General features: G+C 42.7%; 1 long non-coding RNA gene across 1 annotated transcript; it reads right to left on the bottom strand.

Annotated features, from left to right (window-relative positions):
* Positions 1–31,111: 31,111 nt before the first annotated feature.
* LOC141105301 (uncharacterized) lies at positions 31,112–51,380 on the bottom strand. Its single transcript, XR_012235558.1, has 3 exons — positions 51,290–51,380; positions 48,781–48,919; positions 31,112–31,482 (listed from the first exon to the last, which is right to left on the bottom strand). It is a non-coding gene; the product is annotated as an uncharacterized lncRNA (long non-coding RNA).
* Between the last annotated feature and the right edge of the window lie 20,709 nt (positions 51,381–72,089).

Here is a 72,089-nt window from a genome sequence, read left to right as displayed (position 1 = left end):
AGCACAGTAGTACCTTCTAAGAGATGCCTCCATTCTTTAAGGGCTAAAATTATCCCTAACAACTCTCTGTCCCCAATCTCATAATTGCATTCCGCAGGAGATAATTTCTTGGTAAAGTAGCCACAAGGATGCATAGCGCTCTCAGAGGTATGACATTGAGACAGCAGGGCACCAACTCCAGTCTCAGATGCATCAACCTCAATGATGAAAGGTACCATAGGATCAGGATGTACCAACACAGGAGCACAAGCAAAGGCAGCCTAAGACTCTCAAAGGCATTAATGGAGTCTAGAGACCAATTCTGTGGGTTACCGTCCTTTCTGGTCATATCAGTCAGGGGTTTGACCAGAGACGAGAAGTTACGAATAAACTTCCGATAATAATTGGCAAAGCCAAGAAAACGCTGCAATGGTTGTAAACCCACGGGTCGGGGCCACTGTAGTAATGCCGAAAGTTTCTCTGGGTCCATCGAAAAACCAGCAGTGGAGATGACAAAACCTACTAATTTAACCTGTTCACAATGAAACTCGCACTTCTCCAATTTGCAATACAGGATATTATCTCTCAACCTCCACAGCACATGGTGGACATCTGTGTGATAGCTCTCTAGGGACTTAAAATATGAGAATATCGTCAAGATAAACCACCACACATAGCTGAAACAAATCTCGGAGGACATTGTTGATAAATTCCTGGAAAACTGCCGGAGCGTTGCAAAGACCAAACGGCATAACTAGGTATTCATAATGGCCTGTTCTGGTATTAAACGCGGTTTTCCATTCGTTGCCCTCCTTGATCCTCACAAGATTGTATACCCCACACAAATCAAGCTTCGTAAAAAATGTTGCTCCCTTGAGGCAGTCAAATAACTCCATATTTAAAGGAATCGGATACGCGTTCTTAATCGTGAAGTGATTGAGACCCCTATAATCAATACAAGGTCTCAGTTCACCATTCTTCTTTTTCACAAAGAAGAAACCAGCACCAGCAGGAGGCGAGGATCTGCGGATGAATCCTCCGTGGAAGTGCCACATACTCTTCCATGGCTTTGTCCTCTGAGACAGACAAAGGGTAGACTTGACCACGAGGGGGTATGGCACCAGGTTGAAGGTCAATTGCGCAATCATACTACCGGTGCAAATGCAAACCCCCGGCTTGACCTTTGTCAAAGACATCGCAAAATTTGCGGTACTCTTCCAGCAGGGCGGAGAGTGAAGGGGTGCACAAGACCTTAGCCACTTTCAGAAAACATATCTCCCTGAATTGTGGTGAACAGGAAAGCACCTTAGCATGAAACCAATCAAAAGAGGGGTTGTGCCTCTGTAACCAAGGATAACCAATAACCACCGGAAAATGAGGCGAGGAAAAGACCTGGAATTGGATTATCTTCTGGTAAAGAGCTCCTACAGCCATGGTTAACAGAACAGTCTCACGAGTCACATGGGCAGGCTGTAGAGATCTCCCATCAATAGCCTCAAAGGAAAGTGGAGTGGCAAGAAATTGCAGCAGAATCGAGTGCTTGGACACAAAGGCACCATCTATGAACAGGCCTGCAGCCCCAGAGTCTATTAGAGCCAGTATCTCGATGGACGACTCAGACCAAGAAAGGGTAACTGACACCAGGGGCTTATCCTTCTGGATAACTGGGGACAAAACAACGTCACCTAAGGTCTGTCCCCTACAGGACCTCAAGGTATGGGCGTTTCCTGGACAGGTAGGACAAGACTTCAAAAAGTGACCTGCCTGGCCACAATAAAGGCACAATCTCTCCCTCCTCCTAAAGGCACTCTCATCCACAGAGAGACATGTGAAGCCCAACTGCATGGGTTGTACCTCACTGGCAGACTCAGTACCAGGAGGTATGGGAGGTGAGGGAGGCAAGGGTGGGACTGCAAAGCTCAAAGCCAAACGTACAGAAGGCTTCCGCAAGTGCTCCCTAAAAGAGGGTCTCTCTCGGAGTCTGGAGTCAATGAGGATGGCAAACGTGATCAACTTCTCAAGCTCAGTGGGTATGTCTCGGGCTGCTATCTCATCTTTGATGTGATCAGAGAGACCATGAGAAAAAGCAGCCATGAGGGCCTCATTATTCAAAGCAACCTCTGCTGCCAGAGTACGGAACTTAATGGTGTAATCGGCAACAGTTCTCGTACCCTGTTTGGCGGAAATTAGGCCTTTGGCAGCAGACGTGGCGCATGCGGGAACATCAAATACCCTTTTAAAGAAAGCCACAAACTCTGGGTGACGCTGGACAACGGGTCTTTGCGTCTCCCATAGAGGGTTTGCCCAGGCCAAGGATCTCTGAGAAAGCAAAGATATCATGAAACTTACTTTTCTTCTGTCCATGGGAAATGCCCGGGGCAGCATCTCAAAGTAAATCTCAACCTGGTAGAGAAACCCTCTGCATTGAACTGGATCACACCCGAATCGCTGGGGAAGCGGAACCAGACATACCTCTTATAGAGGTAATATTCGAGGTGGGTGCCAGCACTGAGACCAGAGCAGCAGCAGGGACGGCCTGCAACACAGGTTGTACCGGAGCAGCCACAGTGGGAGGTTATAGGTGAGCAGTGCGATTCAGGAGCGTGCGTAACGCTATGGCAAACTGATCCATGCGGAGATCCTGCTCATCCAATCTGGAAAAAATATTACCAACAAGTAGATTGCCTGAACTTCTGAATTCATGGCCTTTGCCTAAGGCAGGAACCATGAATCAGACTGAGACAGAAGTGCAGTAAAAATCACACTATTTAATAAAATGGTAAAATGATATAAACAGATCAAACGTAGTCAAAACATAGCCAGAGTTCGGTAACCAGGACTGGTTGTCAGAACAAGCCAGAGAAACAGGAGTCCAGAGAGCAACAAAGTCAGGTGCAGCAAACAGGATCAGGAACCAGAAGGGAAGTCAGCCAAGCAAATGTTTTTCACAGGAAAACACAGCAGAGAGAGTCTGGATATGTTGACCAAGGCAAATCACAGAAGATCTGATCCAAGGTGTTTATATAACAAGCAGCTCTAGCTGACGAGCAGGAAATGAAGACCAGGTGAGTCACTATGGAAGGAAGAGTCTTTGGCAATTAATCGTCAGCTGAGCACAGAGCTCTGAGAAGGAAGGGCTGAGCCCAGCCCTGACAATACAGTAACATGACAATTGTACACAATGAAAGGCTTTGATTCATACATTTCATTGTGTACTATTGTGATGAGCTCTGTGATTAGTCACAGTGATCACATGGTACAGACATGGCCAATCACTGCTGATTATCTTTTATCAGGTCCAGGCATTTATGGCATATGGACATGGTAAAATAAGTAATGCTTATTACAAATACATTTTCATTAAGTATGTCAGTCTTGTGATTTGGTGAGTAAATAAAGTGTATGTCAGGCTATAAACTATTATGTTTTAGATGGCATAAAAAAGGAATAGAACCCTGTTGGGTTTTTTCTGCTGTAAGAATGTTTTTTTGTTGTTTTTTTCCTATGCTGGTGATAACAGTTTTACCAAACAGGAAGTTGGAGAAAATCTTCAGTGAGCTCAGACAGAAATAAAATATCGGACAGGAATTATGGCCTTCTCTTACTCTAATAAAGAAGCATTTTTATTTCCTTCTGTGGAAAAAAAAAAAAAAGTTTTGGCTTGACATACACTTTAAAGGAAGATGTACTGTTAATGTATCAGAGAGATATCACTCTATATAATGATCTGTGAGTTATTGTATTGCTACTGAGTATACATAAATTCACTGTGCTGTAAAAGTCACTGCAGGAGAATGACAGCAAATGTACTGTAAAGTCTCTGTTGTGCCTATTAAAAAAAAACTACTACATATACTCTTGATGTAAGCTGGATGTGTGAAATGAGTAAAACAAAAAGTTTTCTACACCGGCAGCGGCATGTATTTAAAGTTGTATTTAAAGAGGAGAACTGAACTCTGAAAGCTATATGCAAAAAGGTAGACAAAGTAGACAAAGAGCAAAGAACAAGTCACCACTATCTGTTCAGATCAAGAGCAAGGCTCTGGGGCCAGTGGTTATAGCAGTGGAAAGGCTTGTACAGAAACCAGCAGGATAAATACACAAGCAGATTCCTCTGGCAGATGAAACAGACTCACCCAAGGAGCGGGGCACTAACCAGTCTTCACCAGAGCTCCTGATGGTGGAGATGGGTTTCGATGCATGCTAGTCCCAGTTTGTGGTCCTCAGAACCACCCCCTCAGGAGGTTAGCAGACCCAGGTTCAGTAGCACATGTAGCATGTAGGGATCAAGCAGAAGCATAGTCAGTAAGCAAGACAGAGGTCGGTAACAAGTGGTTGCAGGTTGACATCAAGTGGAAGTGTAGTTGACGAACAAACCAATGGTCAGCACGGCAACAAATGGTACTGAAGGTGAAGATAGCAAGGAGGAGCAAGGTATTGTCTGGGGAAGAGCACAATAATCTGGCAAACAGAAAGTGCAAAGGAATAGCTTAAGTAGAAAGGTAATGGGAGGAACAGAGAGTTCAAGGTCCACCCAGGGGCGGATCCAGGGGGGGCAACGTGGCAATTGCCCCCTCCGAGAAATTTGTAACAGCTGAGACCAGTCAGCGGATGAGTGAGCGGGCGGGAGGCCAAGTGTGCCGGTTAAAGAGCAGGCGGGCCAGGTGAGAGAGAGCCTGAGGCTCTGAGTGGGCAGGTCGGCGGACGAGTGAGGGGGGGGGTCGCCAGCCGAGTGTGCGTGTTAATGAGCGGGCAGGTCGGCGCCGGCGGACGAGTGGGGGGGGTCGCCAGCTGAGTGTGCGGGCGTGCAGGGCAGACAGTGAGTGAGGGGGCGGGCCGGTCCACAGGTGAGCAGAGAGACTGGCCAGTCAGTGAGCCGGTGGGCGGGGAGCAGAGAGATGACATCATCTCTCACCGCCCGCCCTGCATCACTGCAGTTCCGCCCTCGCTGTACAGCCGTGGGCAGCAGAGAGATTGCATCATCTCTCTGCTGCCTGCCTTCACTCTGACAATCTGCACCTTAGCAGGCCAACCACAATGAGCAACATGTGGCAGGTGACGTGGCAAGTGTAATCCGCAATGTGTGGCAGGTGACGTGGCACGTAACAATCAGCAACATGTGGCAAGTGTAATCCACAATGTGTGGCAGGTGACGTGGCAAGTAACAATCAGCAACATGTGGCAGGTGACGTCTCAAGTAACAATCAGCAACATGTGGCAGGTGACGTGGCAAGTGTAATCCGCAATGTGTGGCAGGTGACGTGGCAAGTAACAATCAGCAACATGTGGCAGGTGACGTGGCAAGTAACAATCAGCAACATGTGGCAGGTGACGTGGCAAGTGTAATCCGCAGTGTGTGGCAGGTGACGTGGCAAGTAACAATCAGCAACATGTGGCAGGTGACGTGGCAAGTAACAATCAGCAACATGTGGCAGGTGACGTGGCAAGTGTAATCCGCAGTGTGTGGCAGGTGACGTGGCAAGTGACAATCAGCAGCATGTGGCGGGGACCTGGCAAGTGACAATCCGCAGCATGTGGCAGGTGACGGGGCAAGTGACAATCAGTATCTGGTGGCAGGTCGACGTGGAAAGTGACACACTCGGGGCTCCCACAGATTCTGCATTATGGTGAATTGAACCATTTCATTTTATATTACAATGTAATAATATAAATAATGCTCTTCAATCATCCTGACACCATAACAACCATGGTGCAGTGATGATGAAAGCGCTAACAACAGCCACTGCCTTGATAAATTGCCTGCAAAAAAACATATTTTCTGGCAGTGCCCCTCCCGAGACTAGACTCTGGATGCGCCCCTGGGTCCACCAGAAACAAGATAGAAAGTATGTTTGTCCAAGTGATTACGCAGGGAACTGTTTAGCATTTCAGGTGGCTCAGCAAGAAGAGCTACTGCCAGATGTAGTAGAGGTCCAGGGTTCAGATCCTGGTTCTGCCACTGCTTTCCCTGCAGCTGATCTTTCCCCCATTGCTGACTTACCATGCCTTGTTTTGCACTGCGCCTCTATATGGAGACTTTATTTCTGCACATCCAAGCTTCCAGCAAGGAGAACAGTAAGACAATAGTGTCATCACCAAATCTGCTAATATTATCAGTCAGAGGCAGTAGCGCCTTGGATCCCATAATGCAAATATACAGCTATGAGGCTATGGGCATAGGACTGCCTAAGCACCCTCTCATATCAGGAATAGCAGTTATTTCTCAGGAGCATTTCAAGATAACAGGTATATTTTACAGAAAACTTCTTATGCCGCGTTCACACGATCGGACTTTACGGCATACTTGGTCTGGCGTACCGGATTTCGTCGGACAATTCGATCGTGTGTGGGCTCCAGCGGACTTTGTTTTCTCAAAAGTTTGACGGACTTAGATTTGAAACATGTTTCAAATCCGTCCGACGGACTCTGCATTCTAGCGTACAAACCGGTCGTCTGTGTGCTAGTCCGACGGACCCAAACTGATGCATGCTCTGAAGCAAGTACAAGACAGAAGCGCTCGGTCTGGTAAAACTAGCCTTCGTATTGAAGCTAGCACATTCCTCTTCTGTGATCTTTTAATACAGCATATTCTTTTTTTCTTTATAATGGGAGAAGAATGAAGTTGTTTTTCTGCTTATATTCACACAGAGTTCTCACAAACAACTTTCTTCATGATTTATCCTCATGCCATGACTAATATGATATTTTTTAAAAGCCAGATCTCCAGAACTAAATTAGAAAATTATTTTTTGGACTCATCTTTATTTTTTGGAGATTTAAACAATATCTATTTTACATTGTGTGCTAAATTATACAAAATGTTTTTTTTTTTTTTTTTTTTTTTTGAGTTTCAAGTTACCACAATAACCTTAATAATTTTTATTGTTTTAATGAACCTTAATGAGGTTGGTGTCCCTTGTTAATTAGAAATAGGGGTGTTATTTTCAAAAGGCAAATTCATTTTTCACTACAAGTGCAAATTGTACTTGGAATTGCACTGAACGAGCATTTGGAAGTGCATTCGCTGTGCATCCGAAGGGCACATGCAAGGAACCCCAAAAAAAACAACATTTCTCTTGCACATGATTGTATGATAAAATCAGCAGAGCTTCGCCTCATTTCAGATCTTCCCCTCAGATTTACAGTGACTGCACTTCCAACAAGTGCACTTGCAATGCAGTTTATAAAGTACACTTTGCACTAGTACTTTGCACTTGAATAGCCAAATGATTTAGCCTTTTGTAAATAACCCACATAGTCTTTTTGACCTGTACCTGCCTACTCACAAACCAAATGTCCTTTTTGAATCAAAACACATAGTCAATATTGTAAGGTAACGAAAATATACATTTATTTTGGTCAAAACAGAAATGAGGAAGGCAACGTTGGAGACACTTTTGGAATGTGTGAAGCCTTTTGTCCCCCAGGACACACATCAAGTTTTAGGACAATAAAATTGGTATCTTGCGACTAGGGAGCACAGTCAGAAGTCAGACCAGACAGAAGCCAGGCAATCACCTTCGACTCTTCCGTGGAGCCTTACCTGCACGCTGCCCTGTAGCCTTCCCTCCACGCTTCTCTGCAGCCTTCCTTGGAGGCTGTGCCTCTGGTGGTGTACTTGGGGCAGGAGGAGGAGGAGGAGTAGCAGGAGGAGTGGCTTCATCTGCTATATATGTTTTTTCAGTAAGCTCCCCTCTCAAGCCCTTCTGATACGCTTGAAAAATAAGACCCTCACAGAGGAGGCATTGCCCCTTTTCTAGTTCCAGCAATCTGGTGGCCATATATGTTCCTAGGCCTCTTCAGCATTGGGTGGTGTGCTCAGGATTTGGCTGGCTTCCCAAATGAGGGCTAGTGATTCCTCCTCAGTTCGGGTCATCTTCCTGGGCCTTTTTGTGCTAATGTGGAGGTGAGGCATCTGACATTCCATAAGGCTTCTACCGGGCCCAGCCACGGCCTCCTCCTCTCTCCCACTGGGCAAGGCCTCCTCCTGTATACCTCTGGGCACGGCCTCCTACTGGCTGAGCTCATCCTGGGTAAAAAAAAGGGAGATACCGGTAGTTGTAATTTTGGGTTACGCAATCACACACAATTTTCAGCTGGAGGGAAAGGTGGAGGGAAGGCTGGAGGGAAGGGTCAAAAGTCATTGCCTTGCTTCTGTCTGGTCATCCAGAAATTGCAGTTTTTGGTATTACCACAGCTTGGGGACATAAACCTGGCCTGCTGCTGCTCCGGATCTGCGCGACTCCTGGATCTTATTGTGTTCCTGCCTGTACATATTGCGCAAGATACCAATTTTACTGTCCAGAAACTTAAGGTCTGCCTGGGGGACTCGAGTCTTCACAAATTCCAAAAGTGTGCCCAGTGTTGCCTTCCTTGCATCTCTATTCGAATATAATGGGTGCTTGACCTCCCACAGGTTTTTTTTTTCTTGATACAAATCAATGAAACGTGTCAAAAATTCTTCCTCCTTAAAGGGATTCATTTTTGCTGAAAGACAAGACACAAGATAAAAACTGTAATGTCAGTCCAAACTCCCAGTATTATTTTTGGCTGAATCTAGGGTACACATATACACACACACACACACCAAACACATTCACCAAACACACACCCACATTTATAATCTTACCTTTGTTTCTGATGCTCGCTACTTCCGCTCGGACATACGTAGGCCAGTGTAATAGCTTTATATACACTGCGCATGTGTCATGCTACACCTGCGTTGCCTGCCCCGGAAGTTCTTTAGTACGATTTGTCCCCGCCCCTTCACTCTTCCTTGTGCAGTGGGAGTATATAGAGAAAGATGGAGGAGAGATTATCTGCAAGTAGCGCGGAAGAAAGCCCGGAGCCACAACCATCCAGATCCAGGAGGAGATATAAGGCCACCAACATGGCCTTTGAAGAGATGGTGGAGATGGTGTCCATATTGAGAAGGGAGGACTATGACGGCAAAAAAGGACCATACACCCGACCCAATATGCGGAAGGACAAAATAATGGCCTCAGTTGTCACCGCACTGGAGAAAAAATTAAACGGGCTAAAGAACAATTGAGGAAGCGGTGGTCTGACCTCAAAATTAGGGAGCCTGAACAATATTTGCAATTAAAGAAGCTGCTTAAAAAAAGTAAGTACTTGTTGTGTGTTCCTATTGAGATACTTAACTTGGATACGGATCCATATGCTTTTCGTTTATACAGCAACGTTCGTAAAGACCGTTCTTTTGAAAATACATATGCTACTAAGAAAATTACGTTTGTTTTTCGCCAAATACGATGGTGCAGGTTTGGACATACATTTAGGTCTTAATAATTTGTCGTATTCCAAAAATGTGGTGATGTTGTGTAGATGTGTTTGAAACTATAATACTTCTTCAAAAATGATTCAGTGTAATGTAAGGACAGGACACAGCAGCTGTTTCCACATCTGGACTGACGAGCACTAGTGTACTATGTGACACCAGAGAAAATTTTTGGGGGTAATACACATAGGGGCTCCAGGGGATACTTGAGGTGTCTGCATCTGTGAAACTTGCATGAAAATGTGTATTGTTTTGCATTTTTGCTCAGAGTGAATTTTAATCCTGTCTTCCAAATTTTTGGGGCAACAAAATGACAATTGTCCCCAACTTCTAACCAACGTTTCATATTCATTTTTCAAGACTGAAATATCACTGTGTTTTAACTATACCTTTTGTTTAATTATCATAGGGGAGAAAAGACTCAGACAATAGTCCAAGGATCCCAGGACCCCCCCCAAGTCACCAGCCTGAAGCTGAAATTACCCCAAGCCCCAGCCCAAGACCACGCCCACCCGACGAGCTGGATGAAGGAGAGGTGGAGGAAGTGTGTGATATTTCCACCCCACCAAGTGAGTGATTGACACCCCAGTTTAAGTTAATCTATTTAGGCGTGCATATTTTACAACATTTTTTTATCCACACATTTTAGGTGATGTTCTGGTTGTGGAAGGCCAAGCGGCGGAGCCATTTAGCACAGACAGTGCACAAAGACTCATTGGCCAGATAATGGTGTGGAATGGCCAAATTGATAGAATGCATGACCAAATTGACAGCATGAGAAATCGGCTGGACACCATGCAACAGGAAATGAAGAACATGATTGATGTTTTGGGCAGAATCTAATAACTTTTTGCCTAAAAACATCAATCATGTTCTTCATTTCATTGTCAAGTTTTATTTTTAAAAAATGTTTGAACTTGATAAATACTAAGGTAAAAATTTTGAAGATGCACACGGTTTGTCATCATGTGCTATCTTCCATCAGGGGATATCAATGTACTTGTTTTGCAACCCCTTCATCAGAATAATGTTAGTTTGTGAGAGAAACAAAGGGGTTGCACACACAAAACACGTCCATTGCTCCCCCATGATGGGAGATAGCACATGTTGACTTGAACCTTTTTTCATCACAAATTGTGAGCATCTGCAAATTTTTTGTTTTACATGGGTGACATCACCAGCACCGTTATTAACATGTTGAACTTTGTAAGTTTCTGTTATTTTTGGTTCTTATGTTTTTAAAAACCCTGTTGTCAAGCCAAATTTTGTAAACAATGTATATTTTTTTACAAATATGCCTAAACTAAAAATTAAAAAAACAATATTGTTACAAAAAAAAAAAAAAAAAACATAAACACGTTCAAACAAAATGCACCTTTCAATGTGCACACAGTAAAATGTTTTTACTACTACAATGTGTGTGGCTTATTATTTATCAATAACAGTTTGTTATTTTTTGTGTGGTTACAGTGACAAAGGGCCTTATTAACTAAAGGGAAATGCATTTGCCACTACAAGTGCACTAGGAGACAGACAAAACTAAATGCAAACAAGAATCAAAACAAGAGATTGTTGCCCAAATTTATTTTATTTTTTTAAATAAAATCTTAAAGCTCTTGTTGCATTGCAATGGCCCCCCGACCATTAAAATAACTGACATATCTGTCACACACTTGATGGGCGGTTTGGGGGGCCAAGCCAATATGGCCACTTTCCAGGCCTGTGAGTGGTTCTTCAACACCAAGTCCGGCCTCAGGCCCAACAGAAGTTATATATGTCAAAGAATGACGTTTCAAGAAATTATGCAGAATGCAGAAAGCCATGATGACATAATTGATCTTGTATTCTGCAAGATTTATTGCGGAGAGGAACAAACGGAACCGGCTGGCCAGAATCCCAAAGGCATTCTCCACAACTCTTCTTGCTCTGGCCAGCTGGTAATTAAATACCCTCCTCTCAGGGGTGAGTGTCCTTTGGGGGAATGGCCTCATCAAGTGCTCACCGAGAGCAAACGCTTCATCACCAATGAAAACTGAGGGGAGTCCATCCACTTTCTGGTCATCAGGTGGCAATCCCAGGCCACCAGTCTGGAGACGCTGGCACAGCTCGGTCTGTGCAAAGACTCCTCCGTCAGACATCTGGCCGTTCTTTCCTACGTCCATGAACATAAAGTCCAATTGTGCCAAGACCACCGCCATCAAAACTGCACTATGGAACCCCTTATAGTTGTAGAAATAAGACCCCGAATGGGGTGGTGGCACAATGCGGACATGCTTCCCATCGATCGCCCTGACACAGTTGGGAAAGTCCCAACGGTCAGCGAACTGGGAGGCCACGGTCTGCCATTCCTGTGTGTTCGAAGGAAACTGTGGAGTCAAACAAGAAAAAAAAAATATAAGTACTTTTAAACATAACTTTGATATCAGATTACACAAAAACATTCTTGAACAACAGCAGTCTAACATTATTAATATGTGTTATTTTTAGAAAAAAAAAACATAAGGGCCACTTATAAGATTACTCACCCCCTCTGATGGACCATTGATCATTTTGTATGTGGGGGGAGGGGTTCTAATTTGGGCAAAAAAAACACCTGACAGTTGCAAACATTTGAGGGGGTGGGGAGGGGTTCTAATTTGGGCAAAAAAAACACCTGACAGTTGCAAACATTTGAGGGGGTGGGGGAGGGGTTCTAATTGGGGCCAAGAACACACCTGCCAGTTGCTAACATTTGAGGGGGTGGAAGGTTCTAATTTGGGCAAAAAAAAAAACTGACAGTTGCAAACATTTGAGGGGGTGGGGGAGGGGTTCTAATTTGGGCAAAAAAACACCTGACAGTTGCAAACATTTGAGGGGGTGGGGGAGGGGTTCTAATTTGGGCAAAAAAAAACCCTGACAGTTGCAAACATTTGAGGGGGTGGGGGAGGGGTTCTAATTGGGGCCAAGAACACATCTGACAGTTGCTAACATTTGAGGGGGTGGGGGAGGGTAAAACAGTACAATGGAGCTGACAATATACATTGTTCAAGGGACTATAGGCTAGAGGTATAAATGGACCCAGGATTACATGGTGGGGAGGTTATTTAAGGTAAATATGCATATAGGGCAAAAAATGATTAATGTAAAAAAACAGGCATGCATGAAGATAAAGGGGACATTCACAGCATATTCCAAACATGGTAATTAGGTAACGAGGACATTTAGACAATACATTAGCAAATATTAAATACATATCATGTAATGTTAAAGGATAAAACTTACCTTCATATAGTCCTTCTGCAGGACCTGAATAATAGCAGAACAGGTCTCTGGGATTATGATCCCCAGAGCCTGGGGGGAGATGCCTGTCGAGAACTTCAAGTCCTGAAGACTTCTCCCAGTCGCCAAGTAACGTAAAGTGTCAACTAGCCTCTGCTCCGCAGTGATGGCTTGCCTCATGCAGGTATCCTGCCTGTTGATATAGGGGGTCAGCATAGCCAGCAGACGTTCAAAAACAGGGTCCGTCATCCTGAGATCATTCCTGAAATCCTCAGGATTATTCTCACGGATCTCACAGAGCAAAGGCATGTGCGAGAATTGGTCAGGCTGGCGCAACCAATTCTTCATCCATGAACTCCTCCTCGCCCTGTTAATGGACTGGACTCGGGTCAAAGTATTAACCCCAACACCAAGTCCCCACACAGCACGAACTCGAGAACGAGTACGTCCACGCAACATGGCTTCAAAGCGGTCGGCTGGTCAAACAAACAAACTTAGAACAAACGCACTGAAGAACAGCAAGGCCTATGAAGAGCGACCTGAAAATCAGGAACGAGCGGACCAGAATGGCCTGCTAGGCAGGTTACGAACTGACCAACACGCACTGAAAAGCAGATACAAACCTCACAAGCACAAACTGAACCGCAGAAAACGATCAAAATAAGTGTGAAAAGCGCGAATCGTCTCAAACCAAACTTCTACTAACACGAGATAAACACAAGATTAGCAGAAGGAGCCCAAAGGGTGGTGTAGTGGGGCTTGAACTTCCTTTTTCTAGTCCCGTTGTACGTGCTGTACGTCACCGCGTTCAAAACCATCGGACTTTTGGAGTTATCGTGTGTGTCCAAGTCCGTCCGTTTTTAAGTCTGGCGCACCTACGCTACAAAGTCCGTCGAAAAGATCGCCGGACCAAGTATGCCGTAAAGTCCGATCGTGTGTACGCGGCATTAGGCACAACCCTTCTCTTCTATTCCCCATAATGTAGCAAATCTTCAATGTTTGAGTTCAGTTTCATTTTAAAGAGTTAGTTCACTGCCTATGTAGGTAAGAATCACCTGTAGATAAAAACAAACTGTGCAACTTTGACTAAAGTTGGACAATGAACTTGCTATGTGTGTAGGTATTATCCATCTATTTGGTGCCTGGTGATTCTGATGAGAAATTCCAACAAGAAATCCTTTGATCTGATGTGCACAACACCACTCCTGAGCTCCTCTGGATGCTATCACATAAGCCTGAAGTGACCCCCAGACTGCAAAGCTGGGGGTCATCGCCATTTGGTGAGTGGGGACACATGTAGGGGTGGCGTTTCTGCACCTGAAAAGTCCTGGAGCGTCTGTGGTCCATTGCACTTTAAAAGTTTTTCTTCCCATTGCGGATTAGAACATTCAGCACATTTATTTTTACTTTATTTATATTTTTTTTGCTTTGTATTCATCTACATTTGGTCACACATATTTAATAACATTTGCGAGCGCCACATTTCCATAATTTTAACTAACCTGTCTGCCTAATCTAGCTCTGTCCACACACTATACACGGCCGCTATGTAAGCAGCCTTATATAGTGTGGGGCGTGGACTTAGTCCCCCTGAGCCATGATTGGCCAAAGGCACCCTGCCTTTGACCAATTATGGCTCCTGCAGCAGCACGTGCTGTGATTGGCCAAAGCATGCAGGTAAGGTACTTGCTTTTGGCCAATCATCAGACGTCAATGCACTGCGATCTCTCAGTGCATTCCGGGGCATTCCGCGACGCTAAAATTTCCCACAAGCGTCCCATATGTTCGGCTCGTTTGCAAGCAAACGAACACCCAATGTTCGAGTCGAACTTACGTTCGACTCGAACCGCTGGCTCATCCCTAGTAGGGAGACACAGCTCTAGTCCCTGCACGCAAGGTCGGCTTGATAGGAAGCTGCAAGAAAAAGGAGTCACCCTCAAGCAGGAAACTTGGGGCAGTGGTCATTGGACTAGTTTAAACAGGAACATAGTCAAGGATTAAAAAAAATAAAGAAACTGCCTACTCAGTAAGTGATTAAATAGGATACTAGCAAAGTGCATAATTGTGAGGGTTTAGTATCACTTTAAGTTACAGTATAAAAGATGAAAGCTGTCCAAACCTGCCTGGCCCTATGTGAAAAAGTAATTGCCCCCTAAACCTAATAACTGGTTGTGCCACCCTTGGCGGCAACAACTGCAATCTAGCCTTTGTGATTACTGGCAATGAGTCTTTCACATCTTTGTGGAGGAAGTTTGCCCCCTCTGTTTAGGGTCATGCCACAGCATTTCAATCGGATTTAAGTCTGGACTTTGACTAGGCTACTCCAAAACCCTAATTTTGTTTGCCATTCAAAGGTGGACTTGCTGGAGTGTTTAGGATCATTGTCCTGCTGAATAACCCAAGTGCGCTTGACCTTGAGGTCACAAACTGATTGGATATTCTCCTTCAGACTTTTCTGGTAGAGTGCAGAATTCATGGTTCCATCAATTATGGCAAGTCGCCCAGGTCCTAAAGCTGCAAAGCAGCCCCAGACCATCACACTACCACCACCATGTTTGATGTTTGATATGATATTCTTTTTATGAAACACTGTGCTATTTTTACGTCAGATGTAATGGGACGCACACTTTCCAGAACGTTGAACTTTTGGTCCACAGAATATTTTCTCAAAAGTCTTGGAGCTAATCAAGATGTTTTTTGGCAAATGTGAGACGAGTCTTTGTGTTCTTTTTGGTCAGCAGTGGCTTTCACTTTGGAACTCTCTCATGGATGCCATTTTTGCACAGTCTCTTTCTTATTGTTGGATTATGAACACTGACCTTAACTGAAGCAAGTGAGGCCTGAAGTTATTTAGATGTTGTTTTGGGTTCTTTTATGACCCCCTGGATGAGTTGTCGTGCTCTTGGTAGGTTGACCACTCCTGTGAAGTTTTACCACTGTTCCAAGTTTTCTCCATATGTGAATAATGGCTCTACGTGGTTCGCTGGAGTCTCAAAGCCTTAGAAATGGCTTTGTAACCCTTTTCCAGACTGATACGTCAATGACTTTGTTCCTCATTTGTTCTTGAATTTCTTTAGATCGCGGAATGATGTGTTGCTTTTTGAGATCCTTTAGAGTGTTTCACTTTGTCAGACAGCTTCTATTTAACCACCACCACTCTGGAAGGTTTTACCCACTTCCTGACTGAGGGCTTTCACACTGGAGCGGTGCGCTGGCAGGACGTCAAAAAAAGTCCCGCAAGCAGCTTCTTTGAGGCGCTTTAGGAGCGGTGTATACACCACTCCTAAAGTGCCCCTGTCTATTGATATCAATGGGCAGCGCCGGCAAAGCTCTGCTGCAGCGGCGCTTTTAACCCTTTTTTGGCCGATAGCGGGGGTTAAAAGTACACCGATAAAACGACGGTAAAGCACCGCTAAAAATAGCGTCGCTTTACCGCCGATGCCCGGGCACTGTGAGTGTGAAAGGGCTCTAACTGTGTGGGACAGTGTCACACTGAAGATAAAGAGAGCTCTGCGATTCAGCTTAGCTCAATCACAACATCTTTCTTTCCCTTCCTGACAGATCCGCCGTTTGCCTTGTTTACACAGGCAGATGGCTGATCCATCTCTCCTGTGAATGATCGACGTCGAATCATAGCGGGAGCGGCGTGGCCCCTAAACCGCATGCACAAAATCACATACAGGTACATGATTTTCTGCAGCCGGGCCACCCTGCCACAGTAAATGTACGTGAGGTGGTCTGCAAGCGGTTAAGTGATTTCTTGATTCAACAGGTCTGGCAATTATCAGGCCTGGGTGTGGCAAGTGAAATTCAACTCGGCTTTCCAAAAATTACTTTTTCACATAGGGCCAGGCAGGTTTGGACAGCTTTTTTCCCTTAATAAATGATCATCAATAAAAAAACTGCACTGTGTATGTACTCGGTAATCTTTGTACAATATTACAATTTGTTTGATGAGCTGAATCATTTAAGTATGACATATATGCAAAAAAATTAAAGATCAGGAAGGGGACAAATACTTCTTCACAGCACTGTATGTAGCATGTCCTAAGCACTATCTTTTATTTCCTAGACAGCTTGGTCTCTATGTAGATGTGGCAAAAATATAAATACATTCATATAAAATAAGTACTGAAAATTATACCGAATACTATTTTCACAAATATATTCAATATAGTGATCACTATAACAAGTGTGTTAGAAGTGCAATTAAAGGGGTTGTAAAGGTAATTTAAAAAAAATAAATAAATAACAAACATGTTATACTTACCTTCACTGTGCAGCACGTTCTGCACAGAGTGGCCCCGAACCTGCTCTTCTGGGGTCCCTCGGCGGCTGTTTCAGCTCCTCCCCGCAAGAACTAACCACCTTAATGCGAGCTCCCTCGCATGGTGGTTAGTTCTTGCGGGCGCGCTCCCGTGATACAGCCGGCGGCTATAGCCGCTCAGTGTATCACTCGGCCCCGGCCCCCCCGGCGCGCCGCGTCATTAGATGTGATTGACAGCAGTGCGAGCCAATGGCTGCGCTGCTTTCAATCCATCCACTGTAGCCAATCAGCGGCCAGGCTGAGCGGCTTAATGAATGTCGGGAACGAGCAGCTGACTTTCGAGGTGTCAGGTAAGTAAAACGGGGGGGCTGGGGGCGGCGGTATTGTCGGAAGTTTTTTCACCTTAATGCATAGAATGCATTAAGGTGAAACATTTTTTACCTTTACAACCCCTTTAATGTAAGTGCCTGATTCTGTCTTGATATCAGCCACCTGTACTCATCTGTATAGCAGCCCTTAGACTGGAAATAGAGCCAGCATTACGAGGCAGTTGGGCTCTGTTGCAGGTAAATTTGCTAACAGTGAACTTGGTGAAAGGAAAGGAAGAAGTGAGCAGAAAACGAGAACCTCAGCAAACTCAGGGAGTTTGGGACTTTAAATGAGACATATGGGTTACATGTCTCCATCCCTAAATCTGCGAAAAGAAAGGGGGGTTTGCAGGCTGGGGTGTGTTTTTGACCAATCTGTGCTCATGCTGCAGTGGAAGTCAGGAACTTGACAGCACTGTTGGGCAGGTGTACCTCTTGGAGCACCTGTTCAGCATGGCTGAACTAAATATGAATTAGTATTAGTAGAGTTTCTGCTATAGTTACACACAGGGCCATGACAGGGGCAAAGATGGGGACAAGGACAGGGACGGGATGGGGGGCTACAGGGGGGCTGCCCCTGGTCCCTGGTGCAGTGAACTTATGTGAAGGAGGAGGGTGCCTTATGGTAGTGACAGTGAACGCCCTATGGAAGTATTGAAAGCAGAAAAGAGAAGGAGAGAGCTGGGAGGTGGTGCGGGCTGTGCTCTCCCCCCAGCCCTAGCTCCTCCTTCCTGGCAAAACAGCACTCCTTGACTGTGCAGGGTTTGATTACCCATCCCCTACCTCCTTCTAATATTGCTCCTCTCAGCAAAAAAATGTGGGTAGGGGGTGAGTAATCAAACCCTGCAGAGTGCCAATCTGACAGGGAGGAGCTGGAGGGGGGAGAGCACAGCCTCCTCTTTGCTGTCACCATTCCTATAGGGAGTTTCACCACTGTAGCATCTGAGGAGGAATAAGGGGATTGTACTGGGGCACAATTGGGGGGAGGGGGGTATAACAAACATTTGTGTTGGAGATGAGAGGATTTGTGCTAGGAGGGGAGATTTGGAGAGGGGAAGGGAACAGCATTTGTACTAGGAGGAGTGAGGATTTTGTTGTGGAAAAGGGGATTTGGGGAGTAAAGAGAATTTGTGCTGGGGGAGGATGAAGGGGTGGGGTTTTTGTGCTGGGAGAGGGGATTTGAAGAAGGGCAAGAATTTGTGCTAGTAGGGGGATTTGGGGTGGGGGGGATTTGTGCTGGGAAGGGGGATTTGGAGGGAGCGGGTAGGGGAGATTTGTGCTGGGGGAGATTGGGGGGAAAATTTGTGCTAGGAGGGGTGATTTTTTTTGGGGGGGGGGTTGTGCTAGGAGGGGGCAATGGGTGGACAGAGATTTGTGCTGAGAGAAATAATAAGCTTTGCATTTTTCTTTAGTGATAATCTTGGTTTATGCTTAGTGGGGGGTGAGTGCGCACCTTAATGCTGGATTTGTTTTGGGAGAAGGGGATTTTTGCTGAGACATGATGCTCATACTTCAAGGGGGAGAAGTTTGTCATCTTTGCCCTGGGCACTAAATAACCTTGTGATGGCACTGGTTACACACTATGCATAATAGTGTGTGAAAAACAAAAAGCGGGTATTGTCTAAGACCCCTTTCACACTGAGGCGGTTTCCAGGCATTTTAGCTCTAGAAATAGCACCTGTAAAGCGCCTGAAAACCACCTCCCATTCATTACAGTGTGACATTTCACACTGAGGCGGTGCGCTTGTGGGACGTTAGGAAAAGTCCTGCAAGCAGCATCTTTGGGGCGGTTTGGGAACGCTGTATTTAGCCCTCCCATAATGCCCTGCCCATTGAAATGAATGGGCAGCGCTTCCAAAGTGACTGAAAAGTGCTTCGGAAGCGCCACAACACGGGCGCTTTAAACCCCTTTTTTGGGGTTAAAAGCGACCCGTCAGAATTTGTAAGGGAAGTGACGTTCCGTCGCGGCCATCTTGCTACACCCCGCACTCCTCCACAATAAAGATACACTGAGAAGGGGGCAAGCAGACATCTTGTTACACCCACCTGAGTTTTGCATTTTTACACTTATTTTTAACAGTAAACGGAGCTTATAAGGTGAAATACAGGATTTAGAAATCCAACGGACTGTTTAGAGTTCAATTTTAAAAGCAGCGCGAAACCTGCTGATCTCAAAGGTTTGCTAATCTCACAGAACACCTCTGATTTTATAATTCAACATGTAAACAGCCAGACAGATTTCTAAGTACTGTATTTCCCCATATAAGCTCCGTTTGCTGTTACAAATAAGTGTGACATGCAAAACTCCGGTGGGTGTAATAAGATTTCCGCTTGCCCCCTTCTCAGTGTATCCTTACTGTGGACGAGTGCGGGGTGTAGCAAGATGGCGGCGACGTAACATCACTTTCGTTACAAATCTGACGGGTCGCCAAATCTGATGAAACAAATCTGATGAAACAGAATTTCTTTCCTGCAACTCATGGAAATTCGCACGATTCCCCTCTCAACACAGACAGAGCCAACAGGGGAATCCCTCCTGCTGAGCAATTGTCTGCTTCTGGCGGGGAGAGGAAGTCATCCCCACTGGGAGAAGACAATGATTATTGCTAGCGGCTATAGCAGTCGCTAGCCATACAGGCAAGAGAATCCAGCAGGCTGGTTGTACCCTAGTTGATCGATCGATCAACTTGGTACATTCAGCCTGCCCATTAACAGTTTGAATCTCAGTTCCAGCTGAACCGGCTGAGATTCGAACCGTGTTTGACTGGTCTAATGCCACGTACACACGAGCAGACTTTTTGACTGGACTGGTCGAATTTGACGGTGTGTGGGCTTCATCGGACCTGCAGCGGACTTTTTCGGTCGAAAATCTGACGGACTCTAGATTTGGAACATGTTTCAAATCTTTCCGACGGACTCGAGTCCGGTCGAAAAGTCCGCTCGTCTGTATGCTAGTCTGACGGACAAAAACCGACGCTAGGGCAACTGTTGGCTACTGGCGATCAACTTCCTTATTTTAGTCCAGTCATACATCATCACGTACGAATCCGTTGAACTTTGGTGTGGTCATGTGTAGGCAAGTCCGTTCATTGGGAAAGTCCGTCGGAAGTCTGCCGAAAGTCCGTTGGATAGACCATCGGACCAGTCCGGTCGAAAAGTCCGCCCATGTGTATGCTGCATTAGTGTTACACTTACAAAATACTTAACATGCATACATGTAACATGAAACCTATATCCTGAATCATCTTTAATAATTTAAATGTAGCACCTTCCTAGTTTAGAGTGGGCTGCTAGGTAAATTTAGTTTCCTGTACTCAGTGGAGCAGGGATTGATTATTTAGGGATGCTCAGTGTTTCACAGGCTGCTGTTCTGCTGCTTCCCCCTGTCTTCTGAATGATTCTGGAACTATAGTGGGAGGAAAGGCAAGGCAAGCAGCCTGACTATTCATTGACTTTAGCAAACTGGGGAGGTGTTCATCGACTGGGGAGGTGTACCCAGAAGGTGGATGGAGAGCCCATAAATAGTATGAGGCCTGGGCAGAAGTGTGCAGTGTTCCTCCGTCCAGTCCTGCAGGTAAAAGCAGTGTGTAGTTTATTACCTCCTGAGGGAGTACATTGGGAGTCCTATGGGACATTTAGTGTGCAGCAGTGCAGCCAGCAGTGTGAGAAGTACAGCCAGAAGTTCAGGAGTCCTCAGGTTGTTCGGCTGCAGTTCATTGGGGTATTCTATGCGACCTATCCCCTACCTATCCCTATCCAATATCGTGTTCCAATAACAGCCTTTAAAAGAGTCCCTAACTGTTTTCTGAGCCAGTGGAAGAATGAAGAAAATGCTGGCTGTGTGCATGCTAACAGGGGGGAGGGGGATAGGACCAAATTCACAAGCCGCTCCTAGGGGGGGGTGCACTACATAAATTTACTATTTTGTTCCTAATTTGTGCCTTTAGTTGATACAGTGCAAATAGTTTCCAGTATATTCCAGCATTTTACTGAACACCTTGGTTATGGAAGGCAGAGAACATGTAAAATGAAATAATATCATGTCATGTCATTTTGTCATTAAAATTCAAGCATTCTCAATCTGGGTTCTTATTTTTCACTGTGATCCACTTCCAGTTAGCCTTTAATTGTTTTCTGGGAAATGTTATTTGATTTTATTTGAAACCCCTGCCATGATGTGCTTTCAGCATTACATTGTAATTATGCATGCTGGTTATTAAAACAGAGTTACTTTTATTGTAATTGGGTAAACAACAGATGCAAAAATAGTCATACATGTTGTTATATTTTAGATTTTCAATGTGCTATTTAAGCTGATTCCTTTTGTAGAAATACCCCATAGATGTAGAAATTTAAAGTACATTTTTTTTTCTGGAAATTTTGGTACACAACTGCATTCTGGTATCTAATGTGATATGCTGATCTTTAGCTGTACTCACTTAAAAAAAAAAAGTTTAAGGCAGAACTTCAGCCAAAAAGATAAAAATAAAAATTAACAACCTGGTATCTCGGCGTTCTGAACTACGGATTTGGGTGTGGTCTCCTAGATCGGTCAATGTGGATGAAATTGTGTATTATTGAGCATAGAATAAAAAGGGAGAAAGAACACTGAGGAAGAAGGAAGTGCCAGACAGGGGAAGCAAAAGGGGAGAGGGAAAGAGAAAAAAAGAGATGCGAGGGAAGAGGGACTACACAATTTAAAGGGAAGAGATGGACTAAATATAAGTGTTTCCCCTTGTCCTCCCTCTCCCTAGGGCCAGTCGGCAACTGTGAAGGTTAAAAAAATTCCATGGTGTGCTGATTAAAGCGGAGCTCCACTCAAAAGGGGAAGCTCCACTTGGCTGCCTCCTCCCTCCCTCTGCTGCCACATTTGGCACCTTTTTGGGGGGAGCGGGTACCTGGTTTTGACAGACACAGCAAACTCAGCCGAAGGTTCGGCCCCCTCCTCCTTCCCCTGCAGCCGGCCCAATCAGAGAGCGCAGCGAGCATTCGCAGTAAGGAACCAGCTGTGGAGCCGCAAGGCTTCACTACCGGTTTCCCTTACTGGAGATGCCGGCGGCAGCACTTGGTAGCCAGTTAAAAAATCGGCCTGGGTGAGGACACCACTGGATTGCTGGATAGGTAAATGTCCTAATATAAAAAGTCAGCAGCTACAGTATTTGTAGCTGCTGATTTTTATATTTTTTCTACAGGTGCCTGGAGCTCCTCTTTAGGATTGACTTGCACTTGTTTCAGTAAAACCAGATGGAGGGAGATTTACCTTCTCTACACTTCAGTGTGGTAGTTAGCTAATGAGATTAACAGCATAGAAGACCTATCAAGAGCAACATGCCAATGGAGGGGGGTGCAGAACTTTTCCATTTCGTGTGGTATGCATGACCTCGCTGCGTTGATAATGGTGGATAAGTAGGGATTTTTTATACCAGGTTTTGATTAGTGGCGTCATGTGGAGGAGATGGGCTGCGGAAGCCCTGTTCCCATGAGTTGTACAAGCAGTCTTTGAATGTCTCTCTAAAATGAAAAAAAAAAGTGGCAGGCCAAGAAAATATGCTATAGGGAATCCCTGGAGCGATTACATCTCCAGCAACAGGGGAGACCAATGGATACCTTATATTTAGAAGAGTGGTGACTCTGTACTACCTTATCTGAATTTTATATCCGGTTTCCTGGACTCTGCTTAAAGTGGTTGTTAAGCCACTTAGTAAATTACATGCAGTCCTCGCTGTTAGAACACGTCCTATGCCCCAGTGTCTGTGCTTTGTAAAAAATATGCCCTTTTCTACCTTATTTCACAGCCCCGCTCGGCGCTCACATGACTCCTCACTGCTCCCGATCCCCATCTGACAGCTACAGTGGAAGGGGCCAAGAATCCCCCGCTGATGTCAGTCTGGAGGAGGGGAGGAGAGGAGAAGAGAGCCAAGATGTCAGCCGGAGAGGAGGGGAGCAGTGAGGAGTCATGTGAGTGCAGAGTAATGATTAAGCACAAGATGTATGTATGAAACGTGTCTACGTGACTGCTGGTGTCCCTGGTGTCATTACAGTGATTCAATAAAGGCAATTGGAACCTCCTGGATGTGCAGCCTTTTCTTCTAGGACGCTTTCTAACAGAGGGGATTGCGTGTAATTTACACAGTCATTTCAGCAGCAGGAGGGGAGGGGCGGGCACTGTCACTAGCTGACAGGCAGTGAGAAAGGGGGAAGAGGATGGGGGAGAGTTGCAGATGATGGAGGCATTAAAATCTGACCACTGTGTTGGGTCTCAGCAGCCATGATAAACCCATGGTCATTTTACAGGGGGGGGGGCAGCACCAGGTAGGATTAGCCAGGTACTTCAGGTGATACAGGGGCCAAATTACACAGCACAAGCACTGCTGGAGCGGACTGGGAGTCTGCAGTCTGAGATGGATATAGAGCCAGCGGGAGAGACTGTAGTGTTACTGGCAGTGAAGTCGGGCCGCTGCAGCCAAGAGGGCTGTCAGGGTCCGCAAAGGGCTGACTGGGATCAGTAGTCCACCAAAGAGGGTAGCTAGCACCAGAACTTTCTTTTGCTACACTATAGGGGCCTGCAGTCCCTGCCTGTAATAAAGAACTTTGCTAAGGCCAAACAACAAAGCTAATGGACTTGTTCATTGTCTTGGAGTGTCTGGAAGTTAATGCCGGGCTGGGCAGGGTTACAGGTGGGCCACAATCACTCAGCAGCTCCTACGTGAGTACCGCTACACAAAGTTAAAGGCAATGACTTCCAGGTTTTAAAGCATTGACCCAGTGGGAAGCCATTTATTTTATTCATATATTTACGCTTTGTATTTTCACTTTTCTTGCCAGACCATACACTACTATAGATCCCGGTTGCCATATCTTTTATTCCATCCCTACATTTTTACTACTATGCTATTCCCTCCCTGATAACGACTCCTATATATTCCTTCCCCAACCTCTTACTAAAGGCAAAAAGACTGCGCACTTTGCAAAGTACAGTTGCACTCTGCAAGTGCAGTTGCTCCAGAGCTTAGTTAATGAGCAGAAGCACTGCTGACTTCCATCATCCAATCATGTGCAAGCAAAAATGCTGTTTTTTTTCTTTTCATTGCACGTGATTGGGTATTATTGGCAAATTGAAGCCTTACCTCATTTACTAAGCTCTGAAGCAACTGCACTTGCAGAGTGCAACTGCACTTTGCCGTACTCCAATTTAACACCTTTATTGATATAAAATGATCCATACACCAACAGAGGCACAGGTACAGCTGAAGATAGCTGGCCCGTTTCACACTGTTAGTGATGCCTAGTCATAGCTGTAGGACCACCGACCCCAATCTGTCTTTTATACGTATAATATACTGGTCACCTGACCAAATGTATCCTTTCCAGATTGCGATCAGGTGCAGTCCTCCAAGGCTTACACACACATGAAAAGAGGAGTGGGTGTGGAGGTTATCAGTGCAAATAGCATGTTAAAATAACCCAAAAATGAAGAGTAGAAATTGTTAATAAATCTTGGATCCAAACAAATGAACTACAAATGATTGCTTACCAGCCAACTCCAAGTTTCAATCGATGCACTTGTACACCAATGAATGACACATAATGCCTATGTACCTAATACACCCAATAAAAACAATTTGTGAAAATTATACATAGATATGTGCACATGAACATAAATGCATCGTTTAAAAATATGTGAAAATTTAAAAAACATGTACACATGGGGGCGTGGCCTGACTCTGCATGGCGTAGTACGCATCTTCCCGGAGCTCCGGCAAATACTCCTGATATCTCTTATATCCTGCGACCCTAAAGTAAGATTTACTTACTAACTGGTGTGGAAAGGTGCCCCTAGTCCCCAGCAACATGTCTCCACCAAAAGCTAGTAAAACAGCAGCCGCTAAACTAGCACAGTACCGCCGACAAGAAGGAGAGGAGGGGGAGGAAGATGGCGGCACCGAGAGAGAGGTAGGAGAACGAGGCATGAGGGACACTGACAGACTGCTTGAGGCCATAACACTGTGCCGTACCTCTTTCACAGCACAAATCGAGGAGGTTAAAACCGACATCTCCCTAATAAGGCAGGATCTCCAAAAACTAAGGGAAAGAGTAAAGGATGCAGAAACCCGCATAAGCACCGCTGAAGACGCTATCCCGCCATTACAATCTAAATCAGAACGTATGCAGCGCCAGATTACACAACTGATTGCCAAACAAGACGAAATGGAAAACCGTATGAGGAGGTGCAATATTCATTTAATCGGTCTTCCGGAGGGTGCTGAGGGTAAGGATCCATCTACTTATTTGGAACAGTTACTCATCAGTACATATGGCTGCCAGGCATTCTCCCCCATGCTAACGGTGGAGAGAGCACACCGCATGCCAGCCTGACCTCCTCCTATGGGGGCCCCCCCTCGCACCTTTATCGCTAAGCTATTAAACTATAAGGATCGGGACGCAGCTCTCCGGATGGCCAGAGAGACGGGAAACATCCCCGTGGGAAACATCAAAGTGCCGATCTTCCCGGATTTTTCGGCCGACATTCAGAAAAGGCGCCAAGGATTCATGAAAGCAAAGCGGCTGCTTCGCACACAAAACCTGAAATATTCCATGCTTTACCCGGCACGCCTGCGTGTGGAAAGTGGAGATCGTGTTTTATTTTTTGATGACCCGATGGAAGTCACATCGTGGCTGGAACGCAGGATGGAACCTAACCTGGGAGACTGATAAGGACACTTCGGAGTAATGTGGTGAGACATAACCCCATTCTAATTTTTTTGTTATAAAACCAAATCTTTATTTTCAGTTCTTTATGCTCCCTCTTCATGTAGCTGCAGCATGGACCTGGTTATATAGAACAATGTTAAGGCACACCTGCCTGTATGCAAACTTGATTGATCTATAATCACTTGCACTTGTACTACGCTAACTTTGACTTATTCTATTGGCCTGAGGAATCCTGGACTTTAAATTAGTGATCACCTCATGGTAATATGCACACAGAACTGGTGGAGCATAATCCAACACCAACCACCACTAATATATAGGAGTCGACTTGCCATGCACAATTACTCCCCTTTTGAGGGATTTATTCTACTTCATGTTCCTGTCTTCCAAACCCCTTCTTTATTTCAATTTTTATTGTTCAGTTTTTTTTCTTTTTTCTTTTTATATAAGCCGGATAAGGGAGTATGTTTGTCCTACAAATAGCCTGCACAGCGCAGCGAATTTTTTCTCCGTTTACCACTGGAACTAAAAACCCCTTGTTCTGTTGACGAGGGGGAGAAAGAATATTGGGACATGTCATTTATATACAGCAAGTTACACAGTGAGGATAGATCCCCGGTAGTTATCACTCTGCAGAGTCCGGAGGGTCAACCAATTACGGATCCCTGTACAGTGACAACTAGATTCAAGGACTTCTTTAGTGACCTGTATAAGTCAAAAACAACAGGCTCCACAGAATTGAGAGAGAGCTTTTTCAGCAGAATAACTCTCCCTCAATTAACGACTGAACAAATAGATATACTTGAGACACCCATAACTATAGACGAAATAACTGCTGCTGTAGCGAGTTTTGCTAGTTCTAAGTCCCCAGGCTCGGATGGGCTCCCTATAGAATTTTACTCTCAATTCAGTGAAGTACTTATACCTAAGTTGCTTAAGTTATATAACCACCTATTTGAGACTTTTACGTTAGCCCCATCCATGAGAGAGGCCACTATAATTCTCCTTCCCAAACCAGGAAAGGATCCGGGCTATCCTGAATCCTACCGACCCATTTCTCTACTACAAGTAGATATAAAAATTCTCGCTAAGGTACTGTCGATAAGACTTAACCAGGTAATACTGTCACTAATACATGACGAGCAGGTGGTATTTATGCCAGGCCGTAACACATCCTTTAACCTTCGTAAATGATATATTAACCTACAAGCCGAACATGCAGAGGTTGGCTCAAGAGTGATAGTGACCTTAGATACGGCTAAGGCGTTTGACTCGGTGGAGTGGGAGTATTTGTGGAAATGCCTAGAGGGATATGGCTTTGGCCCGAAATTCTGCAATTACTGTACCAGTCACCCACGGCCAAGGTTGTAGCTAATGGATGGACCTCCGCACAGTTCAATCTCAGTAGAGGAACGAGACAGGGCTGTCCCCTGTCCCCACTTCTCTATGCCTTGGCCGCAGAACCTTTGGCTATGTCCATCCGAGCAGATCTGGAAATACGAGGATTGGAATCAGGCAATCTCACAGAGAAAATCAGTATGTATGCGGATGATACACTACTATACTTGGCAGATTCAGGTCCTTCTTTACGGACGGCATTACAAACCATTGAATAGTTTGGCACATTCTCCGGGCTGAAAATGAATTGGGAAAAATCACAAATCTTGTCCATAGATAGTTTCCCACCATCGGAGATGCAGGCCAACTTGCCACTCCAGCGGGTTAGCGTCATAAAATATTTAGGAATTTATGTTTCTAGAACACCAGCTGACTATATTCTACTAAATATAGAACCTTTACTTACACATATAAAATCCAAACTCAAAGTATGGGCTCGCCTTCCATTAGGGGTTGGGGCTGTATAAATTTAGTCAAAATGATTCTTTTTCCCAAAATTTTATATGTAATATGGCATACTCCGATATATATACCTCTAAAATACATCAAAATCATGGAGGCCCTTCTTAAACCGTTTGTTTGGGGACCCAGTAGACATAAATTGGCTTGGCAGGCGCTTAAAAACCCTACAGACCTTGGAGGCACTGCACTACCAGACTTTAACCTGTATTACGTAGCATCCCAGATGTCCCAACTATATCATATTGACAAGACAGATAGAGACAGGTTTCTTCAATTACTATGCCCCAAACGAGTCAAGAAAACTAAGGACCCAATTTACGCGATAGTAGTAGAATCTAGTAGTATAGAACCACATAGTCACAATAAATCCTTACTGTACCACTATAGCAAAATATGGGATATAGCATTAAAGAAATTGGGAACCCCTCAATATGATGATTATACCCCGTTATGGCTAAACAAGAACCTGTCGGAACTCATGCAACTACCAGATGTGGAATTATGGACCACTCATGGGATCCTATACCTATATCACTTAGTTGCAAATGGATCTATTAAGTCCTTTGAGAATCTGGCAGAGGACTTCTCACTACCTTCACCCCAGTCCACCCCTAATGCTCTTATGGCAATAGTTAAGGATACTGACCCCCGAAAATTAATTTCGGCATTCTATAATATTCTACTTACCCCAGCAGCCTCTAAACTTGCATATGGTCTCAAGCCCCGTTGGGAAAGAGCGATAGGACCGCTGGAGGATGAGGAATGGGAGGAAGGTATGGAATCTCCCAAGGCTGCCTCACCCAAATTATCGGATAGACTGGTACAGATCTATGTGCTTCATCAGGCCTATTTAACCCCATTAAGGATTGCTAGATATAGGGAGTCCCAATCTGTTCTATGCCCAATGTGTGAGAAAGAGACGGGCACGTTTATTCACTTAATATGGTCATGCCCCCAGATACACGGTCTTTGGTCACAGGTCGTGAAGTTCCTACACGATAATATGGGATCACCGGTAACACTAGACGCCAAGCTGTGCCTACTTGGGATACTACCTGAATCCATTGATAAATACACTAGAACCTTTTTAAAGGAAACTCTGTTTTCAGTGAGAAAAGTAATAGCCGGGAAGTGGATGAGAAGAATGCCCCCGGGTTTTGCTGAATGGAGGGCGGAAATAAATAATATTCTACCGTACAAAAAATTCATATACACTAATAGAGGATGTCCTATGAAATATAATAAAATTTGGGACAGATGGCTACAAGACTCAGACACCTGCTCATGATTTAACCTATGCATTACATGATAGATAACATAAGGGCATAAATGGATGATACTATAGGACATGAACATGAAAGTACAAGGTCATACAACTGTATAAGCCTTTATTTGATATTTGCAAAATGTACGCTTCAGCAAATGTATGTTAGAAACTCATTTGTTATTAATATCTATTCAGTTGTATACTATATCTGGAACAATATTTTGTAATGTGTACGCACCATGGATTAATTAATAAACACCTTTTATTAAAAAAAAAAAAAAAAAAACATGTACACACACACATATATATATATATATATATATATATATATATATATATATATATATATATATATATATATATATATGTAGTCGACGCTCGCCAAATGGTGTCCAAAGGGGAACTCCACCCAAATGGCAAAACAGTGAGGAACATATACATATATGTACAGGGACCATTACATTAATTTAGAAAAACTACACAGGAATACAACCAACTGTATTAAAATACAGCGAACTTGCCTCAACAACATGTGTATATTCAATAACCATACCATCCATCTATTTTACTGTACATATGTGTAATTTAACTTTCTCAATATAATCTTGATATAATATGATAGAACAATAAAAAATGAGTTGTAAATATGGGCTGGATGTGCAGAATATACAGAAAGTATGGAACATACCAAAAAGCTGATCAATTGCCACAAAGAGAGTATCAAAATTGATGGATGCTTCAGTTAATCATAGAAGTGGGATACGTCCCACTCAAAATTCAGTCCCCCCGGCTTTCTGGTATTGAGGCTGAATATCCAGAACACTTCTCTTTTGCAGAGTGTTCTGAATCTATCACTCCCTCTAATGGGCTTCCAATCCCCTGTATAACTAAACACGAGACATCTTTGCCATGTATATCATTCCAATGTCTAGCAATATTAGTTGAATGGTTCTTCTCGATATCATATAGGTGATCGTGGAGACAGTCTCTCAACCGTCGAGTAGTCTGTCTCATGTATTGAATGTTACATAAAATACAAGTGATGACATAGACCAGAAATCTCCTGTTACAGTTAATGAATGAAGGAATCCTAAATATTTTACTGGTGGTAGCTGAACAATCGACATCACCTTTCTTTATATAAGAGCAGTAGGCACACGTTTTACTCCCGCATCTAAAAGTACTTTTAAACTGTAGCCAATGAGAACTTGGACTGGTACTAGTGTATAAGCTGGGAGATAAATATCTCCCCAATGTGGGGGCCCAACAAGACACCGTTTTGTTGCCGCCTGTCAAAATCTGAGCATACGTGGGGTCATTAAGCAACACAGGAAGGTACCTAGTGACAGTGTTCCTAATTTTATTGAATTCCATGCTATAGGGGGTATTCTAAAGGCTCTAGAAATCATTGACTTAGGGTAACCTTGATCTTTAAATCTATGTGTCATGTTCTCAGCTTTTTTCACAAAGTCAGAGTCCTTGCTACAAATGCGCCTCAACCTTAAAAATTGGCCAACTGGAATCCCTCTTATTGTATGCTTTGGGTGACCAGAATCAGCCCTCAGAAGAACATTGCCCGCAGAGGGTTTCCTAAATATATTGGAAGTCACTTCATTATTGTTGCCTAGCAAATCAAAATCCAGAAACTCAATGGACTTGGAATCGCAATGTCCTGTAAATCGCAGGTTTAAATCGTTATCGTTCAAATAGTCCAACCAAGCATCCATGCTAAATTGCTCATCTGCAACAATAAATAGTAAATCGTCAAGCTCTTAAGAGCAACTCTTTCAGAGCTTGTGAGGTTCTCTGTCATGGGACTACCATGATTATTGTGGGCTAATCGAGTCAAAGCCCTCTCCACAAAATTCTGGAATAGGTCTAAATCCTTGCCCTGTGGAGCAATGGGATAAAAATCTGACCTTAATTTAAAGGAGATTTTAGTGTTGCTATATACGGGATCCTCAAGAAGAGGGCTAGATTCAATGGCCAAATCAATCAGGTCTTGTAGACCACAAGCATCAGAAAATAATTGGGGAGAGGGAGGGGACTCACCTGACAAAGAGACAGCTGACAAATTTTCATAGTGTCCCCCGTCTCCTTAAAATAATGTTTCCTTAAAGTCAATGCACGTGCAAATTTATTAACATCCAATAAAGTTCTGAATACATCAAAGTGTTTAGTTGGACAAAAGCTCAATCCTTTGCATAAAAGAGATATTTCAGAATCATTCAAGGATCTATGTGATAGATTTAAAACATTAGTCTTTAACGTTGCACTTGACCTCGTAGCAAATATCCGCTGTTGTTTACACCGTTTGTGTTTCCTTCCATTTCGCCTAGTTTTCCTGCTTTTTTCTTCTTCTTTTTGTTGGACTTGCAAGGGTTTCTGTTGGTATTCACATTTTGACCATACACTGGTCCTACAGCTATGATTAAGCATCACTAACGGTGTGAAACGCATCAGCTATCTACATCTGTGAAAAAAGGGGGAGAGAAACTGCGCATAGGTGAAGACAATAAATGATAAATGTGAAAGCTGCGAATTCCTATATGCAACACAAACATAATAAAAATAAACTTAGAAAAATGGAATCGCGCTGAGGATGGGGCTGGTGACCATATTAATGACCATCAATCCTCCTAAGAAGTGAATGAGTGGAAATCTATGTGTATAAACATAAATTATAATATGCTACCAATGTCAATGGATAAATGACAAATAAATAGTCCATTAAAATACATTACACATGTGCAACAGTGAAGAAAAATATGAAAGTCCATGTGTAGATGATAAGGTGAAATCACCCAAGTGATTACTAAAGATCAATTGTGGTCCTGCTGGATAAGGACAAAGTGCTTGGTCCACCACCATATATAGAGGGACTGGCCGCTTACCAGAAACTCGTGACCCCCCACTACAGAGGGTCAGAGTGAGCTGTATGGACTGTTACTTCAAACCACCAACAAAAAAACGTGGAATGGCACTGGGATGGAACATCAGGGGTCTTGGTGTGATGAATGAATGGTTCACACTTGCGGGATCTCTGACATCAAACCCTCAGCAGGGAGGATTAAAATAAAACGGAAAAAGCTCCAATAGTGTAAAAACGTAAGGCTTTATTGTAAAATCAAATAATAAAAACACTCACATGTAGATGTTCAATGTTGAGCGCATATAAAAGACGTCTGGAGCACCGGCTGGAGGCTCACAGACAGCCCGTCCTACTGGTATTATAGCAGCAGTGGGAGGTGACGCGAACACGTCGCTCCGCCCTACACGGCATTTCGTAATAGAGTTACGTCCTCCAGGGGCACGGGTGGCGTGTCGCATCACTTCCCTATATAGTACAGCAAATGACCTAACCAAGCCTCACTCTGAGTTCCGCTACATCGGCGGACTTCCGCAATGGGCCTGAATCGCAAGCATTAAGTGATCCGAGTGCGCAAGTGCACCCATGGTTAATGAGGATTCAGTGAAGCCCATAAAGCTAGGGTAATTATGTTCGCAGAAGGAGGAATATGGGGTCAAAAAAATTAAGAAGGCATGGGGCACATAAAAAGTTTATTCGTTCAGGATCCTAATAAAAGTGCCATACATGAATCAATATCCGATATGGTGCAAATAACCAACAAATAGCAGTCAGTGACTGAAAAATACATGAATAGAAAATTAAATGGTTACTTGTTGAAACAATGTGCATCCAAATTCATGAACCCACTAACCAAGCGGGGTCAGAAAGGGGATGTATTTGGGTCCGGACATGAACAGACCGCAGTGGAGTCGGAGATATCAAATCACGACACCCAACGCGGTCCGTGACACGGACCGGAAATGGTCGAGTATAAGTCCAAGGAGACACAATCAAATGAACGTTGGTCACCTAGTGGCCATATTGGTAATTTGCAAAAAATAAATAAAACCCGGAGCAAACCAGATCCCATTATTGAATGCAATAATAATCACACGGTGAAGAAATATAAAATAAAAATAAAAATATAAGAGCAATTAAACATCAGAAGAAAACACAAAGGTCCTAAGGCAAAATACTATAATGTCCTTGTGTGTTACGGGCATATTTAAGTCCCAAGACCATACAGAAAATGTATAAATCCTGATAAGAGTATCAGTACAATAACCCTGAGAGGTATTTTTTGGTTAAAATAAATGAACATTAAAAACATCCCACTGAGGAGCCCAATAATTTTTTTGACATCATATTCCTCCTTCTGCGAACATAACTACCCTAGCTTTATGGGCTTCACTAAATCATCATTAACCATGGGTGCACTTGTGCACTCGGATCACTAAATGCTTGCGATTCAGGCCCATTGCGGAAGTCCGCCGATGTAGCGGAGCTCAGGGTGAGCCTTGGTTAGGTCATTTGCTGTACTATATAGGGAGGTGATGTGACGTGCCGCCCGTGCCCCTGGACAACGTAACTCTGTTACGAAACGCCGCGTAGGGCGGAGCGACGTGTTTGCGTCACCTCCCACTGCTGCTGTGATACCAGTAGGACGGGCTGTCTGTGAGCCTCTGGCCGGTGCTCCAGACGTCTTTTCTATGCGCTCAACATTGAACATCTACATGTGAGTGTTTTTATTATTTGATTTTATAATAAAGCCTTACGTTCTTACACTATTGGAGCTTTTTCCGTTTTATATTAATCCTTCCTGCTGAGGGTTTGATGTCAGAGATCCCGCAAGTGTGAACCATTCATTCATCACACCAAGGCCCCTGATGTTCCATCCTAGTGCCATTCCAGGTTTTTTCATTGGTGTAACAGTCCATACAGCTCACTCTGACCCTCTGTAGTGGGGAGTCATGAGTTTCTGGTAAGCGGCCAGTCCCTCTATATATGGTGGTGGACCAAGCACTTTGTCCTTATCCAGCAGGACCACAATTGATCTTTAGTAATCACTTGGGTGATTTCACCTTATCATCTACACATGGACTTTCATATTTTTCTTCACTGTTGCACATGTGTAATGTATTTTTGATGGACTATTTATTTTTCATTTATCCATTGACATTGGTAGCATATTATAATTTATGTTTATACACATAGATTTCCACTCATTCACTTCTTAGGAGGATTGATGGTCATTAATATGGTCACCAGCCCCATCCTCAGCGCGATTCCATTTTTCTAAATATCTGCATCTGTACCTGTGCCTCTGTTGGTGTATGGATCACATTATATCACTAAAGGTGTTAAATTAGAGTGCGGCCGTCCATTTTCCTTTCCTCTTAAAAAAAAACAAGGCGAAGCTTTGTTAACTCAAGTATTCAATATTGTGCACAAAAAATCGCTTTTTCGTTTTAAATTTCCCTTGTATACGATTGAATATTCAAATTAAACACAACTTCAGGTTTTTACCTACGTTTAGTGAACAATCACTATGAAAACACTTCCTTTGCTAAGTAACCTCTCCCTTTAGTAAATCAACCCCATTGCGTTTTAAATGGTTTTAGGAAAAAAATACTCTATAAATGCACACATTTGAGTTGAAAGTATAATATTTACTTGAAATAAACTTCAGGTGAGTTTTACATTATTCATTGCTTGTTCTTTTTATTTTGAAAATTAAATTGCATAATTACATTTCAATGTTTTCTTAGTAGTCACCTGTATACCAGGTAATATGACTGACTACCCTGATAAGATACTTCAGTAGTCCATAAAAAGAGGGTCTTCTTTATCAGATTCGCTTTGACTTATAGACTTGCATGAATAGCAGCAAGACACCTGCACAACTGCCTCATTGTAGTTAAATATTTACAAATGATATGCATTTTTTTTACATTATACACCTATATTCTATCAGAACTGAAAAATATAGTCACCCTTTTACTTATCCTTGGTCAAACTAAAAGCCATATATATTTAATCCTAATCATCTAGTTTTATATGATCTGTGCAGTACCCTCCAAGCATCTGCAATGTTATATTGTTTATCCGCATAAGATACACGTTTAGTTAAATTTTGATATTGAGTTTTATCTTACAAATATTGTCAGAAGCCAAATTAAGAGATATGTGCCTTGAGTACTTTTATGTGTGAAAGTAGGCCACCTCATTGCTAAGGACAGTACCAACCTGCAAGACAGACACTGCAAGGCATTAAGCATCAATACCCACTCCTATTCAGCAGTTGCTAGAATTTATTGCATAAAGAACGGCCTTTAGGAGACAAAGTTTTTATTTGAATTTAATAGATAAGCTGTATGTATACATTTGCATAATTTTATTTAGAGAATACGTTTTTGCAAATTACATTTTTTTGTCTGTACAAATCTGGTTAAATGCCTAAAAGTATGTAGAGCCGTTCAATATAAACATTTTCTTAGATGCTACCACAAATTATATAATATTGTTACTAAATATGTAGTACATGAAGTCTAAATTGCTTATTGTTTCTCTTTTTTGTATGTAGAGCTGTTCAGTATATAGCTTTTCTTTAGCCATTGCCACAAAACTCCACATTAAAGTGACCACATATTTAGTATATGCAGTCTGCATTGCTTATTCCTTCTCTTTATGGTATGTAGACCTGGCAATATATACATTTTCTTTAGATACTGCCGCAAAATGATAAAATAGTGTTTATTCCATCTCAATTTTTCCATCTTGTTATTACCTCTGCTGGGGATAACTGAGAGTTTTCGTAGATTTTATTCTTACTATATAATAAGCTATGTTTATAGGGGAAAAAAATACTTGTACAGAGCACAATGTCTAGACAGTGCACTTTAATTTGACATACATGATAACAGATTGTGCAGAACAAACATTACAAAATTAGTTCCTAATTACAATGCACACCATGATTTGTAAAAAATGAAAATAATCATATTAGCTCAAGAACATGTATTACAATGTACATCCTCATCAGAGATAGACGTATCCTGAACTAGAAAACACAAAGGAGATGAAAATAAATATATTAAATTGGTTGTGTGGCCATAGTAACAGATGCAGATAGGGAATGAAATTACTCGTTCTAATAACATAAATGAGATGTTCCAAGAGCTAGGCAAAAGCAATGACATGTTCACAGTTTGGTGATCATTTGTAATCCATGTTCATATATTATTAGTTGTAATGGGTTTTCATTTGTAGTTGTGGTAGTAATACTGTAATTTATTTTAAGAACAGTACTACAAAAAGTCCATCAACACCTGCATTCTGTGACTGCACATATTGAGAGATTCAAGTGTTTACTTACTACTTCTTTACTTAGTGTGTTCTTGCAAACCAGTGACGGTCACAACTATTTCTTCACAACCTGCCAAATGATTCTTCTCCATGCCACTTCTCTGTGTAAGAATGACCCCAACCGATAGTGATTTCCACTCCCCTCTACAAAGCCTCCCAATCACTTCCACAGGCACTCAAACATGCCACTACCTCAACCTGACATCCCCCCCTCACCATGGATCCCGAGCTCACCTATCCCTCCTGGTTGCCCAGGCCCATATATATCTTTTATACATTTAAAATTCATTGAGTAGTATGAAACCATTCATGTGTATGTGCATCTATCTTACAGCAGCTCTGTTGCATATGGGTTACCAATGCCTGTTAATAGGAAATACCTTGTATTATACTTTATTATTACCTACTATCTCTTATGTGCTGCCAAGTTGACATATATGTATCTATTACGTTTATGTCATGTGTATGTTCAGATATATGAAAAAACATTTTTTATCTGTTTTTTTATATTATTGTTACAAATAAATAATGCTTACCAACCACTCTACCTCCACAAGTCAATTATCTCATTTAAAGTCCCACATCCCCCCTTTTTTGGTTACGTACTCGTACTCGGGATGGAGGTACATATAATGTGCCTCACTTAAAGTCCCAAACTCCCCTCCCCCCCCCCCTTTTTGACATCACTTTCATCACATCTGGTTTTAAAGCTGTTGTTTGTTGGCTGCTGTGGCTGAGGACAGAGATAATCAAACATGTTCTGTGCTCAATTGGCTTTATTGGAGTGATGTTTCCTTAACCACCTGACATTCGCCCCATAGCAGTTTTATTGCTACAGGGTGGCTCTCCTGTGCAGAATCACGTACAGTATATATACAACATTCTGCACTTTAGCCTGCAGGGGGCGCATGCGCTGCCGGCGGGCCACTTTTGCTGTGATAATTTAACCTCCTGGCATCCGCGCTATGGCCGAATGACGGCCACAGCGCGGACCTGCATTCCCGGGAGGCCATCATATGACGGCCTCCCTTGTGCATGCTCCCTGCGCGCGCCCTACAGGGCACGCGCCGGGCACGCTGTGATCACCGAGTCACTGAGACTCGGCTGATCACCGATCTAAGTAAGGGGCCGGTCCCGGCCTCTTACCATGTGATCAGCTGTCAGCCAATGACAGCTGATCACATGATGTAAACAAAAGATCGGTAATCGGGTTCATCAGTGCAACCTAAAAGTGCCACCTAATAGTGCCCACAGTGCCACCTAACAGTGCCCACAGTGCCACCTAACAGTGCCCACAGTGCCACCTAACAGTGCCAACAAGTGCCACCTATAAATGCCCACAAGTGCCACCTATCAATGCCCACAAGTGCCACCTATCAATGCCCACCTGTAGTGCCAATCAGTGCCACCCGGCAGTGCTGCACATCACTGCCACCCATCAGTGCCCATCACTGCCACCCATCAGTGCCCATCACTGCCGCCTATCAGTGCCCATCACTGCCGCCTCATCAGCGTACATCAATAAAGGAGAAAAATTACCCGTTTAAAATTTTTTATAACAAAATATAAAAAAATAACAATTTTTTTTTTTTTTAATTTAGATTTTAACATTTTTTTAACAAAAAGTAAAAACTGCAGAGGTGATCAAATACCACCAAAAGAAAGCTCTATTTGTGGTGAAAAAATGGTAAAAATTTCATTTGGGTACAGTGTTGTATGACCGCGCAATTGTCATTCAAAGTGCGTCAGCGCTGAAAGCTGAAAATTGGTCTGGATAGGAGGGGGGTTTAAGTGCCCGGTAAGCAAGTGGTTAAAGAAGTGTCACGGATACCACATGCAGGCATCCAGCAGGGGTGATCAGATCAGTTGGTTGCACTTAGATGAATCAGGACCAGATGAATAGGTGAAAATATATATTTTATAAAGATAATGGCACGCTTGAAAACCAACACCAGTAAACCATAAACAAGTAAGTGAAAAGTAAATGAAAACAGCAAACCTTATATAACACCTAACTAACTATCTAACTAACTATATACAAGTGAAGGGTAAACACATAAGCAAAACAAGACAGGGGCAAGTGATAAGGGGAGCAGGAAGCCAGGTACTGGGAGCATAAGGTCAGTAAAGGTAGCAGGAAGCAGGTTCCAAGGGATAGGTAGCAGAAGAGAAAAAAAGAAAGCAACTCCTGCGCACAGGTGGATCACCATATGTAGTAGGCTGAGCACTGGCCTTGCTGCCCTCAAGGATGGGGATCCTAGTGAAAACCGAAATAAAAAGAAGACAAAAGCGCACCAGCCTAGCGCATCAACCTCCAAAACATCCATCTGATAAAAAATAATAAAGGAAATAACTCACAGGCGATTGGTGGAGGAGGCACAACATAAAATCGCACCGGTATACAGTCTGCGATTTGGAATGAGCGGAACCTTCCAGGGGTCGTGGAGGAACGCACAGACGCTGTAATCCGCTAATGCGTTTCGAGGGGAATGTCCCCTCTTCCTCAGGGCTATGCAGTGCACTATGTTGTGCCTCCTCCACCAATCGCCTGTGAGTTATTTCCTTTATTATTTTTTATCAGATGGATGTTTTGGAGGTTGATGCGCTAGGCTGGTGCGCTTTTGTCTTCTTTTTATTTCGGTTTCCAAGGGATAGGTCTCTGGATCAGGATTCAGGGTTCGGGACAAGAGACAGGAACAGGTCAGGCTCAGGCAGGGACACGGCTTGCAGGAAAAATACTGAAGCACTGATCCTAGCTGCAAGGCAGGCTTATATAACCCCAACAGTCCTATAACGTGCAGGCTAACAACCAGTATGGTCTATCTACTGGTGGCCACCAGAACTACACCCTTTGGCTTTAAACACAACAGTGCCTCCAGCAGGTGACTCCCCCCCGTAAGGAGCGGCCTCTGGATGCTCCATTCTGCCGTAAACCAGACAGTCCATGTGGGTGCGGGAAAAATCCAATAAAGTTTTCCCTCCATGTCTGCAGGTTACTTAGCATTCTTCAGGCCAGAGTATTTTAACATGCTGAGGGACATGCCTCCCGAGTCAGGTAATGGATCATGCGCCCCAGCACAAGGGTCTGGAAGTTTGGGACCGATACCAAAACCTAGCTGGGCAGCGGGCATACAATCATCAGAGGCAGACAACACAGGGGCATCAGAATTAGGCTGGGCATCAAGCAGGGAAGTATCATCGGCAAGCTGGGCATCAGGAACCGAATCAGCCAGCTGGGTAAAAGGCAACGGATCAGCCGGCTGGGCAATGGATCGTCAGGCTGGGCAGCAAGCAGGGGTTGTCAGGCTGGGCAGCAAGCACCGGGTCATCAGGCTGGGCAGCAAGCACCGGCTCATCAGGCTGGGCAGCAGGCACCGGTTCATCGGGCTGGGCAGCAGGCACTGGGTCATCAGGCTGGGCAGCAGACATCGGGTTATCAAGATAGGCAGCGAGCACCAGGTCATCAGGCTGGGCAGCAAGCACCGGGTTATCAGGCTGGGCAGCATGCACAGGGTCGTCAAGCTGGGCAGCGGCACATCAAGCTGGGCATCAGAAATGGAACAACCAGGCCGGGCATCAGGAATGAGACCACCAGGCAGCGAATCATGAATGGGACCACCAGACAGGGCATCAGGAACAGGACCACCAGACAGGACATCAGGAACGGGATCAGTGAGGTCCGTTGAATTAGCCAGTAAAGAGTCCATAGGGCCAAACTGGATGGTGGACCAGTACTGTCAGGTGGGATAGCGACAGGCAGGTCTGAAGCAGAAAGTCCAATTATCATAGGCTGAACCAAAGTGGCAGGTGCGGTGGCAAGCCTGGCTGGAGCAATTGGAATCATGGCAGGCTGGACTGTAGTAGCTGATGTAAAGGCACACTGGAACAGATTTGCTGGTGTGGAGGCAGGATTGGATAGTGGCAGGATTGTGCGGGTTGGGAAAAACTTGAGTTTCTTTTTAGGTTTAGCCACTGAAGTTCTGTATGTGGATGCAGGGCTGTAGGTAGTGGGTGCAGCTGATGGAAGAGAAAAGCAGGAGGAAGGTAAAACAGAGAGAGCAGTTGCTGAGGGGAATTTTTGTGGAATTATTGCAGGCAGCGGAGAAGAGGTAGAAAGGTTAAAGGCAGGTAGGTGCAGCAGGTGGAAACAGGGTACTGGTACTTAGATGGTAGCAGGGTATATTGGACTGCAACTGCAACCCACCCAACACAACCCATCCCACTCTGATCAAATTCAGATCAGAGTGAGGTGGATTGTGTTGGGTGTAGGGCCAGGGGGAGGGGTATATGTGCGGAAGGGGTTTCCCATCTTTGCCATGGTTACTTTTTATATGCATGTCCAATAAATACAATTTTGTATTGCAAGCCTTTGTAGGTGCGTTTTTCCTTTGGTGTTTTTTTGGTAGACACATAGTTAACCCTGTAATCGCCCTTGATGTTTAACCCCTTCCCAGCCAGTGTGATTAGTACAGTGGCAGTGCATATTTTTAGCACTGATCACTGTAATGGCACATACACATGGTCCGACGAAAAATGTTAGATGGGAGCTTGTTGTTGGAAATTCAGACCGTGTGTAGGCTCCATTGGAATTTCTGACAAACAAAATTTGAGAGATCTGGATCTCACATTTTCCGACAGAAGAGCCGCACTGGCTATTGATCTTCATTTTTCTTGGCTCGTCATACGCGTTGTACGTCACTGCGTTCTTGACGTTCGGAAGTTCTGACAACATTTGTGTGACCGTGTGTATGCAAGACAACAACATCCATCAGAAAAAAAACATGGATTTTCTTGTCAGAATGTGCGATCGTGTGTACGCGGCATAATAGTGTCACTGGTTCCCACAAATTCTCAAAAGTGTCAGTTAGTGTCTGATTGGCCTCTGCAATATTGCAGTCCCTCTATAAGTCCCTGATCGCCTCCATTACTAGTATAAAAAAAAAACATAAATATATCCCATAGTTTGTAAACACTATAACGTTTGTGTAAACCATTCAAGATATGCTTATTGGCATTTTTTTTACCAAAAACATGTAGCAGAATACATATTGGCCTAAATTTATAAAGAAATTTCGTTTTTTTTTTTTTATGTTTTTTATTGGATGTGTTTTATAGCAGAATGTAAAAAATATTGTTTTTTTTTTTTTTTTTTCAAAATTGTTGGTCTATTTTTGTTTATAGCGCAAAAAAATAAAAAAACGCAGTGGGGATCAAATGTTGGAAAAAATAAATGTAATTTAATTTGAGTCCAGCGTCACACAACTGCGCAATTGTCAGTTAAAGTAACGCAGTGCTGTATCACAAAAAATGGCCTGGTCATGAAGGGGGAGATAAATCTTCTGGAGGTCAAGTGGTTAAAGAAAACCTGTCACCTGCACTGTATGATAAAGTTAAAAATGTAAAAAGGGTTGTAAACCCTCATGTTTTTTCACCTTAATGCATCCTATGCATTAAGGTGAAAAAACTTCTGACTCTGACCGGCCCTCTAGCCCCCTCCGTTTTACTCACCTGAGCCCGTTCGTTCCCTCAGCGGAGACACGCTCTTCCTCTCTGCCTGTTGTCTCAGCTCTTGATTGGATAGATCGATAGCAGCCATTGGCTCCCGCTGCTGTCAATCAAATCTAATGACGCGGGGTCGGGGCCAAATCGTGCATTCTGTGTGAATGTACACAGAAGCAGGACTCGGGAGCGCGACCGCAAGGATGTCCACCATAGGAGAGCCTTCTCCAATGTGGACACGCAATACGGCTACCAGTGCCAACGGGGGACCCCAGAAGTCGAGGTTCGGGGCCACTCTGTGCAAAACGAACTGCACAGTGGAGGTAAGTATGATATATTTGTTATTTAGAAAAAAAAAAAAAAGAGGGTTTACAACCCCTTTAAAACAGAGTTCCACCCAAAAGTGGAACTTCCACTCATTTGTCCCCCTCCTCCGGTGCCACATTTGGCACCTTTCGGGGGGAGGGGGTGTGGATACCTGTCCCAGGTATCCTGTCCCAACTTCCGGGAGTCGGGACCACGGTGAATTATGTCAGCAGCTCGGCTCCCTCCTCCTCCTTGCCCCGCCGCTGGGCCCGTAGGGGAGCACAGCTGTGCCTCGAGCATGCACAGTAGGGACCCAGCGTGAAGCCGTAATGCTGCACTATCGTGTCCCCTTACTGGCAATGGCAGCGGCAGCACCCGACAGCTGATGGAAACATCAGCTGCGGTGCCGTAATCGCTGGACTCCAGGACAGGTAAGTGTCCTATTATTAAAAGTCAGCAGCTGCAGTAAACAAAAGCAAACATTTCTTATATTGTAGCTAACCTATTCCTAGATGTGATGGCTGCATTTGTTTTCTTTTTTAGGCTCCATGCACACTGGGCTTAAAAAAAGTCTGTTCTCATGGGAGTAAAAAACGCTCATATAGAGCATTTTTGTACAAAGTCTAGAGGAGTTTGGAAGAGTTTTACATTTTTTCTGCCAGTGAGCTCCAATCATAAAACAGAACCAGAATTTTTTTTCTTCCTGCTTATAAATGTTGAACTTAAAATATGCCTGTAAAGGTCCTAATGTGCGTGGACACATAGGGGATTATTAACTAAAGGCAAATCCACTTTGCACTACAAGTGCACTTGGAAGTGCAGTCGCTGTAGATTTGAGGGGGACATGCAAGGAAAATAAAAAACAGCATTTTTGTTTGTACATGATTGGATGATAGAAATCAGCAGAGCTTCCCCTCATTTCAGATCTTCCCCTCAGATCTACAGCGACTGCACTTACAAGTGCACTTGCAGTGCAAAGTGGATTTGCCTTTAGTAAATCAACCCCATAGGATAACATTGAGTAGCTTCTACAGGCAGAACTCAAAACTCCTGTAGAAGCAATGTTTTATAAGCCAGTGTGCATGGAGCCTTATGCCGCGTACACACGATCGCACATTGATCGGACATTCCAACAACAAAATCCATGGATTTTTTCCAATGGATGTTGGCTCAAACTTGTCTTGCATACACACAGTCACACAAATGTTGTCGGAAATTCCAAACGTCAAGAACACGGTGACGTACAACACGTACGACGAGCCAAGCCAGTGCGGCTCTGGAACTGTGTACACATGATCGGAATTTCCGACAATGGATTTTGTTGTCGGAAAATTTGAGATCCAGATCTCAAATTTTGTGTGACGGAAATTCTGATGGAAAATGTCCAATGGAGCCTACACACGGTCGGAATTTCCGACAAAAAGCTCCCATCGAACATTTTCAGTCGGAAAATCCGATCGTGTGTACGGAGCATTAGGTTTTCATTTCTTTGTTTTCAGATCCAGCCAGCAAGTCTGTTGTTTTTCAACAGAACAAGCTGTTCTGTAGATGTAGCAATTAGAGGGTTGAGACAAACCATTTACCATTGACAAGGGTGATTAGAATGATCGGCTTTTAATTATGTATGTAGAATCCAAAATGAATGGAACAGTTGCCGTAACTGCCTAAACAGTTTTACCTGGAGTTTGGATTCAATTTGTTAGAGTATCTAAATCTGCAAGTACATCTAATACTCCCTTCTCCATAGACTGAAAATTCTGCTGTCTAAGGCTGGATTCACACATATACATTTTTAATGCTTTTTGCATTTTGCAGATTTGCACTACAGTTCATTTAACATGGTTTCCTATGGAACACATTCTGTAGTGCAAATCTGCAAATTGCAAAAAGCACTAAAAATGCATAGGTGTGAATCCAGCCAATATGTGTCTCTGTTGCTCTTTCATTCAGAGTGGGGGACACTCTATTACAGGAGGTGTGTTACTGGCCAGATCACCAAGTGAGCACAGAGGGGGAAAAAAGCCTAAAAAAAATGAATGCAAACACCACATCTATTGATTGGTAAGCTTCAATATATCACATTTTGGTATTGGATTTAATACTGCTTTAACTTTTGTTAAAATATTGCATTTCATAAATCATTGTGCTAATATTGTGTAACATAAAAACTTGGAACTACCATTATTTTATTCTCTAGGGTGTCTGCTTTTAGAAATAATATAATGTTTGGGGATTTTAACTAAGCTTCAGGCCTAAAACTATTTTTTAAACATGTGTGCAATAAAAATACAAAAACAACTCTGACAGCAAAAGAGTTAATAGAAGTTAATAGAAGCTGATCCAAAAACCACAATGAAATGAAAAAAGGTTGGGCCAGCATTATTTAGAAGTACATCAAATAAACATGCTGTTTTGTTTTATTTGCATCATTATACTACGGTTATTACTAAAATGTCCTTAGTATAAGAATATTTTGCATATATTTTTGTAAAATTGTCATTATGTATTTTTCTTAGTCTAACGTTTTTCTTTTAAATGACAGCTTTATTGCATGACACTTGTAGGTGTCACCGCATTTCAACTGTTTATACAAAATTAGACTCATGCAAAAGAGAAGCAGATTTCAAACATCTGACTGCAATCACCATCCTCCAACAATAATTTTAATTTGCATTTTGTAAAAGCCAATTCATTAACATAAAGCAAAGATTAAATTGACAAAAACAAAAACAAAAAAGGCAGAATTGCCATCCTTAAGGCAGAATTCCAGAGCAGGTGAAGTGCATATATTTGAGTGGCCAATAGGTAAAGAGGTGGACACAGCCCTTGGAAACATGTACAGTGCAAAAAAAAAAAAAAAGAGACATTTCTATTTGGCCAGTAACAATGCTTTTTTTTTTGTTTGTTTTTAAAGCACTGACACTTACAAAGGAAAAATGTTTTTAAGTTGCTGGCAAAGGGCATTTCCTATCTGGCTTCTCATTAAAAAAAAAAAAAAAAGTTGCACAGACCCCTCCAAAGGTCACCCCTTTGACATTTCACTGCTAGCTTCTTTTAAATTAATATATATTTTGGGGGACCTTTGGAGGGCTTTATTTATTAAGTGTTCTTGCATAGCAAGACCACTTACTGTTATCTCACATATATATTATTATTATAGCCAAATTTACCACCCTCATTATAGCCAACTCCTCCCACAGCTTTTATACTACATAAACAAGTAATATACCAAAACGTGCGGATTGCTCCCGATTGGTGTGCTATTACTTTGTGGAACGTTTCGCGGAATGGTTCACGAAATATCGTCGTTTTTGCAGTGAAATTGGTCCCATAGGAATGAATGGCGAAATGTTCAAAACTAGAGTGGGAGGTGACAAAAGCTGACAACCCCATGATCAGTCAAAACATTATGACCACCCCATGATCATCAAAACATTATGACCACCCCATGATCACCAAAACATTATGACCACCCCATGATCAGCCAAAACATTATGACCACCCCATGATCAGCCAAATAATTTATGACCACCCCATGATCAGCCAAATAATTTATGACCACCCCATGATCAGCCAAAACATTATGACCACCCCATGATCAGCCAAATAATTTATGACCACCCCATGATCAGCCAAAACATTATGACCACCCCATAATCAGCCAAAACATTATGACCACCCCATGATCAGCCAAAACATTATGACCACCCCATGATCAGCCAAAACATTATGACCACCCCATGATCAGCCAAAACATTATGACCCCCCATGATCAGCCAAAACATTATGACCACAACATGATCAGCCAAAAGTTTATGACCACCCCATGATCAGCCAAATAATTTATGACCACCCCATGATCAGCCAAAACTTTATGACCACCCCATGATCAGCCAAATAATTTATGACCACCCCATGAAAAAAAAACAAAAACATTTTTTTAAATCATTTTTGAAAAAAAAAATCATTTTTGAAGAAAAAAAATATTTTCTTGAAAAAACAAACAAATCTTTTTTGAAAAAAAAAAATCATCTTTGAAAAAAATTTTCAACTCTTTCAGCTAACAATGGGACACCTTCAACTTTTTTACTACTATTTATACTTTTTAAAATATTAAGCTTTTTAACACTTTTCACAGTTACTCCAGCCACTCCAACCACACAACAGTTACTCAAGCCACTCCACCCAGTTACTCCGCCCACTCCGGTTGTAGACTACTGTAGGTGGAGGCAAGAACATTTCACACAATTTCCCCAGAAATTGTAGCTTTTCTAGTTGTTGTTATTTTTGTTTTTTTTTAAGAATTTGGCAACAAAATGTTGTTTTCTGGCAATTTAAACTGTACCAATAAAGTTTTCTTTGTAAATTTCACTTTTGGTGTAGCACATCCTACAGCATGAATGAAAAATTGTATACCCTTTGAATTTTGTATGGATTTTAAGGGGGTACCCTACACAAAAAAAAAAGTGTGACGTCTCCCGGGAATTCTATACTAGACCCTTAAAGTGATTGTAAAGGTAAAACTTTAAAAACAAAATAACAAACATGTTATACATAACCTACTCTGTGAAATGGTTTTGCATCGTTCTATTCTCAGGTCCCCCGCCACTACTCTTGGTTCCTCTCCCCTTCTGAGTGTCCACATAGCAAGCCACTTGCTATGGAGCACTCATACAGGTTCGGTCCTGAGCTGCACTCTGTGTGTCCATTTCAACACAGAGCACAGCTCAGCCATGCCCCCTGCTCCCTCCTCATTAGCTGTGATTGACAGCAGCAGGAGCCAATGGCTCCCACTACTATGTTTAAGCCAGTGAGGAGACAGCCCTGGATCAACATCTGACTCAAGTAAATAAGGGGGGGTCTGGTGAGTAGCAGCATAGAATGCATTAAGGTAAAAATACATTTTTGCCTTTAGAACCACTTTAATCCGAGCATGCAGAGTAGCTGGCCAAGTAAGAGGTGAAGAGCATGCGACTCCTTGAACCTTACCAGACCACAATGCCTTCAACAAAGAGGGGATGCCTTGCCAGGGAGTTCTGCCAGTGGGACTGATCGAAACCTGGAAGAACCTTTACCACCCCAAATATGTGAATGAGTAAGGGATACATAGTACTTGTATTAATTCACAAAATAAAGAAAAGTAACCTAGAAAACCAAAAATGTATATATGCTAAAATTACGTCTAGCAAGGTCTCTGGCCTTGTCCGGTCTAATGAGAACTTTCCAGGCCAAAGATTGCTGACATCCTTCTGTATGTGGTGGGTTGTGAGGCATAGTGGGTGCAAGGTGGACAAAGTTATTGGGCGCGAGACACTTCTAGGATGCAAAACAGGTTTTATTTCTCTTAACAGTCCTTTTTGTATTTTTGTTGGAAGGAGGGTTAGGGCCAGGGCACCCTTAAGTAGCTGCAGATTTAATTGGCAGACTCCGATACTTAAATAGGAGGACAGCTGTGAAGGGATAGGCCCCAGCAAGGTGCCACATCTGCACATGCAGGAATGCTGTCTCCTATGGCAACATTCTTCAACAGTTCCCAACTCAAACATAACAGTTCCTTCAGCTTCACTACAACTGCCTCTTGTAGTTCTTGAACACTGAGCTGCCGGTCTCTCACTAGACCCTCTGCATCACTGACTCTGAATCCCTTGAGCTCCTCCAATGTCTGTGGTGGTATCTCCCTCAAGCGTCACCCACGCTTCCCTGCTGGGTCCCTAGCTTGGCTTTCCAGATATTTCTCAAGCTTCACCCCCTGCTGACCGGCTCAGTCCCTAGCTTGACACACAAGGCTGCTCTGCAATCCCCACCTCCGCTGGTTGGGTCTGACTTGATCACCGCCTGAAGTTTCCTGATTCTCCACGGCGCCTGTTCGGTGAGAATGCTGCTTCGGTTCTTGCTTCAGTTACTCACTGTGGTCCCTGGTAATAAGGTGGTTGGTCCCTTTGTGGCGGCAGCTTCTCTTCTACCTCCGACCACTGACAGGTTCTCCGGTCGGCAGAACCATCACTCCCAACCCTGCGCTGCTCTCTTACTTCTGGATAGGCCCTCACGCAGCATAGCAGCCAGATGCCCCGAGATAGGCCCAATCTCTGGCCTAGAATCCTGGGGCACACAACACACATCCACCCAGACAGCCGTCCAGGTGGCACAGAACCTACATCACCAGACTTCCCCCTGAGTATATAGGTTCTCCCAGCAGGCCAAGGGATTCAAGAAAACCCCTGCCCATTGGCTGAGACACCCCACATACCCATAACTTGACCTTGGGTTGCCCTTCTCATATCTACTACCACCAAGTACCCAGCCACCTTGCGGTAGAAGAGAAAAGTGCAACAAGGCCAAACTTAGGGAGAAATCAATAGATCTCTATCAATTAACCAGGATAACTACTCTTGGCAAGTAAATTTATGAGACGCTCCCAGCCTAAACTACAAGGTGCTACATCCGTATGCGCTGCCACCTCTATTATACCTTGGAGTATGTAATGAGCAGCTGCCAAAAAAGGAGATATGTGCATCACACATAGACAAATTGGAGCCACAATCCCAGTGCTGCAAGTGAAAAACATTCAACTATAATCCCACAATTATTAATAAGTTGTTCCAGTAGTTCACAGTTCAATAATATAACTGTCCCATGGTCACCATTCGCGAATCTTGACAGTGTAAGTGATCAAGTGTACTCCAATCCACCTTTACTGTGTTATTCACATCATAAAAATGTGCTCCACCTCTGCATAGAGTGACTGCTCACCTTGATAATAGACCTATGCTCCCATACAGGTCATAAAGCACTTGTGTTTATTGCTCACATGTAGAGCTCCACTTTTTCCTCGTACTGTAGATCCCTTTAGGTAACCTTTCTTGTTCTCCAGCAATTGACAGCGGCACTCCTAAAAATAGAAAAGTTCTGCCCATAGTGTAATATGTCTCATAAAACACTTTATTTATTCATTTTAAAAAAGTCACTCACATACAGTAGATCTTATTATGTAGTATAGTATTGCGTGTTCAAAAGTATCAGAGCGATCTGTTCATCGGCCTTCCAGTCTCGTGCATGACTGGAAGTGACATCACATGGCTCTGCATTGCATCACCAATCACGTGACTTCCTTAGGGATTGTACTCAGCAGGGGTAAGGAGCTAGGAGCACAGAGAGGGGATCCGAGAAGAGGAGGAGCAGGTAAGTATAATATGTTTGTTATTTAAAAAAAAACAAGCTTTATAATAACTTTAATATTGTTCTAATGCTTCATTGAAACTTGTTGAAAAAAAAAAAAACATCTGTGAAGCTTTCTAGAAAAGACCATGTCCAAACTTGCCTGGACATTAGTTGTAAGTTTGTCACACTTATTTTCCATGCAATCAGTCACATCAGTGCTAATGTTTGGAAAATCTCTGATTACTTTAAAGCAGGGGTCTCAAACTGGCGGCCCTCCAACTGTTGCAAAACTACATGTCCCATGAGGCATTGCAAGGCTGACAGTTACAAGCATGACTCCCACAGGCAGAGGAATGATGGGACTTGTAGTTTTACAACAGCTGGAGGGCCACCAGTTTGAGACCCCTGCTTTAAGGGATGAATGACTTCAAAGTGCCTGCAACTATTCAGGTCAGTGAGGGCTTGTTCTTAAATAAATGTATTTTCTGTTAAGAATACATGAATACTTAAATTTTCATACTCTGACCTCAGGTTCGCTTAAAAAAGCACAACAGTTTTCAAAACATGGCAGCCGTTTTCACAATGCATCTTCTATGGCAAGGTTAATGCTTATTAGTGTTACTAAACCCAGGACCCTGCATTCACTATATCTGGTCTCCCACAATGCACAGGACATAGAAATGCAATTATTTTAGTAAATATAAACCGTTAAATACCTTTTCTCATCAGCAGTGTATAGCAGTCTTGTGACTTCTACCAGTGTCTGGTTAAAGCTTGTAGGAGGAGTTTTCATTCTCCTCTGACTGTCCTATGAGGCTGCAGGACCCCTGACCGTCTGTCTGGACATTGCTGATTGGCCCTGCGCTGATCACACGCACCCTCCCAGGAAAAAAAAACTCTCTAGCAACACACACTAAACTGAGCATGTGCAGAGTGCTTCCAAGACTCTGTTCTATCAGAGGATGGATTGGGGACAGTAAAAGAAGGGGAGGATCAGAGAAGACAGTATCAAACTACCTTTTACACAATGCGAAGGATTAACCTCTTAGGTTCCGCCGTGAGTATAACAAGCATGTTTTACTGCATATACAGACTGATTTTACTGTTGTGGGTTTAGTAACACTTTAATAATATTTGCCTGAAGATGAGCTTTAAACTTTGCTATCCAGGGAAGGATGCACACATACTATGCCTTTGTGATTGGTGACTGGAGTTCAGCTTTAATTGCTTGCCGACCAGCCGCCATCATTATACTGCAGCAGGTTGGCACGACTGCGCAAATCGCCATAGCTGTACGTCGGCCAATTTAAGAGAAATAGCAGGTGCGACGCCAGAGCCGGCCACCCGCGATCGCTCCACAGAGAGCCGGAATGGGGATCTGTCAATGTAAACAAACTTTCCCTCTACTCCATGTTCTGACAGGGGAGTAGAGGGAGATCTGCTGTTCCTAGTGATCAGGAATAGCGATCTCTCTACTCCCAGTCAGTCCACTCCCCCCCACAGTTAGACACACCTCCCTAGGGAACAATTAACTCCTTAATAGCCCCTAGTGTTAACCCCTTCCCCGCCAGTGTCATTTATACAGTAATCAGTGGCTATTTTTAGCACTGATCGATGTATAAATGTCACTGGTCCCAAAAAAAGTGTCAAAAGTGTCCGATCTGTCTGCCGCAATGTTGCAATCCCACTAAAAATCACTGATCACCGCCATTACTAGTAAAAAAAAATAATAATAATAAAAATGCCATAAATATATCCCCTGTTTTGTAGACACTATAACTTTTGCGCAAACCAATCAATATACGCTTATTGCAATTTTTTTTACCAAAAATATGTAGAAGAATACATATTGGCCTAAGCTGATGAAGAAATTTTTATTTTTTATTTTTTTGGATATTAATTATAGTAAAGAGTAAAAAATTGATTTTTTTTCAAAATTGATGGTCTTTTTTTGTTTATACCGCAAAAAAATAAAAACAGCAGAGGTGATCAAATACCACCAAAAGAAAGCTCTATTGAATTGAAGTCGTTAATAAAGTTTAAAAATAATATAAATGATAAAAGCATGCAGAATATTTTCTTTTATTTAGATGTAGCTTACCCATTCCAAATATATTTTGTGACAGCAGCAGCTTTGTGAATGGCACTGCATACTGGCCAGCCAGGCTTAGAGTCCAAATGTATTTGCAAATGAAAAAAAAATTCACAGTCTTCCATCAGCAAAAGACAGATGTAATGTCATTCTTGGCTGCCTAGCAATATTTCCTTTTATTTGCGATTAGAAAAACAGCCTGCCAAAACAAATGCTTCTAGATGATAAATCTAACAATACATTTCAGGTCCTTTTTATGATGAGATAAATGAACATAACTGCAGAAAAGGCTTTTTGCTTGAATGTTTCAAGAACGCTAATGCGGCTAAAATAATATTCGATGAATCTAAAACTATATATTTAATGGGAGGGCAAAGTCATTATTTTCAGAAAATGAAAGAAGCTAATCAATGGTGATCATGACACAAACTCTCCTTCCTATTTCCATGACAATATCACTATCAATATTTACTATTTCTGAGTATATTGCCAAGTAAAGCAGCCAGGCACAGAGAGATAAAATGGATTTTCACAAAAAAAAGTGAAACTCCTTAGTGGAAAAGAGGAGGTGGGGGGTTCAGCGGGAGATCGCCCTGCGCTCGCAGGGGCTTTGGATGTCTGTCCTTGGCTCTCCTGCCTCTCTGCTGCCAGTACCAACATTGAGGCAGTGGCGGCAGGGAGGGGGGTGGTGCCTGTTCAATATTTGCTCCATAAGACACAGAGACATTTTCCCCCCATAGTTTTTTTGGGGAAAAGTGTGTCTTATGGAGAGAAAAATACGGTAAATGACTTTGAACGTGGCATGGCTGTTGGTGCCAGACAGGCTGGTCTGAGTATTTTAAAAACTGCTGATCTACTGGGATTTTCACATACAACCATCTCTAGGGTTTACAGAGAATGGTCTGAAAAAGAGAAAATATCCAGTGAGCAGCAGTTGTGTGGATGAAAATGTCTTGTTGATGTCAGAGGTCAGAGGAGAATGGGCAGACTGGTTTGAGATGATAGAAAGGCAATAGTAACTCAAATACCCACTCGTTACAACCAAGGTATACAGAATACAATCCCTGAATGCACACACATCGAACCTTGAAACAGATGGGCTACATCAGCAGAAGACCACACCAGGTGCCGCTCCTGTCAGATAAGAACAAGTAACTGAGGCTACAATTCACACTGGCTCACCAAAATTGGACAATAGAAGATTGGGAAAACAATACCTGGTCTGATGAGACTCGATTTCAGCTGCGACATTCAGATGATAGAGTCAGAATTTGGTGTGAACATGAAAGAATGGATCCATCCTGCCTTGTATTAACAGTTCAGACTGATGGTGGTGGTGTAATGGTGTGGAAGATATTTTCTTGGCACACTTAGTACCAATTGAGCTTCATTTGAATGCCATGGCCTTCCTGAGTATTCTTGCTGATCATGTCCATCCCTTTATGACTACATGGTACCCATCTTCTGATGCTACTTCCAGCAGGATAATGCACCATGTCACAAAGCTCAAATCATCTCACCACTGGTTTCTTGAACATGACAATGAGTTCACTGTACTCCAATGGCCACCACAGTCACCAGATCCAATCCAAAAGAGCAGCTTTGGGATGTGGTGGAACGGAGATTCGCATCATGGATGTGCAGCCGACAAATCTGCAACAACTGAGTGATGCTATCGTGTCAATATGGAGTAAAATCTCTGAGGAACGTTTCAAAATACCTTGTTGAATCTATGCCATGATTAAAAATTGAGGCAGTTCTAAAGGCAAAAGGGGGTCCAACCTGGTAATAGCAAGGTGTACCTAATAAAGCGGCCAGTAAGTGTATGTAGGCTGTAGCATTCTGTAAAACTCTTACTTTTATTAAACCCCAGTACAGTATAGTAAGCACTGAACGTCCAGCACTGACAGTTACAATTCTATCTGAAACATAGTTCTCGCAGTGGGTGACTCACTTGGCATTTGCCCATCTTAAATCTTGAATACTGCATTTTTGTCACAGAACGCAAGGCATTCCGTGAATGAAGGAGAGGAGATTATGACTTTCATCTGCACCTCCTCTATTCACACATCACTATGCATTCTGTGAAAAGAATACAAGACATTTTCTCAATAAAATCAACTGTTAACCATCCAGGATGCACAGTTAAGTTTAGATTTGCCAGCTATCCTTACAGTAAATCTGCCACAAACCTGAGGAACTGAAACTATTGAAACTATGATGTGAAAAGACACAACAGATCTGGAGATATGGGCAGGTACATTTATTTACCATAAATATAAATAAGGAAAAAACACTGCGCTCAGTGCTTTAAATATAAAAGTGAAAATTGTGATAACAAAAATGTTATAGTAATAATGATTAGTCCTCAAAACACATAGAAGTACAAAAATACATATAAAATATTTATATGCATCTTAATACAGTACAGTTGTACTGTAAACTCCCAATGAATAAACAAAAAATCATTTCTGGTGACAAAGTTAATCAATGAAATGTATATTAATAATCAAAATGCCATATTGTCCAAAATGTGAAACAACAAAGTGTGACCAGTAAACCCACTACCTCAACACACACAGGCTCATATCAAAAAGACAGACCCCAAGGTATAGGAGATCTGATAAGGCATGAAGCTGCGTGGGTCCGGAACAATGAATCCTCTGGCAAACGGACACATTCGGCTCCTACAATGGAAAATCCACTGTGATTCTCCCTCATGCTTCAAAATTAAGCCCAGCAAAGATACAAGCCTCCAATGGTGTAGTACCGATGTTTTATTAAATATATGCCAAAAAACTCATCACAAATCATCCTCTGCATAGCACATTATACAATGTAAATGCCGCTGGTATCGGATCAAGCAAAGCATAGGTGAAGTCAGTACAAACTCCGCCCCACCCTGAGGTATGTTTTGTCTAAACAGACGTTATCAAGGTCATTGGGAATGTAGATAATAGTCATGACTTCCTCAGCCCCAGATGAGTGTACCATATATATGCACTATCCTTGATTGGAATTGTGCTTGCTGTCTTGTATGTTTATAAATGCCTAAATAAAAATTATTTAAACCAGAAAATGCCATGGACAAGGAACCACAGGAAGTGGCTGCAAAGTGTCCTCAAGATATCAATGGCACTGGGGTACAAAGGATAAAAAAGTTTTCTATTATTATAAAAAGGCAATTGTTTATTATATTTGGTGCTTTATCAAACAAAATGCCATTCATTTGGGGTTTACATGTACAAGAAGAGGCATACAGCTCATTATCTATCACAAAACACCTGTTAACTACAAACATTTAATAATCATTTTCATTAACTTTCTACAAAAGACCCCATGCACAGCAAAACCTATATTGCTAGTTAATTAAATGGAATTGTGCCAAACTGAAAGGAATTGGTCAGCACTGTATTAAAGGCTAATGCAAACTGTCAAAGTTTCCAAATCCTAAAGTGATTACCATGATCATTGTTCTTTGTCTGTTCTTGGAAGTGGTAATCAGGATGCAGTAATAGGATGTCAGAAAATTCTGCATCCTTAATTTTGTTTGATAATCATGTATTTTTACCATTACCCTTGCAACAGTTTACATTCTGAATGACAAGTAATTTCTGAAACAATGCATAATTACCACATAAAGCACTTTTTGCATAATGCACATTAGTAAGTTAACAAAAAACAAAAATAAGATTATTAGGCATTTATTGTTAAAAAGTGTCTAAAGTGAACCTGCTTCATTAAACTTGTAAAGGACATTACAATAGCAGACACATGGTACTCCTAAAATAGCCCAAACCATCTCATCTGTGCTCCTTTCTGATTAAGTTGTACTTTGTTACTGGCCCTAACTTTCCCTAAACTTACTGCTGAGCTTCATAAACTGCCACCGCCTTGTCCAGGAAGAGTTCTGTTTCTTTTTTATAAACTCTTTACTTAAAGTGGAGTTTCACCCATTTAAAGTCAGCAGCTACAAAAAGTGCAGCTGCTGACTATTATCAGACACTTACCTGTCCCATCGTCCGGCGTGGTTCAGGAAGCCCGGTTCCTCTCCCCCTCTTCCAGCATTCTAACTGTGGGCTCCCGGATGTGGCTTCACAGCTGGGCGAGCCAAGCTGCACGCTCTGAATAGCCGGGCAATCTTCTGGGACCTATGACGTGTCCCAGAAGATTGCAGGGAGGGAGGGGGAGAGGTGATCTTCCTTCCGGCGCCAGGAGAGGAAGTGGGAGCTGGGTGCCTGTAAAAACAGGGTACCCGCTCCCCCCCCCAAAAAAAATGACATTCCAAATGTGGCATGTCAGGGGGTCACCAGCACTTAAAGCGGAAGTTCCATTTTTGGGTGGAACTCCGCTTTAAGAGGAAAGGAAATCAAACCCAGCTGGGGATGTGAAGCGGGATGGACATGTGTCTCTGGAGCTCCATGCGGATCCAAGCCAGTAATACTGTATACCCGCACTGTTTCTCCAACAAATTACACGGCAGCTCCCGCGGATACCTTGGACCCCCCTGAGAAGGTGATCAAGTCTGTAAAGGGCCAGGGTAAGCTCATCAAGGACCCTAAGCTGTCGTGTTGGGGGAAGGGGCGGGGCGCAAGCTCACCAGGCACCATGAATAGCTCCACCTCCATTTCCGTCATACGGAGCGGGCGGGGAACTGTGAAAAGCCCGGGAACCTCTGTAGCTAAATCCTCTGTGAAAATGTCAGCTCCCTCAGAGGCGCAGGAGGTTGACCTTTCCTTGGCTGCTTTGGAGACAGCACCAGAGGCGATCACAAAGCCTATTCTGGCTGCTATAGAGGGGTTCAAAGCTATGATGATGGTCCGCATAGATCACCTGGCGTCCGAGTGTACCCTGATCCGCCATGATCTAGACAAAATGAGAGGGAGAATCAACGAAGCATAGGATCGGATTAGCATGGTGGAGGATCAACAGGGCAAACACACTGCACAAATAGCAGAACTACAATCGCTGGTGAGTTCCCTTGTACACAAAGTGGATGATTCCGAAAATAGACAGAGGCGGAACAATGTCCGTGTCATAGGCCTGCCAGAGGGCGCGGAGGGTCGGGACCCCGCCATCTTCGCTCAGATATTGTTCAAACAACTGCTGAATTTGCCAGACATGCCGCCCACATACGTAGTAGAAAGGGCGCATAGAGTACCCACGAGAACGCGTCCAGAAGGTGCACCACCCAGGCCATTCTTGGAGCGACTGTTAAACTACCGCGATAGAGATATGATCCTGGCGGAGGCAAGGTAACATCCAGATCTACCATATGAGAACACCAAGCTGATGCTGTTCCCGGATTTCTCAGCTGAGGTCCAGAAACATCGCAGATCCTTCAATTAGGTGAGACGCCGTCTCCGGGAAAAAAATATCAAGTATGGCATGCTTTACCCCAGCCGGCTGCGGATTCCTCACAAAGGCACAGTCAGATTTTTTAATACACCTGAAGAGGCAAATGATTGGATCAACACGTTGTAAAGAACGGTATATGTGAGTCCATCTCCACAGTGAGTTTTTGGGGACCTTGCTGTTTGTGTCCCCGGGGGGAAGGGGGGGAGCAGTCTGCATTAAGAGGCTACTCATACACCTTCATTGCCTGAGATATTATGAGTACACTGTTCTCATAGCACCACACAGATGATGGGACTAAGTTTTCTCATGGAACTCATGGATTTTTCTTTTACCCATATTGTTGGTACTCTTGCATTGGGTGCAATACCTAGCTCATGCTTCTGGATGCTGTGGTGAGAGGATAGGCGGGCTTCCACTCCTTCTCAGTGGCACGGACCAAAAGTAAAGTCAGAACAGACACTTTTTCATACCTTTTTCTTTTTTTTTTTCTATTTTCCTTTTTGGACTGGTTGTAATGACCTGGATTCCTAATTTTTTTTCTAGGTCACGTTCACGTAACAGTTGGGCTTAGTTTTGGGAATACGCTGCGTGTATCAGTGTATGTTTTACACAGCAGCAGGGAGTTACATGTTTCTTTGGGGGGGGGATGTTTTCATTTGTGCAATGTTCCAGATTCTGTCCAGGGCTACTTGAGACCTGTGTCATACACCAATACTTTAATGCTTACAGGTCGGTAGCAAGTATAATAAGGTTATACCAATTATTGCTATATTTTCTAAGGTATTTTGATGGCAGGTATTGTATTTGATATACTGTCTTGGAACGTTACAGGCCTAAATGATAAATTTCGTCGTGCCCTAAGGTTCCAATACTTGAAACCGCTTAAACCACACATCGTCTTTTTACAGGGGATGCATCTAGATGGTAATAGGATTCTCACTATGCAACGCTCCTGGATACAACGTGCAATACATGCTACCTATTCTACATACGCCAGAGGTGTGGCTGCTCTGATCAGCAAAGCGGTCCCTTGCACTGTTAACCAAGTTATCACAGATCCAGGGGGCCTTTATACAATTGTCGTGGCTGACATCCATGGGTATAGGATGGTACTAGCTAATGTATATGTTCCCCCACCGTTTTAAATTCAGGTGCTATACGATTTGCTAGGTAGTTTGGCTCCCTTCATGCACTTGCCTCTCATTGTGGCAGGCGATTTTAACGCTATATTGAATACTGCTCTGGACTCCTCTAACTCTAGGAGAGGGGCGTCGGTAGAATTGGCAGCGTGGGCGGTGACGGCTGCTCTCACAGAGTTATGGAGGTGGAAAAATCCCACCACAAAAAGTTACTCACATTTATCCAAAACACATAAGTCCTCATCCAGGATTGATCTAGCGTTTGCTAATGCCCCCATGTTGCAGTTGGTGAGGGGAGCTAATTACATTGCCGGGGGCCTGTCGGATCATACCCCCCTATGGGTTCATATTGGTATACCCCCGCAGGTTAGAGGGGGTGCATGGCGATTAAACCCAGGTTGGTTGGAAGTAGAATCAGTCTCTTCCCAAGTGGCATCAACTCAGCCCGGCTGCCGATGGTATGGGACGCCTTTAAGGCATGTATGCGAGGTCAGTACATCTCGGCAATCAAACAGGCACGTAAACAATTTAACCTCAAATCACAAGAACTACAAGATAAAGAGAGAGGGTGTGAGGCAGCACATGCGGCTGACCAGTCAGATGTTACATACACCGAATTGCTTGAGGCGCGCTGTCTTCTGACGTTGCACTTTACGGAATTAACCCACACGTGCTGGGCGAGGAGGGCTGAGTCCCTCTTCGAACAGGGAGATAAAAATGGGAAGCTTTTGGCTATGTTGGTTGCGGAGCAGCGAGTTCAGACCAGTATACCTTGTGTCACTAACTCTCAAGGTGCCCTATTGACGGACCCAAGTGATATCCTTGATACCTTTGTAGACTATTACAGTACCCTTTACTTGCCCATCCCGACATATAACAAACAGGAGCTTGAATCACTGCTTACTTCCATATCTATACCAAAACTGTCGGAGACAGATCAAAATAGTCTAGAAGTAGAGATCACCGAAAAGGAAATAGAAACTGCTATTAGATCTTTCCCACCACACAAATCACCAGTACCGGATGGTTTTTGCATTGAATGGTACAGGTCACACCTCGAGACTCTTGTACCTAGACATAAGACGTTATTTCATTTTTGCTTGGAACATAGGACACTACCAGACTCTCTCATAGAGGCTCAGGTGGTTCTATTGCCAAAACCAGGCAAGGATCCCCTGGGCTGCTCCTCATACAGACCTATAGCTCTCAATCAGGATATTAAAATTCTCACTAAAATCTTGGCTAAGAGATTATCGAAGGTAATAACCACACTGGTAGACACAGACCAAACAGGTTTCATACCCAAGAAGTCCACTGATACGAATCTCCACAGGCTGTTTGCGCACCTACAGATTGATCATACTAACCCCCGGAGTCAGGGTGATTGTGTCCTTGGACATGGCTAAAGCCTTTGATTCAGTGGACTGGCATTACATGTCCACTGTATTACGGCATATGGGGTTTGGAGAGGTGTTCCTTACTTGGATATCGCTCCTATACAGCTCACTCAAGGCAACAATAAAGATAGGCACTCAAGTTTCAGCACAGTTTTCGGTGGGGAGAGGAACGCGGCAAGGCTGCCCACTTTCTCCGGCTCTATTTGCTCTGGCCATAGAGCTGATAGCTATTGCTCTAAGAGCATCCACAGAAGTTAAAGCCCTCCAGGTAGGCGGCATTAGAGAATACCCGGCCCTATATGCAGATGATATGCTCCTCTTTCTAGAGGACCCAGGACCATCCTTGGAGGCAGTATTTGAGATCCTAAACATATTTGCAAATTTTTCTGGTCTACGGGTGAATTGGGAAAAGTCCAATATCATGGCTATTGATGATAGAGCACAGGCGCGGGCATCAACCTTGGTGCCTATCGCCTGGGTCCATGAAATAAAATATTTGGGTGTACGTGTGTCCCCTAAAGTTACAGTGTTCCTCTATTTTTTGCGTAATACCCCCATTTGGGTCCCCTGCTCTTTCTTTCGGTGCGTAAGCAGCCTGTTTAGTTCATTTCTGTGGGGCTCCGGACATCCTAGAGTGGGCCTTCATACATTACAAGAACCATATGGACAGGGAGGATTGGCATTACCTGACCCGTTCAAGTATTTTATTGCGGGGCAGATGGTATTTGCCAGACGTTGGTTAGCAAGAGACAGTGGGGATGCAGTGACAGTACTGGAGGCAGCTTTAATGGGATCTTATGAGAGTCTTTACTATTTAGTGTATAGAGGGCCACAGGTAGCGGCGCCTCTGACTGGCTCCATGCGCGTTACTATTTGCGCGTGGGACAGGGCGGGGTGCTAATGCATTCTGATACAGAAGCCTGGTCACCGGACACACCATTGTGGCTTAATCCCAGGCTATCCCATTTCAGCGAAATTCCAGATCCAGTAATATGGGCCAGAGTCTGCATCAAACAATTAAAGGACATAGTAGGGGAGGGGAAGTTGCTTTCCTTTAATCAATTGAAAGATAGACATGATCTACCAAATTGGTACTTTTTCCACTACTTGCAGCTGAGGCATGCATTTTTTTTGCACAGTTTGGCACAGATGCAGTGATACTTCATTCCTCACCTTTAGAGCAGTTGCTCTGTGATGAATCTGTGCGGGGGACGCTCTCAGAAACATATAAAGAGTTGTTTGCCGAAAGGCCTCTGGCACTTAGTAAATGTAAAGAGAAATGGAGCTCATTAGTCCCCAATTTCTGAGGGGACGACTGGGACAATATGTGGAACCACCCCTTTCAGGTTCTGGTGTCGGCCCGTGACAGGTACATACAATTCAAGATACTTCACAGGGTATATTATACACCACCAAGATTGGCCAGCATCTATGGCTTGGATGACGCCACCTGCTGGCGCTGTACCGCGGCAGGGGCAGATTTCGATCATGTATTCTGGCAATGTCTATCAATACAGGTATTTTGGACGGGGGTTACGGGGGTCATTCAGGGGCTGGTCTCGCTGCCTGTCCCCATGACAATATCGGTATGTATGCTGGGCCTGGTGGAGGAGGTAGCACCACAGGGCACAAAGAACTACTGTATGATCTCCCTCACTTTGTTTTATGCACGCAAAGCCATCCTTTTATGCTGGAAAAAACCTGAGGCCCCATCCTTAGCCTTCTGGAAAGGCATAGTAAATAAAGCTTTACCCCTATATAAAGCCACTTACTTAAGTAGAGGGTACCCAAAAAAATTCGAGAAGGTATGGCAGAGCTGGCTTTCTTCTGATGATACTGTATGAGTTACTGTATAACTGATGGGCTAAATGTTATATGAAAGAGAACATGCACTAATGGAAGAGACGAGACAGGCTTTATAGCTACCAGATAATTGTGGTCATTGTCTTAGATTTCACTTAAGCATGTATGGTTAGAATGACTCGAGTAGGCCGGAAAGGCATGTGATTACGTTTAAATGCCTGTTATGCTTGAACATTGCACAATAGGGAGGGGGGGGCGGTATTTTTGTGGGTGTATGTTATTGTTGTTCTTGTATTGAAAACTGTGAATAAAAAGGATGTTCCAAAACAAGAGGAAAGGAAATGCATACTGTGAAAAAACAATACATGTCATGCAGCACATTAAGTGAGACATAGGAACCTACTGGACCACTGGCACATAGCGTGAATATCTTAACATCTACATAGAGGTGGTTCAGAGTGAGGCTGGGTTCACATAGGTGCGCATTGGATGCGAGTTTCCCCACATTCATATCGCATGATATGCGAGTGTGCCCGGCTCGCAATGGAGCTGGTTTACACAGATCCAGGGTAGCCGCGGTGCGGATTGCAAAAGGGTCCTGTGTGTGTTTGGGTCCAATGCAGGCAAAAATTCAGGCCTGAATCACACCAGAACTTTTAAACACACACGCACCGGACACCAGGCAAGAACCTGTGGCCGCACATACAGTGCCTTGCAAAAGTATTCACCCCGCTTGGCTTTTTACTTCTTTTGTTACATTACAGCCTTTAGTTTAATATTTTTTTAAGCTGAATTATATGTGATGGATCAGAACACAATAGTCTAAGTTGGTGAAGTAAAAATTAGAAAATTATATAAATAAAACTATTTTTCAGAAATAAAAAAAACGATAATTGGCATGTGCGTATGTATTCACCCCCTTTCTTATGAAGCCCATAAAAAGCTCTGGTGCAACCAATTACCTTCAGAAGTCACATAATTTAGTGAAATGATGTCCACCTGTGTGCAACCTAAGTGTCACATGATCTGTCATTACATATACACACCTTTTTGAAAGGCCCCAGAGGCTGCAACACCTAAGCAAGAGGAACCACTAACCAAACACTGCCATGAAGACCAAGGAACTCTTCAAACAAGTAAAGGACAATGTTGTTGAGAAGTCAGGGTTAGGTTATAAAAAAATATCCAAATCTTTGATGATCCCTAGGAGCACCATCAAATCTATCATAACCAAATGGAAAGAACATGGCACAACAGCAAACCTGCCAAGAGACGGCCGCACAACAAAACTCACGGACCAGGCAAGGAGGGCATTAATCAGAGAGGCAGCACAGAGACCTAAGCTAACCCTGGGGGAGCTGCAGAGTTCCACAGCAGAGACTGGAGTATCTGTACATAGGACAACAATAAGCCATACTCTCCACAGAGTTGGGCTTTATGGCAGAATGGCCAGAAAAAAGCCACTACTTTCAGCAAAAAACAAAATGGCACATTTTGAGTTTGCAAAAAGGCATGTGGGAGACTCCTAAAATGTATGGAGGAAGGTGCTCTGGTCTGATGAGACTAAAATTAAACTTTTTGGCCATCAAAGAAAACGCTATGTCTGGTGCATACCCTACACATCACATCACCCAAAGAACACCATCCCCACAGTGAAACATGATGGTGTCAGCATCATGCTGTGTGGATGTTTTTCAGCAGTCAGGACTGGGAAACTGGTCTGAGTTGAGGGAAAGATGGGTGGTGCTAAATACAGGGATATTCTTGAGCAAAACCTGTACCACTCTGTGTGTGATTTGAGGCAAGGACAGAGGTTCACCTTCCAGCGGGACAATGACCCCAAACACACTACTAAAGCAACACTTGAGTGGTTTAAGGGGAAACATGTAAATGTGTTGGAATAGCCTAGTCAAAGCCCAGACCTCAATCCAATAGGAAATCTGTGGTCAGACTTAAAGATTGCTGTTTACAAGCGCAAACCATCCAACTTGAAGGAGCTGGAGCAGTTTTGCAATGAGGAAAGGGCAAAAATCCCAGTGGCAAGCTCATAGAGACTTATCCAAAGCGACTTGGAGCTGTGATAGCCGCAAAAAGTGGCTCTACAAAGTATTGACTTTAGGGGGGTGAATAGTTATGTACATTGACTTTTTCTGTTATTTTGTCCTATTTGTTGTTTGCTTCACAAAAAAAAAAAAAAAAAAAATCTTCAAAGTTGTGGGCATGTTCTGTAAATTAAATGATGCAAATCCTCAAACAATCCATTTTAATTCCTGTTAATTCCAGGTTGTGAGGCAACAAAACACAAAAGATGCCATGGGGGTGAATACTTTTGCAAGGCACTGTATGTGAATCATGCCTAAGAGTTTCCTTTCTGACCATTGAGGCAAAGCATATGGACAGTTGAATGACAAGGCATAACGTTGTAGATGAAGATAAAGATCAAAGAAGAGGATTTTGACGCTAATAAAATGAAAGCGGAGCCCTAGCCAAAATTGTTTTCTATTTTAGAGGGTGACAAAATTTCCCAGACTTATATTTCTGTCTATGTTTGGGAGATACATAATTAAAATTGCAGCTCTAAATAAATGAAGTTCAAAGTAAATCATTAAAAATAGACCATATAGTGCTTGAACACTAAAGTGCATTGTGACAAATGAAAAGAAAGCCCATTGAAGTAATATCCAAAGAAATGTGATTGTTTAAATGAATATCCACCTGGTGCACCTCCACTGTGATAATAAGCAGGATGTTACCAGATCTCTAGACTCCACATTATAGGAGTCTAGACAAGTGTTTAAATAATGATCCAGCGCTCAAGTCGAATCCATCAGTGGTTAGATCAGAAAGGGAGGTAACATTGCTGGCCAAACAAACCTTGGTGTTCCTCAGACGTGACCAATAAGGAAGAAAGAGGGGGTCCACATAGTGTAAAACCATGAAAACTTTTATTTTGAGAAAAGGTTACTAATCACTTACAGTAATCCATTGAATAGTCAGCGGTTAAAATGGTGGTTCCCAGGATAAAACCGAATTGTATACAAGCTCAGTTGGCTTGGTTAGTTCAGACATAGACTGCATCCATGCAGTCTATGTCTGAATTATGGCAATTGAGCTTGTACACAAGTCGTTTTTACCCTGAGAACTACCATTTTAACAGCTGACTATTTTTTAATGATTTACTTTGAACTTTATTTATTTTATTTATTTTTAATATCAGGTACTTATATATCGCCGTCAATTTACGCAGCGCTTTACATATACATTATACATTCACATCAGTCCCTACCCACAAGGAGCTTACAATCTAAGGTCCCTAACTCACATTCATACATACTAGGGACAATTTAGACAGGATCCAATTAACCTACCAGCATGTCTTTGGAGTGTGGGAGGAAACCGGCGTACCCGGAGGAAACCCACGCAGGCACAGGGAGAACATGCAAACTCCAGGCAGGTAGTGTCGTGGTTGGGATTTGAACCAGTGACCCTTCTTACTGCTAGGTGAGAGTGCTACCCACTACACCACTGTGCCACCAAATTCAGTGCTGCAATTTTTATTATGTATGTTTTTGCACAATTGGTTCTGTTTTGATATCGCAAGCAGCTTTATTTCACTTAGGCTATTGTCACCTGCACAGTATTTTTTTTTTTTTTTGCATCTGTTTGGGAGATGCATTCTCACTGTTTTGTCCCAGAGTCTGCTTTTAATAGGACAAGAAGTGAGGGATGTAAACAATTGTCACCAAAAAAATTAGAAGACATATCTAAGACCTTTCAGACAATTGTTAGGGTGTCAAACTGTTAAAGTTGGGGCATCCCTCAATTTGGGGAAGTCTTCTCACATTTAATGTTTTTTTCCCCCTGTTTTTCAATGAGGACAAGGACAGCAATAAAATCCTCGAAGAAAATATCTGCGAGGCACTGGAGATTCTATGCTTATTCACACAGACACAAAAAGTTTTCAGAAAAACTCAATATCTTTGGTAAGACAGCTCCAGAAATAATAAGGCTTCCCTCAAAAGGTTGCCAGCAATTGACTCAGATGTCATCATTAACAAATAGGCAATAAATCATGAAGTGAAAGAGTCTAGGAATAATTTATGAATTCCCAATTCGACCATAAAAAACACCCAACACCTTTCAGGGGAAACAACAACTCTCTTCATCATGGATTGAAGCAGTGAATGTAGACATGAAGGACACAAACTTCAAATTAAAACCAGAGAATGTCTTCTGCTGATCATGATGTAAGTCCACAGTTTTAAAAGAAGGATCTAAGTGAACACGGAGATTCCTAATATAGATATCTCTAGTTTAATTTGAAGTTTGAACCCTTTCAGGTTCGTATTCCTTTGCTTCAAGTCTTGATGAGGGGTGTTTGTTGTTTCCCCTGACACACATTGGCTGGTTTTTAATGATCAAATTGTGAACTTTTAAAAGTTTTGTGGATTCTTTCACGCCTTGATTTTGCATCCATTTATATATGAATACCATATGAGAATTAAAAAGAAAAAAAAGTTTCACTTTAATAGCAGGTTTCCTGCACCAGTATCAAACTGAAGTAATTTGATGTCTTTGTATAACCACACTACCCACTCCTAATCCACAGAATGAAGCTGATGGGTGTAGAGAAACAATGAAAGGAATGGGTCTCCTGTTCTATTCTGTATTCAAATCAAAATTTAAAAAATACCCCCCATTTTATATAATGTGGAATCTATTTTATCCAATCACCAGAAAAAAATAATCAACTGCATGCAATGAGCTTTAGTTTTAAAAATGTCTATGTTTATCCATGTGAGGTCTGTTCATACAGATGTATCTGATAGAGTATGTGCAGGTGGAGGACAGGAGGAAAATACTGAGAAGGTCAGGGGGGAAATCTCAGTCATTTTAAATATTATAATATCTTGTCCCTTCTAACATATCTGCTCTGCTTATTAAAAAAAGATTAATACAACTCTGAGTCTGTACTGTAACATCAAAAAGGAAAAAGTACCCAGTGAATATTTACCCTTAACAAAGACAAACCCATCTATTTATCTGCTGTGCAAGATGCCTTGCCCAGTATTGAGAGGTTTAGACAATCATTTTGTCTGATACTAATGCGAATATCAAAATAATAAGGTATGTATTATATTTTTAAGCACCAACAAACTTTTTCAAGGTAGTTTCAGGCTTTTAGAGGTAGGCTGTTATAGGTAGTTGTATAAATGATTAATAACTGTTTCTGATGCTTTTTATTCTTTGTAAATCTGTTCGAAATTAAAAGAGTTCTCCAAAATAAAAGACTATCTTTTGATTTATGTTATTTAAAATATTTGTTAATTGAGAGTTTAGAGTTCTGAGAATGCAAGGTTTTAAAGTATTTTTGTTTGTCTTTTGGTTGAACTTAATGAATATACACCTTTTTAACGTAATTAATTGTGGACATTATATATTTACAATTCTATATATTGTCTTGTACTAAACGTATACTGCTGAGACTTTTCTTTTCACTCATTATTTTCTTCTCTGCTCATTCAGTATTCCAACCTGCAATACTAATGCTTCTGTCATAGTCAAGAATATAGTTGGGTAAAGAGGAAACCAATGGAATGTCAAGGATTCAGGATCTACAACAAAGGAAACGTTTATTATGGCAGCCGACCAGCAAGGTTTATTAAGGCTCCATAGTTTTAAAAAATAACTATAAAAAGGGATAAATGCAAATAAAACAAAAAAAAACAAAAAAAAAACCTTAGGGTATCAACCATATAATGTAATGATTTATATGTGTATATCTAAAAAATATTTTTTTCAAAGTAAACACTTTGCGGTTAATTTACTAAAACTGGAGAGTGCAATATCTGGTGCAGCTGTGCATGGTAGTCAATCTGCTTCTAACTTCAGCTTGTTCAATTAAGCTTTGAGGGAAAAAAAAACCTGGAAGCTGATCGGTTTTTATGCAGAGCTGCACCAGATTTTGCACTTTCCAATTTTAGTAAATGAACTGTCAGCTATACTTGGATAGTGTGGCACCATTTCCGCTTGTGCTGCTCTGTACTCATCCTCCTGTAAGAGCCTGTGCTTTGCTAAAATAAACCTGTGTGGCAGTTTTACACTATGCTGGTTTCTTTGGCTTTCTTTGAGGCTATATGCATGGTTCTGTGATCCACTAACCCCCGAGTGTTTGATTGACTGGAACGGCAGAGGACTACATTGGCTCACAGGAGAGGCTCTTAAAGGCAAACACACATTGAGCACTTTTTGATCTCCATAACTAGAGATCAACATCTTTTGGCTAGAGGCAGAGTGTTCATGTGGTGGAGGAACTATTGTGAGGAACACTCCCTGCTCACCGGGTCTTAAAGTCTGAATCTATTTATGATGGGTTCGGCGCTTAGGATAGTGTGTGTTGCAGCCCCTCCTTATTGGGTTCCCAAAGGAACTTACAAGAGTAGGTATAAAAAATGGGGTAAATGGCGCTACCCTATAAAGCACTAAGTGGTTGTTAAGAAGTAATGTGGAGTATTAAGCTAGACTCCTTAAACTGCTCTTTGCCTACCTATTTTAATGCGGTTTCTCGCTCTTGCTTACCAGCGATTGTTTTTACACTATTTTAAATAAACTTCATTTTTAATACTGCACTATGGAAGCCCCTTGTTTTTTCCTGTGAGGATTGTGCCGCTTGTTGGTGTGGAGCGACTTGGGAAGCCCTGATTGGAGCACGCTCCGGAGTCTGATTGAACAGGTGGACAAGCCCGATGGAGGAACAGATGGCTTAGCATAGCTACCCAGGTGGAGATCCATTCACAGTTACCCACTTTATGCTTACTACCCCTGCAGGAGTAACTACGTCTGGTGAGTGGGGACCCACTGGGGGAGCACTACAGTCACACTACTTGCTGTGCACCGAAGTCACTAGATTTATTGGACACTTTGGGACTACATTTTTGTTTTTCTTTTTATTTATATGCATTTATATTTTTGATTAGGGACTTGGGTTATTATATTGAACACCTATCATATGTATGCATTAGCTGCGTACTTACTTGCACTTTATGATTAAGGGTACGCTTACACAATTAGCGCTTGTATGGTAGGGTGTGGATATTTCTGCACTCTATTATTCTGTATCCACATATTATATCATATATTTATAACGATTTGTTAATCCTATAGAACTGGGCTGGGTCACAAGGTTGGGTGGGTATGCATCTCATTAATCACTAATCTGAGCTGGATCCTAGCCTTATTTAGACATACTTTAACACATACTCACCTTTCAGGTATTCTGCATATATATTTTTTTCTCATATCATTTCTAGTTATGGATTGATATATTTTTCACAAACCCTCTTTTGCATATCACACTTTTATGTGGGAGTATGTTCACTTTTAATTTGCTTTAAGGAGTCTAGCTTAATACTCCACATTACTTCTTAACAACCACTTAGTGCTTTATAGGGTAGCGCCATTTACCCCATTTTTTATACAATACTTAAAGTCTGGATCTACCTCATGGACTTCAAGTGATTGTAAAGTCTTGTTTTTTTTTCTCTAAAAATAACAAACATGTCATACTTACAGTCTTGATCCTCCTCTTCTCTGGTCCCTCTTCGGCTCTCCTGGACCCTCCCCCTTGTCGAGTTCCCCCACAGCAAGCAACTTGCTATGGGGGCACCCAAGCCGAAACCCAAACCCTGCCCCCACTCTCCCCTGATTGGCTAACTGACTTTGATAGCATAGAATGCCTTAAGATAAAAAACCTTCTGACTTCACAACCACTTTAACATTTTGTATTTCAGCTTTTTCATGTGTGTGACATGTATTTGTTTGCACATTCATATGATATTATGGTTTGAGTATTTTTATTGTTTCACAGTTTCGTACATAAGGCTGGGTTCACACTGCTGCTACGTCAGATATCGCATGTGATTCGCACCACACTGATGTCTGTGCAATGCAAATTCAGCTGTACAGATTGCATTCGAACCAAAGTCGTGCAGGACCCTTTTTTGGTCCACACCAAAATCGAATTGCATGGGTGTTCACATCCATGTGATGCGATTCCTGTTCGAATCGACAGTTCGCACTGCGATGTGCAAACCGATTTGGGGGTTTCATTAACTTTGTATTGACACCCGCATCGGTTCGCATAAGGCAGTGTGAACTGCCTGCGATTTGTATGCGATGCGGGAACCCATACTGGATTTGCATGGGTTCTCGCACCGCAGCACTGTGAACCGAGCCTAAAGTAAGTGAATTTTCTGATTTTAGCTGAAATGTGCTGAACTACATCGGTAGCTCACTGATTGGTTTCATTTTTGCCAGTAATTGCTCATTAATCACATAGAACACTGACATTGCTTTAGTGTGATGTGTAGAGGTGGATGGTTTGATTGCAATTATAATTTTGTGAAACATAGGTAAAGAAATCAAAAGCTGAAACAAGGTAATTGCAGAGTTTATAACAATTTCAGATGTAGCCAGCAGACAGCTAGCATGATAGTTACTTTCAAACATGTTTTTCTTCTTTTCACTGGGAAAACATAATATGTTTCCTTATAATGTGTACAAAACTGGAGAAGAAAAGGGCAATGAGCAATCTAATTTGCTTTCAAATGGATTGTTTCCAAAAGCTCCAAAATAACAGTTGTTAGCAAAGAGAAAAACTATCATCCCAGTGTTATGGGGAATTAAGCAATTTACAACGCTTACATATTTTAAAGCTGGACTCCATCCTTATCTTATAAGTTATATAGGCTCCTTACATGTACTGAAATTGCTTACTTTAATTTATATGCACACTGTGAGCTGCTCACTGTGTGCATTAAAAACTGTAGCAAGTCAGGCAGAACCCACCTCATTTCTTGGCTGGAGGACATCCAGCATCATTTATTTCTTTCCCATCCAGCCTAGCTAGGGACAGGCAATTTCTTGTATTGGTTCACACAGCATCGGATACATGCCTTGCCATTTTCTATGTTTTGCTTTACAGATGCAATAGTGCTAATGTAAGTCTTCCAGCTATATGGTGGGCTCTCTGTTAATTGATTTGCCTGTTTGCTTTTGTGTCAGATTTAAATACTGTGTAGCTCACACCTGCAGAGCACTAAACTGAGAGACCCAGGGATTGTGGGATATGTAGTTTTTTTCACAGGGCATGTTAGTTCTCAGACCACAGATAGGGCTCATGTATTAACCTGTGCAGTGTCATTCGGTATGCCTCATGTTTGAATACTAACAGACACTTCTGATAAAGGAAGGGGAAGATTTATTTTACTAAATGCTCCCGATCAGCACTCTCAGCCAATGACAAAGAGTGCTGATTGGAGTGTTCTGGTGGGGGGGCCCGTCCCCCTTTCAGAACACTACAGCTCAACGGGGGAGATCACTGGACTAACTTTGCATGGTTATGACAGCGGCTCCCAACCAGAGCTGTCACCACAGTACAGTACAAACTGTAGTGTGTAGCAGGCTTTAGGAAGCTATATACATTTACATCACTATGCTGGCCCCTCACACCAGTCATGATCTGCCTGTATTGCATAAGGAAGAACAGAGACTCAGTGATGATGTGATGATGTCACGGGTCTAAAATAAGGGCAAGTAATAAAAAAAGTAATTTTTTTATTTAAAAATGTTATTAGTGTGTTTATAAGGGGGGAAGAGGTAGCAGGAAAGGCACAATCTAGGTAAAGCAAACTTTAGGGTTCAAAAGCAATTGCTAACTGAAGACACAGAAAATGGTACATTGACATTTCAGGTCACAGCATTAAAAGCTTACTCATGGTTTACATGGACCTTTTGCTGAAACCCCGCTATGCATCAGCTCGGTAACCTTCCCCATCTGAGACTGCAAGCTAAGATTTTCATATCTTGAAAACTGATACTGAATTTCTGCATGAATATCTGAGATATTCTCAGAGGCCATAGAATTTATAGAAAAAAATTGCACAGGAAGATCCCGGTACTGCATTTTTTGCAAGAAATGATAATTGAACATGTTTTTAGTTTTAAAAAATCAGGGTGATAATGAAAATGTCAGTGTAATTCTTAATAGCACTGAATTACAAAATGGCAATTATATTTTATATTTGCTTTTTACCAAAAGTGTCGTTTTCCTTGATCAGATGAAATTTCAGGGCTAGTATCCATCTTTTTGGTAATTAGCTTTATATAAACAAACTCTAAAAACAAAACATTTTCCAAAATTCCCATCTGTTCAGATTTCAAGTATTGGAAAATGGTGTTGCTTTACCCATTGAAAATATTCCTCAAATAGTCAATAATACATCTGGAGTAGGTAATCTTGAGTTTAGCATTTTCCATCGAATGGCAGCAGGCCACTAATAAAAATGCCCATTATGTACGCAGTGGATTATAGATGAATTTTTAAGCATTTGGTGCTGCAGCCTAATGGAATGTTCCTGATCAAGTCTGCAGAAGGTCAGTGTGGAATTCATTTTTTGCATTAAACATCTGCCAAATATTTTGGCACATTTCTAAAGCAGCAGTCAATTTTTAGGACAAAAATGTGATGTATACCGTTAAAGAATATATTTAAACTGTATGTAACTTCCAAAGAAGAACATTTTCTTTGATATCAATCAAGTTACCATTTAAAAGTCATTTAATATGGCAGTTTCACTTGCTTTTATCATTTTTGTACCTGTTGTGCAAAACTCTGTCTGTCTTTCTTTCATAAAACTGAATCGTTGCTTTTTGTATGACAGTAATAGAGATTATTTTTCAGCTGGCATATTAGATAACGAGTGCAGGGATCACAGCTCTGAAATGGATAATTCCCTAATAAACACTTACCGTAATGTTCCTTTCCTAATAGACTCCATGGCAGCAGTTTGGGTAGACTCCACCCTTACTCCTACCACATAAATTTTGAGGCTGATCTAGACCACACATTCCGTAATTAACTTACTCATGAAACTGGGAGAGAACCCATGCTGCCAAGAAGCCTATCAGGAAAATTACAGCAAGCATTTGATGGGTTTTCCTGACTGATTCCATGGCAGCATATGTTTGGGAAATAACTATAACAGTGGCAGCCCTTCCATTAGGGGCACACGGATGCGTGGATTCCAATAGGGAGGGGGTTGAAGCATATGA

The sequence above is a fragment of the Aquarana catesbeiana genome, linkage group LG08 (genome assembly GCF_042186555.1).
Source record: "Aquarana catesbeiana isolate 2022-GZ linkage group LG08, ASM4218655v1, whole genome shotgun sequence".
Taxonomy (NCBI): domain Eukaryota; kingdom Metazoa; phylum Chordata; class Amphibia; order Anura; family Ranidae; genus Aquarana; species Aquarana catesbeiana.
Note: the sequence above shows the minus strand (reverse complement) of the source record. Positions and strands in the feature narration are given on the sequence as shown.